General features: G+C 44.2%; 1 protein-coding gene across 1 annotated transcript; it reads right to left on the bottom strand.

The window, feature by feature from the left end:
- LATS2 (large tumor suppressor kinase 2) lies at window positions 372-47,898 on the bottom strand. Its single transcript, XM_021379610.1, has 8 exons — window positions 47,742-47,898; window positions 42,965-43,547; window positions 13,622-13,754; window positions 9,121-10,658; window positions 5,805-6,387; window positions 5,045-5,227; window positions 3,671-3,777; window positions 372-2,977 (listed from the first exon to the last, which is right to left on the bottom strand). The coding sequence occupies exons 2-8, from the start codon at window positions 43,301-43,303 to the stop codon at window positions 2,483-2,485; spliced, it is 3,378 nt and encodes a 1,125-aa protein (XP_021235285.1). The 5' UTR covers window positions 43,304-43,547; window positions 47,742-47,898; the 3' UTR covers window positions 372-2,482.

The following is a 60,948-nucleotide window of genomic DNA, read 5'->3' as shown; positions in this document are numbered from 1 at the left end:
ACAAGCAGCCCATTCAGCGTGGAATCACCGCTTCCTTTTGGGCCTGCTTTGCTTAATTGCAAAGACTCCGCACTTGAAGGTGAATTACTGACCTCTCGGACATACGGCAGGAAGGAAGCACAGCTCCCCACGGCTGCTCCGCAGAACCGCTGCTGTGGAAGTGACAGCGTCGGATCCAACGCCACATACTTCGTTATACCAAAAATGGCCTTAACACACCCAGAAATCCTGCACCAAATGCTACAAAGAGGTGAGATTTGGATCTTGTGTTTGTAGCTCAAACCCATCACTAACATTACAAAACAAGACGTTTTAAAAATTCCACCTTAAAATCGGCAGGAACGATCCTTTTCAAGAACACATAATGCTTCTCAGATTTTGATTCAGATTTTTAATAAATTGTGCCAGTAGAAGCTTTCAAAGGCAATGATATATCAATAAATAACAGTTAAATCGAGTTCCTGAGAAAGAACCTACCACATGAAAGAATGTCAAATAGATGTAAATAACAAAAAATGGCATTACTATATAAAAAAGCAGTAATACTGAACCTTACATGAACTGTCACAACACAAGCACTGCATACCTCAGAACATTCCTCTCATACAAATGTAAACAAATACACAATCATTTCTGTTTAGTTTAGGCTGATGAATTTATATGTTGTTGCTTAGATATCTAAACACTGGATAGGATAGGATATGCTAAAACATTAAGGAATAATATGTGGAACAATATATGGAAAAAATAACGAAGTTCCAGATTAAAACAAAAAAAAAGAAGCAAAAACACATTAAAGGAGTGTTTTCCTCAAATGTTATGATGTCAATCACTTAAATAGGACTGGTACACTCATTTGAATTAAGGATTTTTGTGTGTGTTTACTTAGTTATATATAATATATGCAAATACGTATGGCTTAATTGCTTTAGTATTCTGATATCATCTCAAATAATTCTCACTTATACATATAAGAAAAATGCATATTTTAACATAGTTAAGAATTGATATTTCAAAGAATGTCTATAATCTGACAGAAACAAAGGACTGTTGTGCTCCACCACAGCAACGTTCTCATCTAAGGACAGCAGGGCAGCACGACCTATCAGCAACGCCAGCATCTTCAGATGCCGGTGCCTAAAACACTGGGATCCTCAAGGGATGCACGGATGGCCGTGCAGAGAGATGTGCTGGCTGGAAGAGCTGTGTCTGTCTCTGTGCTCCGGGAGCACAGCTTGAGCCCTTCTGCTCTGAGGACACCGAGCTCCACGTTGGCACTGGTGCTCTGCGTTACTGACAGCATTAGACAAGGAAGGCTGTGCTGCATGCTATGGGAAGGGCCAGACCCGGCCTGCTGCCACTCATCTACCTCCTGGCTATGGTCTTACTATCGATCCTTCGTGGGGAAACGTGTGTGCCCGTAACAAATGGTTACTAAAATGATCCACTGCATCAGACCACAAAACCACTGCTCAGTTATAAACTTCGCAATCTGTTTTACAAAATTAGTATTGGATACAATCATAAGAAGGAACCATCCACACGATACGTTATCAACACACGGTTTAAAACGGTCTAATTTTAGACCCTTAGTAAAAACGGATCCACAGGACCTGCCCGTGAATGGCAAGAAAAGGCCATTTCAAATAGAAAAACACTGCTCATGCAACATTCTTCACACACTAGACAATGAAATCACACCCAAATAATCGCTTGCTCACACTTTCTATTACATTCCAATAAGCAGAAGGAAATCAAGCAGCTTTAAGGTTATGTCACAATTTTGAAATGTGGAAAATACATATAATAAACAAAAATCATGGTGCGAATACAATGGCATCAGTAAATTAAGAAAAATAGAGAGCTGACTTTTTTTTCGTTGTGGGTTTTTTTTTCTTTTTTCTTTTTTTTTTTTTTCTTTTTTTCCTTTCTTACGTTATTGCACAGAGACCTCTCATCACATGTTCTTCAGCTTTACGCGTTTTCCTAAATGTGAAATAAGTGCTATGGATAAAATAAAAATGTAGAAAAGAAGAACAGCAGCATGATTTGTCAAAGTTAATCCCTATAATTTAGTAGGAAAAAAAAACACCCTGCTATAAACAAAATATAAGTGCTCTTTATTCATTTAAAAAATAATGCTGACGGATGCAGAAATCTGTAAATGTTAATCTGAGTAGGGGGATGCTGACCTCAAATAAAAATAGGCCTAGAAATGATAGACTTCTGGCCTTGCAGATTTTGGTGAAGACCAGGACTTCAAGTGTAATTATCAACAAAGTTATTTACAGTAAAACTGACCTGAACTTCCAAGAGTGTCATTTTTAGGACCTGGCCCTGCAAGTTTCTGACTCCCCACGATGACTTCAGCTTCATCTGAAGTTAGACAGGAACAAGCACTGCAGGATCAGCTCCCAAAGGATCAGTTAAAGGCCCTAGTGGATTTGAGATTAGTCTTACCTGGAGTACTCTATACAATAATTTACACATATACAGGCTGACAAGCTCCAGTCTGATCCACCACGTCTTTGTCCTCTACACTGGATTTCTCAGACTGGCCAACTTCCATTCCAGAAGGTTTGGGATACCTGAATGGATACCCATTGTCATCAAAGAACCTTCGGAAAGTGAACTCATAAAAGGCATGTTCGGTGTGCTTGCTATTGGAAGAGGCTAATGGATCCCATGTCCTGGCGCTGTCACCGCTAGCATCGTTCCAAGGACTTTCCTCTTCAACTGGATCAAAATTGGAAGTGTCCATTGGATGGCTGATCTTTGGAACATAGGGAGCTGGCTGCCTACGGATATCAGTAGAGAAGTCCATAGAGTGAAAGAAAGAATGGGCCTTAATATCATCTGCTCCATTTCTTCCAAGCCTGTCCTCAGCCGCGCAGCACAGCTTTGTGATGAGATCCGTTGCTTCAGGGCTTAGCTTGATCTGAGAGGGAATGTGCAGTGTGCTTTCCCAATTTATCACCTGAAGATGAGAATGGTATTAAAAAACTTCTAATCCTGGAAGCAGAATCCTTCTGATCCTTTTATCAAGACTAACTGTACTGAAGTATACATGAAACTAGTCAACTCACATCCTGTATAATTATTTTAGAGGTTCAAGAACCCAGTGATTACATAGCATCAGCTGTTAAAAGATTTCTTTTACAAATCAAGAAACATTGTCAGAGAGCAAACAGAAGAAGCAATTACATTTTAAAAAAGACAATTAGTTCATGGAATGACTTGAAGAAGTTGCTCCATTCAGTCTCCAAATTGTAGGAAACCGGTTATGAGATACATTCTTTCTAATTAAACCACTGACTGCTTAACTTTGAAACTCTCGCATTACCATCTGAAATTACCATTGCTGTACCAGCTGACTCAAATCTGATAAGCACCCTGAATAATTGATATGCATGAACCTGTCCTCCAGAAACCAAAATTATGCAGAAGATTCATAAAATTAACAACTATCTATGCAATTGGACAAGTCAGTTCTGGTTTGACATTCACCATCTTCACTGACTGCGAAAGGTTTTGTCCCTGCACAGAACAATTTAAAGTCAAGCTTTTACAATCACACCTCCTTTCTTCAGTACAAGAGGGGATGTATCTGTACATGGAGGAGGAAAGATGGAAAAGGTTAATGTTTTGCTACCACAGGAATTCCACTTACCTTCAGTTGGGTTTCTGTGGGTGTAGGAGCCAGAAAAGGAGGCTGCCCCACTAACATCTCAAAGAGGATCACACCAACACTCCACCAGTCACAGAGCTGAGTGTATCCTGAAAGGCAAGTCAAAAGGTTGTCCTCCACCAGTCACAGAGAGTATGTACAGAGCTACTATTTCCTCTTGCAATTAAAGAACAAAACCTGCAACACAGACTTTTACCTTGTCTCAAACAACTGACCCAAAACCGAAGGACTCTTGATCCAACCTCATCATAAAATGCTTCTGCTTGCTGACTTAAATTCCACTCTTGTCAGTAAAGATTTAATACTGTTGTCTGGGAAGCATTCTCAATATTTTTAATTCTCAACAACAGTAAAGGGGGAAATCACATCATTAGGAAGAACAAAGTTTTTTTTCAAGATCCATCCAACAGTTCTATCGCTTCACAGCATAAACTGGCCCTCAAAGAACACAAAATGCTTAACAATCAGCGTCCCCCTCTTGGTTCAGTGGAGCTGACATCAGGGGTTTGAAAAGCTGCTGAAAGACAAAGCCTGACTGGAGATAAAGATGACTTTTTGAACAAGTTCCAAGCAGAGGAACAAGTTAAATCACTTAATTGCTCAGACAAAACAAGTAAGATACAGCTCTGAGATCCTCGAAAGGAATGGAGGACTTGAACACTGAGTTCAATGGAGACTTTTGTTATTGGATGCAGTAGAATCTAATCTGAAATCTCTTGAATTGGAAGAGAGTAGAGATAAGCCTTAGGGTCAGGGTTGCAGACAACTCTGCACATCTAATCTCCTTGCTATAGTGAACAGGTCTGTTTGTTGTGGATAGTCACAGAGTATTGTTTACACTCCTCAAGCTTAGCTTCTGAGTGTAGTATGTCCAGAGTAACTGGTATAAGGCTTTTTTTGTTTTGTTTCCTCAAGATTCTGGCCGGGAATCTGGACAATATGTTTCCACCAGTTTCTATCAGCCATACTGAAGTGACCCGTCTAAATGGGTCTTTCTAAACAATCAGATGGCTACTTGCTGCTCTCTGTAAACTTGCTAGTGGTCATAATCTATAAGTACAGACAATTGGCTTTAAACTTGAGAAATGGCTCTGCCAACAATATCTGACATATTGGCAGTCTCCTTCAAAGGCCTCAGAGTGAAGAGATATGGAGACAGACAAAGCATAATCACCTTTAATGTCAGCACTGTGAAGCTAATCAGCAGAGCATGTACAGAAATCTGTTCTCCTTAATCCAAGTCACCTATGAACTTCAGAATGACAAACTTCCAAAGCATCAAATTAAGGAGAAAAAAAAATAGTATTTCAAAATACCTATGTTTACTTAAACAGAAGAAAAATAGAGATTATCTACCTTTACGAAGCAGGACTTCAGGAGCAATGTAATTAGGAGTTCCGACTAATGAGTGGGCTAGACATCTCTGATGTTGCTTCTTAGCTCTTTGTTCCAATGTCTTCAGCCTGTCTCCACATCTACAGTTGGACACATCATCCCAAAGATCACTGGGCTCCATGCTGTCTTGTCTGATATGACTCCCTTTCAAGTGGGAGAGAAAGTTTACAGTCACGGTCATAAAACACAACATGCAAAAAGAAAAGCATTTATCTAGACTTAGTTTTGCCATCTTCTAGCATCACAGAAGAATGGCACTTAAACTCTAAACCCGAGGCACTGTCTTCTGCCCTCTCCCTCACAACTGGTTTTCCAAAACCAGCAGAATGTCTCTGTCTCAGCACAGGCAAGCATGCTGCCATACAGGAGATACAGAACAATGGAATATATTTAGATTAGCTATACCAATTGTTCATGACCCTTTTGCTGACATACTCCAGTAGTCCTCAATGGCATGCACAAGAGGTACCTGGACTACTTTAAATCTGGGATTAAATTCTTTCACTACCAACAGACATCCTCCAAACAAGTATGAACTGAAAAACCGCTGCTGCTGCAGTGGTCAGCAAAACTACTGACAGCGATTTGAAAAGTACTGGAAACAAAAGACTAGAAACAAACTAACCAAATGAGTAAGACAAACCCATCATAATTCCCTCACATTTCTGCCAAGAGTTTTGTTTCAAGATAAAAAGTGCAAATAAAGCCTAAGAACACTAACCTTTCTGATAGTATTTTGAATTGTGAGTCCACCTGAATCCCGTACACAGTCCGAAGTCAGTCAGTTTGATATGCCCATCGAGGTCTATCAGAATGTTGTCAGGCTTGATGTCTCTATGAATAAAACCCATTTTGTGTACACTCTCAATAGCCAAAGTGAGCTCTGCAATATAAAATCTGGCAAGACGCTCTGGAAAAACCTCCATCCGAATGAGCAGACTCATCATATCCCCACCAGGGATGTAGTCCATTACAAAGTACAAGTTCTCTTTATCTTGGAAGGAATAATAGAGTTTAACCACCCACTCATTGTCTGCCTCAGCAAGTATGTCCCTTTCTGCTTTGACATGAGCCACCTGGTTCCGGTTCAGTACATCCTTCTTACGCAGAGTTTTCATGGCATACAGGGCATGAGTATCCACTTTGCAGGCCAGGCATACTTCTCCAAAGGCACCAATGCCCAGAGTCTTGATTTTCACAAACATAGATTTGTCCATTTTGGCCCTTTTAAGCCTGTTGTAGTTGGACTCCTTCTGGTAGAGAATTTTCCTCATTTGTTCCTGTTCTGCTTCACAAAGGCCTGCCTTTATAAGGGAAAGCAAACCACGAGAGCTAGTAAGGTTATATTCACAGCAACAGAACAATAAACTAGCATTCCCAAAACACATTTCTCAGAAAAATTAATCGAGAATGAAATGAGACATTCAAGACAGTCAGTCTCTGGTCTGTCTGTCAAGGTGCTTCATTTGCCTGACCTTGCTACATGAATTTACTGTATCTAAGATTGCTCTGTGTTTCTCATCCTCCCAAGCTACAAGGAATGGGGCAATACTGTCAGGAGAACATAACAGAACAGATCTGATCATGGGATTTGGTTTATAACTCTCAACTGTGCACTTTGCCAATACACTCCACTACATGTATGCACACTGCAGTACAACTTGAACTGAGATGCAGCAGCCTCCTTTGTTAATTAGTAGCTCTCCAGAGCAACTCATATGAAACCTTCCTACCAAGCAGTTGTGTTGTTTTTTTCATAGCAATTAAGAAGCTGTTTTTGATGAAATATCTTGGGACCCCTCTTCCTTCAAAATCATTTTTCTTCCTCTGACATATAGAGCCTCCACTCTCAAGCTTCGCAGACCTCTGTCTTCCCTCCCAAAATATACGTACATAACCCTAAGCTCCAGCCTCCTCCCAGATATTGAAGCCTAGACCCAGGTCCTATTTCCCCTTTAAATGTGCTTTTTCCCTTTGAACCTGAACTGTAACAAAGCTGGCTTATCCAGACACCTTCTGTCCCCATAGAGTCTTAAAGTAATTAAAAGTAACATTTCACATGGCTGAAGGGACATAGCTCCTGGAAAAGCAGAGAAGTACCCAGCTGGACTTTCCCCACCCTTCAAGATACAGCCTGCACACTTCTGTCTTCATTGCCTGTCCCTGCGCTGGGGGGAGCTACTGGCGGCCTTCACCAGCAGAAGCCTCTGGGCTGATTCCCAGTATCCTCTGACAGTTCCTTCCCTGCAGCAGACCCCCTTCCTTTTGAATAACCTGAATCCTGAACTAAGTGAAGCATTTTGAGAGGAAGATTAGTGCATGATAGGAAGAGGCAGTGGGGGGGATGGTGGATGGATGTGAAGCTGACTGATGAGCAGGCTCAAGACCCGAGTATTCACCCACAAGACCGCTGCTTTCAATTTTTCATTTCACACTGCAGTCTAGGCCTTTAAAGATGAAATGTGGGCAGCCAGAGTATGCAGCAAGATCCCCACAGTGTAAAAATGAAATCCATATGAATAAAGGATTAAGGAGGTCTGAAAAAACTCACAGAACAGGTAGAGTACCTAAATCCATAATAAAATAAGCACTTATTGTTTTAACGCAAAACAATTAGTGTGTTGTGTTCTTGGTTAATTCTGGAATAATGCAATATTCAGATGGCCAAAATCTCCTGAGTTTGTGGCGCGTTATTCCAGCCAGATATGAGGTTGCTAGGGGAAGGAGCTGTTTTTGTTCATAATTATCTCTGAGTTATGAAGTGAACGAAAGCTGAAGGGCCAGAAAAGAACTGATGCTGTTAGTTTCTTTTCTTATTTCTTTAGAGATCGTTCCCCAGCTATCTCAATCTCAGGAAAATATCCACTAAATCCAAGCAGCGCAACATAACCTATGCTTGCACTGAGGACAAACTATACACTGTCACTACAATTCTGACCTTTCAAGAGATTTTTAGAAGCATTAAATGTAACCTAGGCAAACAAACCACTGGGTTTTCTTGGGCAGAATCACACAGAATCACAGGGGTTGGAAGGGACCTCAAGAGATCACCGAGGCCAATGCCCCTGCTAAAGCAGCTTCCCTATAGTAGGTGCACAGGTAGGCATCCAGACGGGTCTTGAATATTTCCATAGATGGAGAACAATGTGAGTATCAAATTAATTGACTCTAGAAATTAACTGTTCTATGGAAGATCAGTTATTATCCATTATGCATTAATAATAGATTTCATTAGAGTTTATCCTTAAATACAAAAGTAGACTAGTCATACTCTAGCTAATCATGCCTGAAGGGAAAAAAAATTAAAAACTTTTCCACATTTAAAAATTAAAAACAGAACTGCCAGAGCAATCATCAGAAGTTGGCAGCTTGTTTCAGACAGCCCTATCAGTGAGTCAGCTCAGTCTGAGCGCTACTATTAGACGAGAACGAAGCTCTCACTCAAAGTGCACCTCACTGAGACCTGCTTCTAGAACAAGTTCCAGCAAAGGGTCCCAAGATAATTTCAGCTGGCCAAGAGATGATTACTTGCATGGTATTATTACTAACATATGTTCAAGAGACAATTTTCAGTCAAGTATTATATATTCAAGGGAAAATACAGCATAGTAAATCTACTGCCAAGTTAAACCGTGGCTTCGGTGAGTAAGCAGTTGCTATCATGGAATAGGCAGGAAGAACCAGAGCAAAGAGAAAACCTTTCCCAGAGATCTTTTCAAGGGCTGAAAACTATTGTCAGTGTTACCATGGTCTCAAACCTGGCTGCTGAGCTCTTTCCTAAGCAAGCTTAATACTTTCCTACTATGAGTGTCCTTGCTTCATTTTACTTTTCTTGTATGGGGACATACTTCTTCTCTCAGGTTCTTCAAACAGCCTCCCAGATCTGCACCCAGGCTTCTAAGTGAAAATAGTCTGGTACAGGGAGGTGTTGAACACCTATTACCACTTCCCAGAGAACTCGCCTTTATACATTTTTTGAGTGACTTAAAATAGTAATAATTAATGTGACCTTATTTATTATATTAAAAAAAAATTACTTTAGCCATTTCTTGCTCCAATTGTAATCTTCTGTTAATTTTCTGCTGGTAGGTTTTTATGACATTCTCTACATGTTGCTCCATATAGAACTTGAAAGCAAATGGTGAGTAGCTCTTTATTCGGGATTCTCGCTTTTCCTCATCTTTGCTATTTTTTCGCACGGGCACCGGCGATGTCTGGATCTGCTTTTTATCCTTGCTTGGTTTTTCAGCTTTAGTGTTCTTGCTGTTTTTGTCATTTCTCTCGCTGTTCTCCTCAGCCTTATTGCATGTTGAACTGGGAACTACACGGAGGGTCTGGTCTACACCCATGCACAAGCAATTGATATCAAACTGCTCAGAGCTGCCGGGAATTAACAAATGCTTGGGATATGGCGGTGGTGGACACCGCAGCTCCTGATTACCGTAATCCACATCTAGTTGATAGGCATTGGCTGCTCCAACAGCTGGCACATGCTGTTCAATGATCTCTAGGCCATCCACAGCCGGTGCCTGGGCAGGTAACCAGCCAGGATGGGAAGGTCCCACTGCAGTCTGAGGCTCAGGTCTCATCACTCGCATGCTCTTCACTGGCTGGAGAATATGAGCAGATGTGACCGCTGTGATTGTATTTGGAGACGTAATCGAAGGATCAGGTTTCCCTGGAGGCACCTGTCTTATAGACACGGTCACTTGTGGTTGTTGCTGATGGTTGTTAAAGGAGTTTGTTCTGCTTGGCACTGAGGCATCAGGTCTGAAGGATACGTGTTGCCGTGGAGATGTTTCTATTCCCGGGTTTTGTAAAGAATCTCGTCGTGACGGCGTTGCTGCCTGCCACTGCTGAACTTGAGGATTATTCATGTCATAGAGGTCCATGTTTAGACTATTTCTCGATGGAGTTAGTAGATTTTGCGGTGGGCTGTCTGAAAAATCGTTACCAAATGCTGGACCTCTGGATATCACGTGCATTTGATGGGAGGGAGGACTTGTCTGCTTGTGATGAGAATGTGATATATACAGGCTTGCCGGTGCCTGCTGAAATGCATGACCGGCGTTATTTTGAACAACTGCCCCTTTATTTGGGAGATTGGCGTAGCCTCCCTCCTGCTGCATCTTGTTTTGGAAGGATGGACTCCGCTGAACACCATACCCCATGGGCTCCCCCTGCACCATCATGTGCTGCCTACTGTAATGTTGGCTGTTGGAGCCATGGGAGGCCTGCAGCTGCAAGGCTGGGCTGCTGTGATTAGACACGGGATAATTAATCACAGAAGACTCAATATTTGCAGGGTATGTTTTCTGCTGATGGCTTGTTGGTGTGCTGTGAGTGCCAACGGCAGGAGGTCGCTGTACAGGCGCAGTCATAGCTGTAGGCTGTGAAGCAGAGATTAAATAGTCCATGTATGGCCGTGGAACTTCAGGTAGCATATTTGCACCTTCTGCTGCAAAGCCTGTCCCTTCATAGGCTGCATTAGTGATTTGATGGTAGGACGGAAAAGATTCGCTTGATCCTTCGAAGCTTGGCCTGCGGGTTACATTATTTGGCACAATACCCTTTCCTTTATAAAAAGAACACAGAAGAATATTAGGAAACAATTCAGGTGAAGCAATTACTTTGCATTACTCATCCACCTATCCATACACATGCATACAGTCTAGGGATTATGCGTTACAAAAAAACCCTACCTTCCGAAACCTAAATTAAGCACTCTGGAAAATCAAAGTGATAGGTGCCAAGTATTACTACTGATAACAAGCTACTGGCTCACAACACTGATCATGCCAGGAATCATCAGGGAGTTCTACCAAATCATCAGAATAGAAGCACAAATTCCTTTACTGTGAAGTCATCAGATTACACTTCAGCCTGGTTTTTAAAGCTGGACCAGCTTTAAAATTACTGGTCATTGCTCACAGACAGGAGGAAGCTACAAAGTAGAGGGGTAAGTACTGCACACATAGGGGAAAAAAAGCTCCCTGAAGCACCGTCAGTACAACTTGAAACCAACGCTGCTATAAGCTACCAGGTCACGAGTCCACTTCCTTCTACACAGTGAGCTCACTACTCATGCTGGGGATCTGTTTGCATCTCTCTGTTCCATCATGCTCCTCAAACATCCTTGCTTTCTCCTCTACTTCATTTACAACAAAGGTGTAGTGCATCTTAGCCTGTCTTCTTTCCAGCATGCTGGGCAAAGAATTTCCCCTCAAATTACTAATCTTCCTGCTGTTTGGAAGGCCAGTCTTTCTGTGTGCCAACATGCTAATCTCAGCTTGAAGGACTGCAGAGAGGAGATACCAGCATTCCTGTGCTGGAAGTGTTAATGGCGCTTAATGGCACAAGCTCTTTCATCTGTGGACAAACTGCGGGTGTAGAAATGCTCTTCTAAAAAGATAGGGAGATACTCTGTGCTGTCCCCTATTTTTTGTTCCCCCTCTGGTTCTTCAGCTTTCATGAACTGTAGGACTTGGCCCATGTATGCTTGAACAATTTCCTTTTAAAATCTTGACTTCACAAGGTCCACAAGAACAGTCGTACTGCACTAACAGGCTGGACTGCTGGATTGCAAGCTTATTTCATAGAATCATAGAATTACCTAGGTTGGAAAAGACCTACAAGATCATCCAGTCCAACCATCCACCTACCACCAATAACCCCACTAAACCATGTCTCTCAACGCTATATCTAAATGTTTCTTGAACACCTCCAGGGTCGGTGACTCAACCACCTCCCTGGGCAGCCCATTCCAAGCCCATTTGCCTTACAGCATGTCCCAGCTGGGCCAGGTGTAGCACCCTTATGCACTGCTGCGGACTGCTCACCTGCATACCCACAAACTCACAAGAATATGTGGAACATTAAGCCAGGCCTATGCACCATTTCTGCACAATGAAGAGGCTGTGCCCATACTAAGTGACACTTCATAAACAATGCAATGTTTTGAAATTAAATCAAGTTGGACAAATTACCAACATTCTTTCAAGTGAAATCTATAATCAGCAGCACTTTCTCCTGTGATAACATAAGGCCACACTTACCAAGGCTGTACTTGTAACTACTCCCTGGAAGCTGATCGGCCAGAACACAATGAGATGCACTGATAAGGCTGTGGCACTCCAAAGAATCCTAAGAAGTGGCTGTTCTGGGCTGGATGTGGGAGGCAGCCACATGACCATTTTGTCACCTCCATCTTCAGGAATGATTTGGAGCCTCAGGGACAAACTGACTTTGTTTTCCCCCATCAGAGGCCATGGAGGAAAGCAGTAGCAGTAACTGTCCTCTATTCTGGGATACGAACTTCAGCTGTGCAAGGAATCTTGCTGATGTAAGGAGAGGTATGACCTCCATGTCCTAGATTTGTAGACCAGTAAGTCTGTTCTGGTCTGTCTAAGGAATATTTTGGAATGTGAAGATACCAAATATACTAGTTGCTGCTGACTTCCCCCCCCCCCCCCACATTCCTATCCAGCAAGGTTACAACCATCTCTTGCCTATGAAGTGTTCTAAGTGTATTCTATAAGATTCATTAACTGCATTCATGGCACCAACTCTTTTTATACATAGTCTCTGTCCAAAAGAAACATCTATTAAGTTTTAAGTCTTGACAATATGCTAAAACTCACTAGCTTTACTATTAAAGTAAGACTAAAACGAGTGATGTGAAAAGTCTATTTCCATATACCAATATATGGAATTCAGAAGTGTGAGCTTCACATTCTTGAACTGCAAATGGAAAGTTCCTGTGCAGCATTACACGCTTCCCAATCAGCTGCAGGAGACCTGCGCTACCCTCGCACAAACAAGGCAACATCAAACAAATCAGTATGGTTCTGTTGCACCAAAGGCAAGCAAACATCGTTTGCACGATATTTAAGTTTTGCATTCTGTATCTAAAGGTAAAGGGAGATCTTCCGCTCAAAAGGTTAAGGACTCAAAAGCTGCATGTATTAGAATGTTAAGAAAGCAAAACCAACAACGGAGTAATTAAAGCTTTCTGTCTGGAAAGACTTTTCAACCCTTTTAAAGAAGATGTATGTTATTTTTGATGTTTGCTGACTCGGCACACGCAGGGCTCAAATCCTCCCATTATGTTTCTATTGGACAGAGCTGAAGCAGACTAGCAGGGATGAGTGCAAAGGTTCTGCCACCTCGGCCTGAACTATTTCTGCAGTCTACTTACAAGGATGTTAACACGAATGAATTCCTGGGAAGGGAGATTCACAGCTCCACAGCAATTATCTGCATGCAAGTTTTTACCTCGTGGTAGACTCAAGATGGTTGAGATGACTCGCACTGAAGGATACACAGCTTTGTGTTTGGGAAGGTGGAGTATGAACGTGCATGCAGATGGCTGTTGTGAAGCAGGTGAGCTGCGCTCACCTTGAAGCCCGGCTGAGCGTAACCATCTTCTGCAAGACTACTGCTGGACACTGCCAATCCCCTTCTTCTTAACAGCAATAAGTTTACTCGATAACTAGCTTACTGCAAGGAAGAACAATTTAAAGAAAACTTCATGCTTACCTGGTGAGGTCTGCTTAATTACACGTACTATCTGCTCGTTTCTAGGATCCAAGTAGCCCATCTTACTGATATATTCCAGAGCTGCTTCGATACTTCTGCTACCTGTCTGCTTCAGCGCCCGCACAGCCATCTCCTGTATAAAGCAAACACAAACTGAATCACACTGAGAGAAAGCTCAAGCACTGTACTGCAAGCCAGAAAGCAGTAAGCTGTCTTAAATTTATAGAAACTTTTTGTAATTTGCACCTGATCACAGCTGCATGAAGCCAAATGGACTCGCGTTTTGAAAACACTTGTTTACCCCATGCAACTTGAAAATTAAAAGAAGCCACCAACTTCAACCTACCCAAACTGCAGATCTGGAAAAGTCAGCATAATTTGACTTAGTGTGAAATAGAAGGAAATACTTGGCTTTTGGTATTTGAGAGCACGTCTCTCAACCATGCCAGCATCTCTCTATACAGCGAGTACAACTCTAAGGTTCCCCAAACGCCACAAAAGCTAAGTAGGCAGGGACTGATTTACCCTCAGCAAATCCCTGTCCCACTAGGGGCAGTGGGGAAGACTGTTCTTAGCAGTACTGCTCACTACCTATGTGGTAAACAACCAGCACATTAAGCTGTATTTCACATTATTGGCCTTTCTAACTGTATTTTATTGAGCACGCAGTCATTACTGAAAAATTAATATGGGTGCCAGGCATACAATCCAAAAAACACAACTGAGCAAAAATAAATACTCCAGTTGAACTACTCCATCATAATCACCATTAGTGTTCCCTGCTCTCCAGCCAGGAAATCACTCATCCTCACAGGGCTGCAAGGTCTTTTCTGAAATGATGGAGAAACCGAAATCCAGCTTGAATTCATAGCACTGAACTTCAGCCATCAAAAAGTCAGATTAACTTGTCTAAAGAAGCTGCTGAGAATTTCCAGGTACTTACATAATTACTTCCAGAAGGCAATTTATAAGATAGAAATAACAGGAGATAAACTCATCTTTGGTGATAGATTATTAGAAGACTAATTTCAACTGGACCATTAGCTCTTAGATAGCTGGATTTGCATGAAATAAATGTTACTGCCAAGGAGATGCCTGCAAAGCTCATTGTCCTGCCACCTTATTGCCACTTTAGGGGGCCTGTTCAATACCTTTACTGATGACCTGGATGAGGGGACTGAGCACAGATGACACCAAGTTGGCACAAAGTGTTGATGTGCCTGGGGGTAGGAAGGCCCTACAGAGGGAACTGGACCTGGATCACTGGGCTGGGGCCAATGGGATGAGGTTCAACAAGACCAACTGCCAGGTCCTGCACTTCAGCCACAACAACCCCAGGCAACGGTAGAGGTTTGGGGTAAAGTGGCTGGAAGACTGGGTTGAGGAAAAGGACCTGGGGGTGTTGGTCAATGCTCGGCTGAACATAAGCCAGCAGTGTGCCCAGGTGGCCAAGAAGGCCAATGGCATCTGGGCTTGTGTAAGACATAGTGCAGCCAGCAGCAGCAGGGAGGGGATCATCCCTCTGTACTCAGCTCTGGTGAGGCCGCACCTCGAGTACTGTGTTCAGTTTGGGATCCCCACTACAAGAAAGATATCTAGGCCCTGGAGCGTGTTCTGAGAAGGGCAACGAAGCTGTGAGGGGACTGGAGCACAAGTCTTATGGGGAGCGGCTGAGGGACATGGTTTAGTGGGGAAATATTGGTGGTAGGTGGATGGTTGGACCAGATGATCTTGAAGGTCTTTTCCAACCTTGGTGTTTCTATGGTTCCATGGTTCTGTCATCACGACCTGCCCACAGGCACTGAATCAGATGGAGTTTGAGCCTGCTTGGCTGCAGATGTGCTGACTGTGTTGGTACAGCACTGCAGACACCCAGCTCTCCCACGGGGCAGGGCTGCGTGCCGGATTGCACACAGGTAGCCTCAGCCCATGTGCCCCTTTCCACATCATCTGTAGCAAAGAGCTTTGCTTGGCTGAACTGCAAGTGCGTGTTACATCCTCACTCACTGTTTACTTAGCAATGGAGGATGGTCTCAGATGACACTAATTCACACTTAGGACAGAGCCACATGCTGGCACTTGGCATTTAGCTTTGCTTAGCTCAGTCCCCTGCTACTCCCCCCAGACTGGAATTATTTTCTCCATTACTCAGAGGTTCTGCTTGGGGAATAGCTATAGCAAGTTTGAATATTTTTCATACAATTTATGACTCATAATTCATAGAAAGGCAGTAGTTGGTTTCACATTTCCTATAGCTGAAATATTTCACTGGCATCAACACACTACTAAGTGCAATTCTAAATCAACAAAAACTATTATGCATGAAGGAAAGAATTTCCCACAATGTTCTTTCCCCCTTTCTGTTTTCTTCTTCTGGATACATTTCTGAAGCATTAGCAAATTCGTATCTTAGTGCTCAGCGCTCTCATCATCAAGGGGTTGCTAGCACACCGCCCACTGACACTGGCTGGATCTGAACTTATAACACAAGTCTTCAATTTACCCAAAATCAAATGTGCTCAATACACAAAAAGATCTCTGAGCTGGATCTTGGGCTTTTTTGGTTTTGAATGCTATGGGGTACCAAGAGAATAAATGTCTGGTAAACAATTACCTTAACCATTAATAAAAGTCTACATCATGCACTTCTTCCCGTCTTAAATATGCTAGCTCTACAGAATTTAGAGATGCTAGAGAAGGTATGCCTTTTATCACCACCATAATGATAATATCTCTGAAAACAAACCTTCCCTCCTACACTAGCACTACTATTCTCACCTTTTGCCTTTGCCACTGTCAGAAGAATAACAGCATCAAAACAACAACGGTCTGCTCACAGCTGTGTTCTAGCTTTAGCAGCCATAATAGGGGATTCATATTTAAATTTCAGTGGGAACAATGAGAGGGAAAAGCCCAGAACATTTCAGGACAGAGTGTATGTTAAACTGAGAGAGCCAGCAAGAGCTTGGGATGGGTGGATGTGTCAGTGACAATCTCACCCTTGCAGCCCATAGTGAGGACAGCAGCCTGGTAGCCAGCCCTCTGCCTCTCGTCTTCATGAGTTCTTCCCGCTCTCAGAAGGGTTTCCTCACCACTGACCCTTTCTGCTCAGCATTTACATTGCTGCTGGAAAAATGTAAGGTTTCTTGTGGTTCAAAAGAACACCTGTATTCCCCAAATCCCACAGCTTTGGCCTTCCCCCCCACCAGATATCGTAAGACACACACAACCTCTGTTCATGATGCCAGTTCCCAGAAGGCTTGCATCACATCTACGCACATGAGGGCTGACCAACAAAAAAATGAAGATTTCATGTAGGAAAGGAGAGGAAGAAGTGCAGAAAATGGATTACATAGTGTCAACAGTTACGCTTGTGGAAGAGCTGGAGGTTGAGGGTAGAGGTTTAAGTCAGGTGGAAGGTGTTTGTAAGGAGGAGAGCGGGCTCAAGAAGAAGAGAAATCAATGCCGCAAGTCTGCAGACTGATACTGGAAACAACAGAAAGGCTGGGAAACAACTTGACAAATGCTGGGCAGGGAGAAACGTGCACAGCTACACTGACACAGCCAGAGCTGTCTCAGTGTTACCACTGCAAGGTAAGTACATTTTAGAAATGGGAGGAAGACCAGAAAAGAGACAAGAAAAAAAAAAATCCACTTTGAACAAAAACATTCAAGCAGGCACAGGACCAAATCCAGCTCCCACTGAGGTCAACAAAGGTTTCCACTAACTGCAAGGTACACTGCTCCAGGCCCTCTGTTTCTGCTCATTTCCCTTTCAGCAGGCCAGGCGCTGTCAGCTGCAGCAGCACCCCTGCTTCATTCTGCTCGCTCCTCAGCCAGCTGTCAGGCTCCAAGCACAAACACAGCCCTGGCAGCGTGCGCCCAAACCACCAGGGAACAGAGCAGTCCCGGCCCCAGCTCATTCTTTGCATTCTGTGTATTCCCCTTGGCAAATTCGAACATCTCTCTGTGAAAGGCTTCTACATACCCTTTTGCTTTCAGACACCGCTGTTGGTGAGAAGAAGAAAAAAAAAAGCTACAAAAGGAAAACGTGCTGTTACAAACAACTAATAACTTTATAATTGATGTTACAACTGCAATATTAGAATGAGGTTTCAGCGGTTAGTTGTGGTTCAGGACAGATCTAATGGAAAACCAGCGTCAGGCCGAGAACCACAAAGTCACCAAGGCAGTCTTTGTGGACTGAGGCAGCTCTGCAAAATTCCAAATTTGTGGGTTCACAAAGAAAAACGGGAGGGAGGCTGGTTCTCAGCTACAGCCTACAGCGGCCACCCAAACCAGAGAGCTGCACGGCCAGCACGCTCAGTAATTTCCCCGTTCCTGTGTCGGCAGAAGGCAGCTTGCCAAGCCATTTCAGGATGTTGCTAGAAGGAAAGGCACCTTTCAGCTCAGATGCTCGACAGGGAAAATCCTTGTTTAATGGTAAACAGATATTTGGGTAGGTGCACATGGAGGCTGCATCTCGCTCTGCGCTCCGTAGGCAATGTGAAAGGCTTCCCCTGCTTTACCCTCCTGCCTGGCCGCGCTCCACCAGCACTGGCAGCGGTGAGCGTTCTTGCTCTACTACAGGGTTGTCCAGCAACATTTTTCATTCAGAAAGCTCCCAGTTGCCAAGACGTATTTATCATCCGAGTGAAGATTGCACAAGAGGTTACAATAAGTAAGACCTTTTCCCAAGAACGTTGTGCCTGAAGGAGACAATAGGTCCTCCAAATTTTGGCAAGGGCAATTACTTGCTAACAACAACTAAAAATTAATGACTCACTTTCCATTCACAATGAAGGATGGGCAACAGATGCAGGAAACAGATAGAGGTTCCTTCCGGAAGGGAGAAAAGTCAGGCTCATGCCAAAAGACATGCTCCAGAATTGATTATGAACCTTTCAGGGATAGTCCACCATTGCAGGAAATTTCATTCATGATTTTAAACGTGCAGAAACTAAGAAATTCAGGAAATAATGTGTACAATACGCTCTGTTGGAATTACTGCAGCTCTACAGAACAGAGAACTGTATTTTTTTAATATTCCTCATCTGCAATTACTCTCTACTTGCATGCTTCATCCAACTTTGTACTCTACTTTAGCTTTGCCTGATTTCAGGTTGCTAGCACCACGGGCGCTAGCAACCTGACCATCTTGTCCACAAATCATCATTCCTGAACTAAAGCCCAAATTAAAACATTCTAGACACGTAACTAAAGATCCATCCCAAGAATCACTAGAGATTTTCAGTTTTAGGGCATCAAAATAGCAGGAGAACAGCACAGGCAAAAAAGACCTACTGAGTGCCTACTTGTCTTACACGGGATCACTTAGCCCTTCATAGTCCATGCAATCCATTCAGAAAACAAGGGGAATCTATCTCACAGCCAGCCAAGATTTTTCTGCCCCCACCGCTCCATTGGAAAGCTTTCACAGCTACACTGCTTTCTTGGCTGTACATCTTCCTCTTACTTTCAGCCTCAATTTCACATGGTCAGTTAATCCCCCCTACCTTTAGTTTCAATTACCTTTTAACTTCAACAGCTCTGCTATTATCTATTGGGAATGAGCCCCCTCTCATCCCAAGGGTTGCACGTTGGCCTCCTGGGCTAAAAAAAACCACATTCCTTTGATTTTCTCTTGTAAAACAGGCTCTCCACTCTCGTTATCGCTGCAGTAGCCCTTCTCTGTATCAAGGAAGATCAGACTGGAACACGTGTTTTGATAAGAGCTGCACACCCCATTCTGAGTAAGATGCAGACGGTGGTGATCTTACTTTCGAGGCAAAGTCATTCATTTTCTTTGTTGACTTCAGCAGAGGAAGTCTGAGTTTAGGGCTTTACTCCTGGCTTTCAGTCCTTGCTTGGAGACTCTGCCCTTTGTGCTCCCCAGTCTACGCCCAGTTCAAGTAGTACTCCAGCCCTTAAGGTCACCCATTCTTTTGGTAGGACATTCCAGCCCTGCTCTGCACCGACTGTATGTTCTCAATTTGTACTGTCAGAACGTTGGTTTTTTTTATCTATTTATTTTTTTAATCAGATTTATTAATGGAAGAAGTATAAAGAACATACAAGCTAGAGTACATGAAGTACTGAGGGCTGGACAAAAATATGGGCAGGTGATGAAATATAAGGCTCACTAAGTTAAACCAAATCAACATGTGAAAAAAAATCCTAAGCTGTAAATTAGGAATGGAGTTCTACAGGTAAGGAACAACTTTAACAAGAAAGTTTCAAAATAGTATTTCCAGAGGATATTTGAAGAACTAACAAGGGGAGTATGCCCCAAAACCAGAGGGAGGATTTAGGAAATGATACAAGGCTCTGGTAAACATCCTATCAGAATAAAAAAACAGAAGTAAAACTACTATGACATTCACTGCCATCTCACTGCTCATGCCTTTCTAACTCTTAGTCTTGATTCAGACAGTCACCTGCAGGCTCATTAACTAACTTGTGTTTGCACAGCCTCTGGTAGAACAAGGTCCTGTTCTGGCTTCTCTTGTGGCACTGTGATAATTTACAATTAAATAGAAGTAATGAAACAAGCCCAAAAGGTTCAACTTGCACTAGTAGGCACAAAAGCTGTCGGAGCGCTCGTGCATCAGTGCTCCTGGGTCCCAGGACAGAAACCCTCGTAGTGCTACCACACAAACCAACCCCGCAAGACTGCCTCCATCCTTGAAGCCACAGACCATGCCACATTTACTCTGGCTAATGGATGGAATGTGTGGTAGCACATCAGGCACTCTGAGAAGAATGTGGTAACAGGAAGGCCTGCAGGAAATGGAGAGGTGCTGCCCTAAGAAACAAACCCGCACAACGCACGGGCTGCCCTGAAGAAACAACTAAAAACAGGCAAGGAAAGAGTGATCACGGCATTAACAATAATGAAAAGGGAGTGAGAAGAATCAAAAGCTATCACTAATGCCACTTGTTTTTGGATCTTTCTGGTGAGCAGGCTGGGAAGCACGAACAAAGCCGAGCTGCTGTGCCCCAAGCAGGAGGTGGGGGCGAGTGGAGGGCAGCAGGGAACCAGCCGGCCCCATGGCACATGCAGCTTGGCTTGGGTCCTGAAGAGCACAGCAGAGCCTACTCTCCTTCCTGCCCCTGCCAAAAACACACCTGTGCTGGTGTTCTCGTTTCCCTTAGGCATGCAGTAGAACAAGAGACACTGGCAGCACCCACAGACCAGCTGCCACGCCCATATATTCACTGACACCCTTTCCTGGAGGCATCTGTCCTACATCAGTTTTGGGAGGAGCACGGGCTTAAGCTCTGCCAACAGTGAGAGGCAACAGGAACTTCTCTGCAAGTGCAGAAAGGCTCAGTCCTAGAAAACACGCCTTGCTTCAGGTCATGCAGAGAACTGAGGTGTAGCAAAGCGCTCAGTTTGAACACACACAGTATGACAAGACCATCTCCATGCTAAATTCACAAGCCAGACTTGCATTAATGGCAATGAAGAAGCACAAATTTGTATGTTTTCACTGTGCTAGGGATCTCACCTTCTATCTGCACCAGTCCTTTCTGTGATGACACCCACAGCTTTCCACACAGTGCTGAGCCCTACACAGACACAAGGGAAGAATCCTATTCTGAAAGAGATCTCTAATTTAAAGCAGAACAAACAATTGCATATGCAGCCATAACTGTTCCTCATTACTCTAGATCTGCTCACTGGAGAGCTATTCCAACTATTCAGAGCTCGGCCTAACCAAATGACCCATGACCGATTCATGAACAGAAAGTTCTTTAAATCTCTCTTTACTCAGTGCCGGAGCAGAAGGAACTCAAACCAGAAGCATTATTATGTGCTAAATCAGAAATCCCGTACTCAGGACAAGATATGTTATATAAATAGCACTTACAAATTATTGCATTGTCAGGTTTATATCACAGAGCAGGATGAAATACCTTACTTGCCACACACACACACAACGCCTTTCCTAAGGTGTTATTTTACTTCTCTAAAATGCCCCCGCTTTGGGGCAAGAAGAGGGAACTGGACAGGGCCTGCAGCAGGCTCCCAGCTCCAGCTCCCTCCCGTCCTCCCTGACTGCAGCTTCTGTGCTGACCGCTGCTCCATCCAACAGCTCTCAGCCACACTCCAGCGAGGCTTTCGAGCTCCTCAGGTTTCCAGGAGCCACGCCAAGCCACTGCCCCTCAGGTTTAATGCTGCAAAGGTAACACAACACCTTGGAATAGCTAAAGATTTCTGAAGAAACGGAAACAGAGCACAATTAGAAAATAAATTTAAATATGAAGACACAAGTTGTCCCCAACCACAAGGCATCATGTACCCCAAACCACTCAGTGAAACCCCCATCCAGGTTCCTGTTCTCATTTCTGAACAGAAAGAGGTTCCAGCACACATTCCAGCCCCTTTTGGCACCAAGTCCAGTGCTGGGGCAGCTCTGAGGTTCCCAACTAGAACTCAAGTAGCCCATCAACTCCTCATCAGAGACAACCATTGAACCTTTTGTGCAGGGAAGAGAAGCAGACAGCTTGTTGTCTGTCTCGTTTTGATTGAAGTTGCTAAAGCTTTCAACACAGCACTTCCTGGCCCCATCTTCTATTTGCTTACTCCTTGCAGGAAAGCAGGTGAGTTGGCACATGAGCAGCCTTCAAGAGTCCTTCAGCAGCAGCACTGCAGGGACTGCCAGGCTGTATCAAAAGTCATTAGCAGACAAAGTCAGGCTTTAAAGTCTCATAACTAGGCGGAAAACAAACACAGTGCAAGAATCTTCAGATGCTCTTTTGCCATTTGAACCTTTCCTTTGGATTCAACTGTTTTATAACACAAGCCAGCAGCGTGCCCAGGTGGCCAAGACAGCTAATGGCATCCTTGCTTGCATAAGAAACAGTGCAGCCAGCAGGAGCAGGGAGGGGATTGCCCCCCCATACTCAGCTCTGGTGAGGGTGCACTTTGAGTTCTGTGTTGACTTTTGGGACCTTGCTGCAAGAAAGACATCGAGGCACTGGAGTATGTCCAAGAGAAAGGCAACGGAGCTGTGAAGGGTCTGGGGCACAAGTCTTATGAGGAGCAGCTGAGGGAACAGGGATTGTTCAGTCAGGAAAAGAGGAGGCTCAGGGGAGACCTTATCATTCTCTGCAACTGCCTGAAAGGAGGCTATGGTGAGGTGAGGGTCAGCATCTTCTCCCAGGTAACAGTAACAGGATGAGAGGGAATGGCCTTAAGTTGCACCAGGGGAGGTTCAGGTTGGATGTTAGGAAAAAATTTTTCTCAGAAAGAGTGGTGAGGCACTGGCACAGGCTGCCCAGGGAGTGGTGGAGTCACCATTCCTGCAAGTGTTCAAGAAACATGAGGATGTGGCCCTGAGGGACATGGTTAGTGGGCATGGTGGGGATGGGTTGACAGTTGGACTTGATAATCTTAGTCATCTTTTTCAATCTTATTGATTCTATTATTCTATGTGTTAAAATGGTAGTTCTAGCAATAGCAACATCTTGCTGTGCCAGGACCAGCCGCCATTTTAAAAGGGCTGTACAAACCCTTTTCTGTTAACACCAATCCCTTGGAAACGTCTTTGTTCAAGTTCTCCCTCCCTGGCAGGCTGCCTGATGAGCAGGCCCACTTGCAGCAGGAAGGGCAGGCCGTCCCTGCTCCCCTCCAGAGCTGCCCATCACGTTCTGAGCAGTCAGAACTACATGACGACTCCTTCCCAACAGCTCCCACATCCTTCTGAGACAGCAGGTTTTTTACCCTATCAGGGCAAGTAAATCAAGCTGGATAGAATAGCAGTTCAGTGAAGGTTTCACGATGAGCTTATTCCCCTTCATTAGCAGCAAGTGATGTGTTTGCTAATTTTATTGCTCATGTTAGCCCGAAATGCATTTGGCTGGCATTCCATCTACAGTAATGCTATTTGTAAATCAGAGCATTTCTTTTCAGTGGCCACGGACACTAAAATGAGTGGTTCTCATGGCTCTTCCTTCTACTACGGATACATCTTGAGTCATGTGTAAAAGGATTTTTACAAATATTCACGGAGCTTGCAAATGATTTCTTAGCCAAACGCGATTCAAGGGACTTGTCAGCTGGGTATTCAGGTCCAGCAAAATGAGTTATGAGCTTTGTTGTGCAGGAATAAAGCCCCAGAGCACTGAAGGGAATTGTGTCAAAGACTGGAGGAGCTTTTAGAGCTGCCAAACTCAGCTGCTCCCCAGAATGTCATTCGGTGCCGCACATTCGAAATGCATTAGGACCGCTTACAGCATTTCTCCATATTCAGCTTGACAGATTGAATTTTGCACCCATCCTCGTTAATGGGGCCTATGTCAGATTTACTGAGTGCTGCCTACTTAAAACATTACACATTTTCTTGTATTTCCGAAGATTTTAACATTTAAAGAGTGTACTCCTCTCCTTCTCTTGCAACTTTGCAGTTGTATTCAGTTTAAAAACACCAGAACTTTCAAGTGTTGTCTCAAAAACTCCTGTTTCCACCTTGATTTTTCTCCTAGGAATACTCTAACAGAACTCTAAAACCACCACGATACCAGGCTGGAACACATTACCACTGAATTGGTCTCTCCTTTGAGGATTTGTACCACAATGGGACTCCAGAGGGACCCCAACTGATATCCTGCAGCAACACACATGCAGAGAGACAAAAACAACAATCCAAGAAACGTAGCTGCATTGTGAGAAGCAGCCTTCCTTCCTCTCTCAGCCTCCCAATGCAAGGCAGCGGTCTCATGTAACTGAAGAAACATCTGGCTTTTATCTCAAGATTCCTCATATTTTTCAGTACAGACACATATGCACACACTCGTGCAGAACGCACGTTAGGCAAGGCCACTTGGCGTATTTATTGTCCAAAGAGTAAGAAGATGTATGCTAGACTTTTTACACGCAATATGGTTTTAGAATTTGCTGGTGTTTGGGATCTTTATTTATTAATTGGAATTTTCTCTTTTTAAAATCTCATTCAAAAATATGAAAAAGTCATTTTACGTTTAAGGCTTAGAAATCAATGCACTCAACTTTGTATTGCAATATGCTCCAATTCTGCAGCATTAGGGAACACATGAGACATTTTCCAGAGGTCAATTAGTTCCACTCAGTTTATCAAACACACGTGTGCAACATGGGTCTGAAAGCAACAGCTACTCACCACTGACTACTGCTTAATGAGAAATATCCCCAAATAGTCTAAATGTTCTGTGTGACTGCTAGTCACTGCAGTTGCCTGTGGTTGCAAGATAAAGCTCAACTCTTAACAGTGCTAGAGGCAAAAAAAAAAAAAAAAAAAAGAGAAAAAGAAAAAAATCGGACCAGATAAAATATCCGAAGGTCAGGCTTTTTACATGTAAAGCAGCCGCAGTAGAATTATTCACATTCTTAGCACATAACTGCCCAGGATGAAATTCCATGGAGAGACAAAACAATTCGCCCAAGAGAGCAGCTGCATCTCCCTCAGCTCAGGGCTGTGGGGGGAATGCCCACCAGGGTCCCCAAAGCTGACCAAGAGTGGGAAGAAAATGAAAGGCTGTGCCTGCTCTGCTCCAGGGCAATGGCTTTGTGCCACCGGTCCTTTTCTATGCTCACTCAGAACCGGGAAAAGTAATAAACAAACAAAGCCAGCTGCTAACAAACAATGTCACTGATGTCCTAGAGGAACCTTGTAGGCAAACACCCAGGTCTGTTTAAATGTAGAGTAGTAGGAGAGAAAACATCAGATAACAAATAAAAACAAGCAAAAGAAATACAGTCATCTGGTTTCACTTCTACTGCATAGTTCTTTTCGGAGATATTTGGTAAGTATAAATCCATTTATTTGTAGGTTTCCACAACAGCCCTTGTAAACCCTCTTTTTATCTTGTACTTGCTTAGGAGTACCTTCACTCAGCTCACCTTGACGCTGTTTCTACTGGCTATAGGTAAAGTGGCACACTTCAAATAACCAAGACACACACAGTGCTGAAGAATCACCCTTCTTGCTCCACTCCACTCACACGCAAAGGCTGTCACATGTATTTTGGGCTGTTGTGAGAAAAGAAATCCTCTTCTGAGATCTTCCTCAAAGCCATCCCATGACCATCAGTATCTCCTCACAAATCTGCCATTAGCAATCCATGAGATCAGCCACAGGAACATGAAAAACGACCACACCACTACAGCCAGCACACTCAGCATTGATAACTCAGCACGCACACATTACCTTCCAGCTGCAACTGTGTCGAAAACAACTGCCCCTTGCCTGACCGCTCACAGCTGGGTTTGCAAAGACTTCCAAGCGAGCTGCTGAAGGTAACTCAGCTTGTTTTGAGCCAAGTGAGCAAGGGTTAAGTTCAGCAGCAGCTCAGCTGGGGCAGCCAAACCTGGGTGAGAGGAGGAGGAGAGGCCGCGGGAAGCTGATGGCCATCTCTGGAGCACAGCTGGAAGAAGGAGCATGGGGAACACAGCCTGAGCTTTCTCTCTGGTGGCGGTCGACAGCCGAGGCAGCTGCCACCGCTCTCAACTTCTCTACTCATTTCTATGCCCCGTGCCGTACCCCAGTTGTGTTCGTGTCTCTCCCACCAAACCAAAAAGTTATTTTTAACCTGGACTGGATCCCTGAGCAGTCACCACTCAGCTCGGCAAGCACGGTGCCAGCGCCGCTTGCGGGAACAAGTGGGGAGGGACGAGCGGGAAGGCAGCAGCTCCGCAGGAGCTCCTCTCCTTCCTGTACACCAACCTGCAAACTTCTCAGCTGAATGGATACTCTTCCAACAACACCCCACATCATAAGATGGTGCTTTTGTATTTTGTTGTTGGTGGTTTATTTATTCTTTTTACCCCCTTCCACATTGCCAGAAGGAAGTTTTCAGTTGCAGCACTCCGCGTGTTGGTGTCACATTAGGTTTAACAAGGTAATCCCTCTTAACTTGTGCAGTTAGCACCTAATATTTCAAGGCAGCAATAGGACATTTTTCAGAAATACATGTGATCATCTTAAAAAGATATTGCCAAGGGGAAGCAGCCTTACACAACAGGATATAAATCAACACGTTAGACAAGCAGTTTTAAACCACAGGAGGAAGAAAAAAAAGCCTCACTCTATCAAGCCAATAAAGATCTTGTAGCACTGACTCCAGAAGACACTGGATCCATTCCCTAAGAAGTATATGTCTTATGGAAATATAGTATTTTGAACTCTGAAGTGGTCTGAATTCTACTGCCTTCAGCTGACACAGAAGAGATGGAGGAAAGCCAAGCGGAGGGCACAATTCCCCTCATTCTCCCTCCACAGCTGAAGCAGTGCCTTTGGCCAAGTGGCTCAGTGCTGACACCACTGCTTACCAATACTCCTAGCAGCAGACAGATGCTCCTCACCTCCCTCTTTCAAGAAATTTTAGGAGACCGCTGTTTCCCAACACTGTTAAGCCATGTCACGTGGTAGGAAAACAAATGGCAATTATTTCTCAGGCTTTGCTATTATCACAAGGCGCGCTCAATTGGATGAACACTGTTCAGAGACAGCTGTGCTTCTTCAGAGATCCTTAAGGGTGCAACATGTTAAGAAAGCGGGAAGAGACAAGTAATCACTTTTCTTCTTCGAGATGATATTCTTGGAAGGGGTGCCTACGGCAAAACGACCCAGGGCAAAACTCTTCTCAAGTATTTCAAAAGCAGAAAGAAGCCTGGTCAGTGCTCTGTCGGGACAGTACTAGCAAGCAACCTGCACAGCAACATAGGGCATGCAAGGAAGGTTTCACCAGACAGCATCCCAGAAGCCAAGATCTTACCACGTGCAGTGGCGCACTGGTGAGGTTTCTGGATGAAGTAAGAAAATATAGTTTCCATGCACCTGTTCTACAGAGCTGCCAAAGGTAAGGATATACGTCTGGTTAGGCAATCAAGCTCCAAATTCCTAAATTTCCCCTACTAGAACTGGGAGGAGACAGTACTCCTACTGATTTCTAACCTGTGTGCGTGTTGCCAAGTGCTGTTAAACACATGTTGCATCACACTGCTCTGAGGAAAGCTGTACTCCCTGAGCACACCACGTTCAAAACAAAGCTGAGCACCCATGGCAATGATACATGGACATGGTCTCTGTATTTGGGTGGTGAGCTCACACTACACCACTCTACTCCACGAGATCATCCTGGGGCCATTTTCCTCACTTCTCCCATGTGCACACCTTAACTTGGGCTCCCACCTCCGTGCACACTGCTTTGGACAATGCTGTAAAACCCAGAACTGCACATTTAATGGTTCCTGAGCATCAGAATTCAAATTTGCTTCCAGACAACAGTTTGCTTCCAAGTTCGACATTCACTTCTCATAACAAGCATTTCAACTGTCCGTTCTTTTCCTCCAAGGCATCCATCACGTCTCAAAACTGTTGACGTTACAATTCATATTTAATTAAGCTTTTCAGTAACTGCCACCACCTTCAGAGACTAACCGCAAAAGTCAGTGATAAGCAATTTCAGAAGTATGAGTACAGACACAAGTATGTGTAGAAACCTGACTTCAGCGCTTTCTCCCACAACTAAAACTTGTATTTATATTCCAGAACATGGCATACCTGAAATGCTGGAACTATCTGAAGGAGCGCCATGCAAAGGAAACATTAACACATTCACAGTAGTTCCATATGCATCTTGTTACTTCCTGTAACAATTGGACAGCCTACATTTTAAATAGGACCTACACAGGCTCTAGTGGAAGGTGTCCCGGCCCACAGCAGGGGGTTGGAGTTGGATATCTTTATATGGCCCTTCCAACCCAAGCCATTCTATGATTCTATGACCATAAACGCGAAATGAACTTCAAATTAGTATTTCAGTGCTCATCACATCTAAGTGACCTGTCAACCAACTTCTGCATTCCTTCCAACATGGAGTATACAGCCTAGACACTCCACCAGCTCACTGCTTATTTACTGCTGCTCTGAACATTGACCCATCTTTGATACATCAAGATCGCCACCTGAAGAGGATTAAGGAAGCAAATAGTGAGGTAAGAATGAGAGAGATCTAGGCAGGACAAGAAAAACACACTAAATATTGTTACCCTTTTCCTTTTTCTGTGTTGGTGCTTTCCTTCATCCCCACCCTAGAAATGTCAGTTCTGGATGTAACACCTTCTGAGTAGAAGCCTCATTTTTTGCAGCACCACACACCGCTGCTGCAATGCCAACAGAACGGTGCCCTTGTGTTTGATTATTGCAGTAATGGAGCAATGCAAATATGAAACCCCAGGTGAACACTGAAACTTGTTAGCAATTTACACTGGTAATGTGATCCACCCCACATCAAGCTTTCCCCAATTTCTGACACACAGGTTACAGCACAGATCCTGTTCATCCAGGAATGGCATCACTGTGTTTTCTTACATTGTTACAATTGCCTGAAAAACTCTGAGGACTCCATCATCATAATTTAGAGGAAAAAAAAGAAAGAGAATATCAGGTGCACTTCAGAAGAGAGGAGTACCTTAACTGGTTATTAAGTATAGCTGCAGGTGATAATTAACTGTCCACGTAAACTAAAATTCTAAGTTGCAGATATTAAATGAATTTGAACACACTTCCACTTATGGCGAAAATCTATGCCAAAACCTAATTCCAAACAGCATGTGTGTGTACTGGTGGAACAGGGGGACTCTCATCACCCAAAGTAAGAAGCAAAGCTCTGGCCTAATGAAATGAATAGAATTTACTACTGATTTCAATGAAGACAGCATCTAAGAACCTTCCAGCACGGTGGGGCTGGGGATGCAGGCCCAGTCTAGATATGCACAGTTGCTCTTTAATCCCAAACACATTACTTTTCCCAGCTTTCCCATCTCGTGGCCCAAGAACTCCACAGTGCAGTGCTGAGAGAACAGAACCAAATCCTCCCAGAAACTTGGACTGTGTGGACTTCTTGCATTTTGTCTTCTGACCCACGGTATCCAAGGGACCCTCTGCTGGTGCAGGTGGGGTCTGAGGGAGGAGGTCACAGTTCCCAGCAGCTGAGGAAAAGAAAAGGCCTCCCCACCCCCAAGCACTTCCTGCCATGCTCCATGCACTAAAGTCATATACCACTACAGGCTGGATCGCAGCTCAGTGCATTCCACTGCACTTTGTCACGCTTCCCTGATCGATACTATGCCAAAAATGACTAGCTTTAACAGTTCTCTGGTGAATAGAACAGTTTGCAACTCTGAAGCAGAGCTGAGTTTTTTATTCATGTTATATTTGCTCTTCTGCTCTGAAGGAACATTTTTAAAGCTGCCTCTAATTCCCCTTCTGTGATTTTTTCTTACTTCAGTAGCGATTTTTGTGAAGACAAAGGGAAAATTCAAGCAGGCTAGCTTTTCAAGGCCTTAAAGAGACCTCTAAGCTAAGACTGAAGGAGGGAAAAAAATGGACTAGCAAAATATGAAAAAGACAAACATCATAATCATATAAATCAAGAAATACATGGCAACGAGCCAGGAGAGATTCACAAGCCAGCTACCATAGAGAACGAAATCCAAAGTCCAGCCGGACTGTCTAAACAAGCACAGAGCAACTTTATCCAAGATTTGCACACTGACCGTTTGTTTACTCGGTACCCAACCGAGCACAATCTTGTGGAATTATACAGGCTGCTCCTGCACACGTCCCCTCTGCTCAGCTTCTCTAAGCACTGACAGCTGTAGGCACTCTGCTCCGCCATACTTTCAAGGCTGTGGCCTAAGAAACTTTCCTTTGCAATCTTTTATTCAAAAACCATGCCCACTATTTAAAAAAAAAAAAAAAGATGAGAAAAATGTAAAACTAAGCTAAGCCCTTAACAGAGCAAAGTGTTCGTTACTGCCACGCTGGGTGCCGCTCCGTAGTGGAAGAATACCAGCATGCTGTGTGTGCACCCAAAAAAGGGAGCTCGGTTCTCTCCAAGCCAGCTAGGTTTGTTCAGTACAGCAAGAACTGTTGCTGGTTCCAGCCCATTTTTGGAACAGAGGATTTTGCTATCCAACCCCATCTCTGCGCTGACCTGGAAATATGCCTGTACCAATTGCTACTCGCGTATGGAAACAATAAAGCTATTTTTACATAAAAAGCAAATCCTTTATTTTCCCAACAGCAGGAACCACCATTGCAGGGAGCGTAGAAGCAAGATGTTTGGAATAGAGGAGGGAGTTATCTACAGTACCAAAAAGCAATTCAGCCTTGTGAGCAGAGCACGTGGGCAGATGAGCGGTTAAGCTTGAATTTACACAGCAAGCACATAAAAACTATGAAGCAGAGGGAATCCAGGAGCAACGCGGAGCCTTTAGAGTCAGCAGGCAGGGCAGGTGGGGGAAGATGCCTCTCAGCACTGGAAGCTCCAGCCTGTAGCCCAACTGCCCTCCTCCCAAAGTCAACTTCAAACACCGCACGTGGCTCAGGCATCCAGTTCCTGCCTGCTCTTCAGCAGGGGCATCATCCTTACTGAGCTTCCCCTGTGCCCTCCCTATTGCCAGCCAGCACTTTCCCAACCATTTAAATCTCTTCAGCAGTAATATTTCCTTTATCCATTAGCTGCCATGGTCTCAATGTTAAAAAAAAAAAAAAAAAAAAAAGAAAGAAAGAAAGAAAAAGGGGAAATTAAAAATTAGTTCCACGAAGCCTCTTCCTAGACCAGGTAACCACAATCCTACATGAAAGTGGCAAAATAAAGCAGAATAGCAGCCTGGTGGCAAGATATTCCCCAAACCAGTGGGCTCCAAAACTTGCGTGCCAGAGGGCTGGTAGTCTAACTCAGGGCTTTGTGTGGTGCAGAGTACCATTCCGAGGCTGAGGGAGAGAGGAAGTGAGCACATCCATCCACCCCCCTCCACAAGGAAGGAGGACGAAAACGTCCCCTTATGAAAACTGAGGAAATACTGTCAAACACAAAGTACAGCTCATTGCGCAAAACAGCATTCCTAGAGATGCTAACAGGCAGCAGGACATTCTGACCCTCCCAGGAATCTGGCAGAAGGCAGCGCTACCTCCAGCACCAGAGCCTGGCGCAGACGTGCCGCAGCTCGGGCTCTCCTCAGCCTCCTGCGGGGATATGGCCCAGGCTCAGGAGATGACAGCCTGCCCTGAGCACCTGGGTTGGCCATCGGCATAGAGCAGGGCCTGCTGCAGCAGTTCTCAACCTCCAGCAGTTTCTAACACTTACATACCACAGCAAAGTTCCTGGAGAACCGATCTGCTACAGGCTTTACAGCACTGAAGATGTTTCAAAAAATACTTTTTCTAGGCTGCTTTCATGTGGTAAAGAACCCCTGAAGGTTCACTTCTCAATAAGCAGAGATGCGGGTGGAGGGGGCGGAAACCAACGCACAAGAAAATTCTTGTGGCTAGCTTTCGAATTTGCTGGCAACACTGTGAGGACGTGCTTTTGTAGTATGGGGAACAGGCTCACCCACTTGTACACATCTTCTAGGCACCAGGTCTCCAATTTGTGCTGCAGAACACCACACCAACATCACCTCCCCACCATCTCCATGACTGCAATACCACACGTATTTCACAGGTTCTTCAAAACAGATCTTCAAGAAAGCATTCAATGAATTCAGTGCTAGCATTAGGGAATATAATAAAATGATCTTGTGAATGGGAGGGCACGCCAAGGTGCAGAAAGGACTATGGAACTGAGTTTATAGCACAGCAAGTGCTGGAGCGCTTGAAAGAGAAGACATGCGGGCCGCTGCAGCACACGGACAGCTGCCTGCTCCCATGTCTGGGCATCACACGCAGGCAGCAGATCCGTTGAGGGCACGGTGAAGAAAATGAGTTGGACAACCAAAAAATAAGCTTCATCAAGGTGGAACAGACATTGTTTAGCAGCTACCTGGATCTGGAGTAGAACAACTCAGTACTGACTGGACTTATCTTGACTTAAAAATGTTTTAACTGGGACAGGCAGATTTTTGTTTCCATAAACCAAGATACCCTGCATGTATTAATAGTTCCAAGGTTGCAGTTCATTAACTGAAATAGATTATGCACCTTTATTAGGCTGACATCTGGCAGGAACACAGAATGAACGGAGTAAATCTGGCTAGAAGGAAAGCTGAGGTAGGACAGGTGCCTAATTTAAGCACAGACTGCAGCATCCTGACACTAAACGGAACACAGTGAGGCAATGAAAACACATGGGATGTACTGCCCAAGTCCAGTTGCAACTGCAGTTCCTTAACATGTCACATTAAACCTAAAAAAAAGGTTGAAGCCTATAGAATAATTATTTCCTAATACTTTGCAAGTATTTATGTAATTAATTTGGCATATTCAGAGGCACATGGAAAAAATAATGAGGGAGATCTTGAATACTAGTTATTCAAACCAGTCGAGCAGAAAACAATGCAACTGAACAACCAGTTTGATACCAGAAGGTATCAAAGAGAACAACCTTAAATATACTTGACATTAAATACAGCAGAAGAACAAAATGAAGAGAATCACAGAACCATAGAATTAGCTAGGTTGGAAAAGACCTACAAGATCACCTAGTCCAACCATTCTCCAATACCACCAATAACCCCACTAAACCATGTCTCTCAACGCTATATCTAAACGTTTCTTGAAGGATGCTACAGAGCAGCAGCAACAATGATCTCCGAGCCTTTGCCTACATTTTGTTCTGAAATAATGCACATCCAACAGATTCATAAATAGGGGATGATAAGTCAAACCTAGCCATATAGACACACTGCAGTAATTTCACACTGCCAGTTATTCTACTAAAGTCGATACATTTGAAGGGCAGGAACTTCTGTGTATTATCACCTAGTATCATTAACCTTCTATCATTTTACCTATGTAAAGAGTAATACACTGCATCTTTATACACTTCTGATCAAATTACTTACAAGTCATGCATTAGAGGAACGAAGAATATGGAGAACAACCACAAAATGTTCAGTTATTTAACCTACATTTAAACCTCAACATTTTTTCCACTGATGTTGGACTACTTTTTTCTAAACATAGAACATGGCATGTGTTGCAGTAACAGTTTCAGATATGCCCAGAGAGGTCGTGGATGCCCCGTCCCTGGAGGTGTTCAAGGCCAGGTTGGATGGGGCCCTGGGCAGCCTGATCTAGTATTAGATGTGGAGGTTGGTGGCCCTGCCTGCGGCAGGGGGATTGGAGCTTCTATGACTCTGTGATTCTATGATATGCACACATACACCAAGAACAATTAAAGGCATAGCTGCACAGAACAGTTATTTTCATGGGCTGTCCTGCCACAGCTGTTACCTGATTCAGAAAGTTACTGGTACACGGTGTTCTTGGGCTTCAGCCTTCTGAAAATGAACTGACCTCGAAATAATTCTCTAAAAACTATTTTCATATCCTCTCCTGCTCTCTTCTTCCTTTCCCTCCCAGGGAAACATTTTTAATTGCTTGGCTTCAGTTAAAATGAAGAGTACAAATTTCTGATCAGGGAAGTCCATCTCTTGCACTGCAGGGAAGTAGAATGCAGCCTCAAACATCAATATCTTGTTTACTTAAACTGAAAAAGAAACATTCAGAGCAACAAATCCTACGGATTATGTTCTTTGCTAACAGCTGGTACCATGCAAACACTGCTGTCATCACACGTACATGAACACACGCATCTCTTGGGTGAAACCTGATTTTCACATATCAATTTGTAAGCTGCCAGTGACAGTCCAGATGGCAAGGTAAGATCACCAGAATGCTTCCATTTCACTTTGTTGTGCTACAACTAGAGCTGGGTGACCCCATCAAGACCAAGTTGTCAGAACCACCTCAGCAGAAACATTCGACATCAGGGAAGGCATCCAGACACCAAGCAATGGCAAGTCAAAGATACTCCAGCAGTAATAGTATTTTGGTGATCAGCAGATGTGCAGAGAGCTTACATAATGGATATTCCCATTAAGTAAGAAAAACAGTAGCTGCCATCACCATGAAGGCTCAGCTTGAAGGTCTCCTTCATCTCTCTCTTTACTGTGTTAGGGGCTGTTGGTCAATGCTCAGCCGAACACAAGCCAGCAGTATGCCCAGGTGGCCAAGACAGCTAATGGCATCTTGGCTTGCGTAAGAAATAGTGCAGCCAGCAGGAGCAAGGAGGGGATCACCCCTCTGTTCTCATCCCTGGGGAAGCCACACCTCAAGTGCTGTATTCAGTTTTGGGCCCTCACTACAAGAAAGACATTGAGGCCCCGGAGCGTGGCCAGAGAACGGCAATGAAGCTGTGAGGGGACTGGAGCACAAGTCTGACAGAGAGCATCTGTGGGAGTTTGGATTGTTCAGTCAGGAAAAGAGGAGGCTCAGGGGAGACCTTATCACTCTCTGCAACTGCCTGAAAGGAGGCTGTGGTGAGGTGGGGGTCAGCATCTTCTCCCAGGTAACAGCAACAGGATGAGGGGGAATGGCCTCAAGTTGCACCAGGGGAGGTTCAGGTTGGAGGCCAAGAAAAAATTCTCCAAAAGAGCAGTTAGGTCTGGAACAGGCTGCCTACATTTAAAGTTGTACTGAGGGACATGGTTTAGTGGGAAATATTGGTGATAGGCAGATGGTTGGACTAGTTGATCTTGGAGGTCTTTTCCAACCTTAGTGAGTCTATGATTCCGTACGTGCATTGGCAAGTCACAGAGACAGACAGCACCCAAGGAACAAAGGCTGCAGCCTGACTTATGGGAGGTTACGGGGCACCGTGATGCAGAGTGTGCCACACTGTGATCTGCTGGAGGTGACAGGACTGACCCTGGGATCCAACAGCACTGCTACTGTGTCACGACGCACAGTCACTGCGGAGCAATAGCAGGGCAATTTCCTGTCCGTACCTCCCAGGCACAGCCGTGCTGGTCACTGTTTGTCCTTCCAGCAGTGGCCTACTAAGAACTTAGCCAGCATCTTGAGTATTTCAAGAAAATAGACATACAGTTGCAGTACTGCCATGTTTTCAGGAAGCGTAGAGTCACAGCATCTTCCTTCTGCCCTTGGGCAAATACGACGAGATCTGGCGATTATATTTTATAAATAAAATACAATAAAAGTAGCTTTGATTCTTTTAGCATATTATATTATGTAATCAAATGCCTGGCTACACTCTCGTAATTTAAGTTACTGTAAGCTTACATACATGGCAATGTCAGTATTTCTACAAAAGATATGGATGAAATTCCCGCCCCTCCTTCCCTCTCCCCACTCCAAGTGATTTAAGTTTCAGTTCTGCTGATCAAGTAACTTCAAAGTAGCTTCAAAATATTTTCCTGTGAATACAACAACAGAAAAAAAGCGGGGAGGAAGGCAGCTTACTCTTCTAAGCTGATCTACGTATATTTAGCCATGCTTTATAAAAATTACTCCATGCAAATGGCACACACCTGTACACCATACAAGAAGCAATCAGGGACTTTTATTTACTTTCTAGTGATTTCAATTAGCAGCTTTAAAATGCACTTTTATTTAGTTTAGTGACTAACAAAAAATAATTGAATTAAAAACGTTCCAAAGTGAACATGTTATGTTACTTCTAATCTAAGGGCAGCAGCACGTAAAAGGCCTTTGCGTGAAGTTCTACTGACATTTCTTTCCAAATTTCAAGGCTCCATTCAATTTTTTTTATTTTTTTATTTTTTAAAAACACATACACCTGCAAAGATGCTAATTTCCAGGCTCAGGGTAAAACCACAGCGTGCATCACTCTCAGATACATGCTGCAAATGACAGCAGAGATTTAGTCTGAGAATGACAAAAATGTGAAAGGAACAGTTACACCCTAATACTATTGTGATAGCAACTTCCTGCTATGCTAATGGCAACCTTTACTTTTGATTACAAAAGCTTTTCTATTCAGAGCTTGAAATTAATGCTGATGCAGAATTGTTACTGATTTTAATAAAAAAGGAAATGGCCTCATCACAAAGATTAATAGCTTGACCTTCTCCTAGCAATTAAATTACAATAATTACAACTATCCACTGTGAGTTAATCCTGTAGCTTGTTACAGCAATTTGTGATTTCAGACTGTTATACTAACTCCAAGAATGATTTCCTGACAAGAAAAGGGCGCATTAGTTTAACATAACGTGAGACTAATATGGATCTACAGTTGAAATTTGGCATCCCATTCCTGTTGCCATTTCAAGTAATTCTAGGATGTCCCAATTTATTCTGCGTAATTTGTCTAAGAAAGGAGACCAATGAGAATAATGGGCAGAATTCAAGACACCCCGGAGTCCTGCTCTGTGCTGAAGCAACGTGGAGCTGCCGAGCCAAGAAGACACATCTTGTCCTGAGAAGCAGCACCTCAAATCACCTGCCACCACAAGAGTATTTCTTCCAAGGTGAAAAAGCAAGAGAGGGCAGAATTATCTGTCTCCCTTCTGCAAGACCAAGCCACAATCATACAGAAGAAATTCACAGAATACCTTCCCCAATACATTGCAGGAAATGCAAAATGACACCTAGAGGATTTAAGTATATTCACTACGGCAGCATCATCAGAAGTGACAGCAACTGATGGGAAGGCTGGAGACAAGAGAACAGGGATACAAGAGAGAGGAGTCAGCAGGTATCAGCTCAAGAACACTCCTCACCTCTTGCTTTCAGCCCCTGGAAAGCTGTGACTCATTTGTTTTCCGAAGCAGCTAAAAACTGAAATGACTTAAGGGGCCAATCTCAGGCATGTGGGTACAGAAACACACTCCCTTACAAGCCTTGATAGATGAACCCTGGAAGACATTGGAAATTTCTCAGAAATAAGGAAAAGGTCAAAACAGAAGAGAAGTTACAAATAAAAGAAACTACAGCAAAAGGTTATGAAACAAGCTCCTGAAATAGCCAGCAGAGATGACAGAGTGAACAACCTACCTTCAAATTAGGCAGTAAAAGAAAACACAGGAGACTGTTGGCCTGAATTATGAAATCTACATCAGTTGCTAAAATAAAATTCCCCCCCTACATTCAGCAGCGAGTGCCCTCATTAGAAGGTCCTTTTTTTTTTTTTTTCTTTCCCAGTAACCCACAAATACTTATTCCTTCCTGTCCTGCAAAAGAGCTTGTGATTGATGACTCGGTTGATATCTTTGACAAATAACCCAGACAACCTTCTGACAGTTTATTCTTCAGTCTTTTTTCATTAACAAGACCTGCACCTAAAACACTCAGAACACGATTAAGGTGTTCATCCTGGACACCAGAACTCTCAACACAGTTAAAGTTTATCAAAGCAGAAGACTTTTGTCACGGGACCAGCAAATGTTATGAAATTAATTCCCCCCATTCACTCAGGGCTATTACAAAATTCACTGACCTTCACCTTGAAGGCAAGCTGCCTTTCCTAGGCTTCACCTCTTCAGCAAATAAACTGCAAAAAGTATTTTACTAGAAGCAAAACCCCAACTACACATTGTCTGTAACATGTTACCAAAACAAAAAGACGTGTTTCATCTGGTTCCTCCGTCCTTGAAGCAATGATGAAAAACAAGTCATACTGCTCAGTAACACAGTCAGATAGCACAAGGATTACATGCAATTATGACACAGAACACTAGTTCTCCATACATACTAATAAAAAGGATGTAATCCATGATGAGAAGCTCAAGACAATCTTGCAGTGCAAGAAGGAAAAAAACCCAACCCACATACTTCTACAAACTGAATTCCCAGAACTCAGTGTAACGCAAATGACAAGTTGGTCAGCTTGATATTCTTACATACATTACAGTACCCTCAAACACCACTCCAGTTCCTTGAAATACACTGTAATTAGTGCCCAAAGGACAGATCTTCCCCTTCTGAATGTTCCGATACTGGCACAGGTGGGGTATACAAGCTTTATTGCGGAGATATTTATTAAAAGCCTCTGGAAGAAGTGAAGCATAAGGACTTTCATGCTTCACATGCACACAGTTGTTTAGGGTATAGTACGTGCTGCATGTTCCCGGAGATATGTAGCCTCTGAAAAATCCTAAAACATCATTGTTAAAAATAGCTGCCCATTCAAGCTGACTAGAAATCTTCACTCAGAAAGTCCACCACGGCTCAAAGAGAAAGGGTTTGCTTGAGGAAAAGAACTGACAAATGTATAACATTCCTCAGTTCATCCAGAACTGCTGCAGCCCACTCTAAATTACAATGTCAGCGGCTGTTTATGTTCAGAGGAAGTACAGTAAGTACAGTACAGCCCATTCAGGTTGGTGGAATGTCACTGATCATATGCTCAATTGCATCTATTCATTAGAAAAACTCAATGCACAACAGCAGCTGCATTTAGCGCTGCGCCCGAACGCCGTCCAGTTGCCCCAGGTGATTCCAGCGGTTTGCCTGCCCACAGGATCAACACCCCGTGCTCTCATGCCCTCGCAGCAACTGTAAGTTACACTTTCAAGCCCAAGGAGTTGTACTTAATAAATAACAGTGTATTAGCAGCACTCTCGGCTTCAAGATTTTGCAACAAATAAGGTCAGGCCTGTTGCAGTTATGTTCTGTAGGTCTCAAAACAATTTGTGCTGCACTGATCATCTTTGATTAAAGCTCATTAGACAATTACTGCTGAAGAGATGACTTCACCAAAGAACAGACTAGCTACTCCACTTGTTTCAGAAGAACTATGATTGTCTGCAATTTTGTATCATTATATTAAAAAAAAGCGTAATCCTGGCACCTGTCACCTCAACAGCAAACTCCCCATAAGGTTTCTGGAGCCGAATGTCACCATGAAATTATAAGCAACACAAATGGCTGAAAACAAATCTTTGTGTGGGAACACGGGCCGTTCAAAAGGACACTTGCAACTTCCTAATCAATTGAAAGAATCTGTCGGCACGTGTAACAACTAGAATGACTGTAACCCAAAGACATGACTTTTGTATTTACTCTGTGAATTTCACCACGTTCTGTATACTTGTTATTTCTATCAGCCAGCCTATAACCAATTTCCTGTCCGCATGGGTCTTCCACAGAGCATGAGGAAAGGAAAAAAAGATTATGATGTTTCCTTTTTCTTTAATTAAGCCAATTTCAAACCGATCTTAATTCTTCCTCTCTCTCTGCACCTTCCCTCATCAACGCTTTTCCCATTCTTAAAAACGTAACTCTTCATTCCTTGCCACCATTCCCCTTTGTCCTTCCAGAAATCCTTATTGTGGCCCAATAAACAAAAGGAAGAACGCTGATCCTGGCACAGTGTGCATCAGAACAGATCATCAGCGCAGCCAGGATTACTGCCCAACAGCACCACCTACAACACCAAACAATATCAGTTTGAAAATGGAGCTCACACAAGATCAAATTTAATGTTAGAGTCACATAACTGACTGTTAGAGTTTCTCACGCTTCCTAGAACACCCATGATTAAGAGCTTCTTAATCTACCTAATCATCAACTTCAGACGCTCGTAACCATTAAACCTCTGATTAGGAGTCTGCAAAACAGGATCTGCAGGGCAGGAAGGATAAGATCTTATACTCTGAGGCTCGCTGGAAGGGAAGGCTGAAGTAGGTCATCCATGGGTTGATGTCCTTCCACTCTCACATACTTCTTTCTGGCATTTAAGGAAGTTTGCAGTGGGAAAAAAAATAAATATAAGGAAAGAGCCCAGGCCAGAGGGAAAAGGAGGCAGCAAAGTCCTCTTACCAGCCTCGCACTAGGACCGGGTCCAGATGTAAATAAAACCGTCCCCAAAGAAACAGAAGCTGATTTTACTCTGTTCAGCTGGAGATCCGTTAGCTGCCCACTGGACTACAGAAGATGTCCCCGTGCTTGAGATTTTAAAGTTTTGATTCACAACCAAGGGCAAGGGAGCTTGGGATGGCTGATGAAATTACTTCACATTCTGCTCTGAAACAGTTGAACAGTTAATTCAAAGCAGTTCAGACAACAGGAAGAAAGGAAGAATCCAGATGTAGTAATCAGGGCTGTCACCCTACACCACTCCCCAGGGCCAGATACCATTCACACCAACTCAAGCAGCTCCATTCATTCACAAAGCCCTGAGAGGGCCAAGCTTCATATGGCCTGGACCCACATCAGGAAACACAGCACTTTCAGACACCAGAAATCCAGTTTTGGAATCCCTGCCTGGACTTTGACCAAATGTGATCCTGCTCATGCTTAGGTTTTGAACTCAGGACACACCAAAGGGTTAGCCCCAATAAATCCATTCCCACATAACAAGTCTCAGCTGGGGAAGAAAGCTAAATGCTATGATGGAACAATCACAGCCATACAGAAAAACACAAAAATGCAGCACCAAGTTAAGAAGGTAGCAAAAAAATCTCCGTATCAGAACAGTGCTCATTTTCTGTGCTCTGTAACAAGTAAAACCATTGTATCAAGATTTAAGGCAAAACAGCTAAAAATACTGCAAATACAGTGCATTACGCTATGCTTAATGCCAAGACATTTTAACAGGTGCTCAGGTATTTCTGGTTTATACATTGGCTCCACATTTGTGTGCTGCAGTGTGCTCAAAATGCCTTCCAAGATTTCAGCAAGCTTGTTCTGTGTGTGAATGATTTGTCCGTGTAACCTACCAAATGCACATTTCCAATCCAGAATCCAGCTGTGCTCATTTAACCTTGGCTCAGACGCACAGGGAGTGTTCTCATCCTGAACAGCTCGGGAAATTTGGATAGTAGAGTTCTAAAAAACACTGTTTTCATGGCATGCTTAAGATGACAGCAAGAACTCCAGTTCCACATGCAGAATTATTGTTCACTACAGCATCTTGTTTCACTGAAACGGGAAGCGGTTCAGTTGTACTGCAGCACTTCTCACTGGCTCTGCAATCTCTGATGAGTCTAACGCAGCATAAACTCTTTAGAACAGGAACAACACTCATCAATGCCTACATAGCTCCAAAGAAACACAGACCACCTCGTGTTAGTTTTATCACACAGACTCACGGTACAGTCTAGGAGAGCCAAGTGATTAAGATTCCGCCATGAATGAACAGAGGTTAAATTTTGAAATCAAGGAAATACCACAGAAAGCATGTTAGTTTTAAATAAATATAATTTACATTAAGGACTAGGAACTGAAATGTTTCAGCTTGACAAACAACTGTCATTTAGTCACATGGGAAGTTATTTTTTCCTTCAGAAATGAGACCCTGAACCAGAAACAGCACACTCCTCTCTCTTAAAAAGAGAAATTTTGAGCCATTATTGGGCAGAGGCAAAAGTCAGCACCAAGACTCGAAGCACATTCAAGGTACGTGCAGCTAAGCACAAAGAGGCCGTGATCTGCTCTAGGTGAAAGGTCTCATAATTGAGAGCATACATAGGTTGCTCTGAAAGCAGTGCCTCCTATTCATTTCTATGGAAACTACCACAGATACAAAGAGCACAGTAACACTATTTGACAGTGTTTTGTAGCTGAGCATTTGCCCTGTCTCTCAGCAGTAACCTCTACTAGTTACGCATTTTGGCCAGCGATGAACAAGAGCCTGCATGTAGCGCTCATAACAACATGCACCAGTGGAGGTGACCCACCGTTGCCACACTGAAACACACCACTTGCTGCCTCACCATTCTCACAGCCACTGTTTGGTCTCCATGAAAGTTCACCAAGCATCAGTGAAGGTCAATGGGTGCCATTTTTTCCCCCACATGGAAGAATTCAATGACACACATTCGCTTCATACACACTTCCCATGTCAGACGCCATTCTGCCAGACTGCCCCCCTGCTGCCATCTGTCACAAAGCGACAAAATGTAATGGAATATTGGTGGGAAGGCTCAACCTCTACTGCCGTGCCACCAACATCTGCCTCTGACATGGTGGACAAAGATAACAAAATAGGAAGCATTACTTTCACAGCAGCCCTGGTATTCCAACACCCATCACAGGATGATAAAAATGAGCATCTTCGTGCTGAGCTCCTTAACTGAGACAGGGCTACCGTGCCTTGGTGGAAGCAAAGAAGGTAAGGAAGAAGAGGCACCCAGCCAATTACACCTGCTCCTCGCAAACAGCAAGTGAGCTTCTTCAAAGACCACGTACGTCATTTCTTCCATTTGCTTCTGACAGTGAATGGAGTTTACACATACTAGAAAGAATTCCACCCTAATACTCATAGCTAAAACTTGTTACAGTACTGAGAAGAAAAAAAAACAAGCTACCCTGTTAAGCCTTACACATCAAGTTAAGAAATCACGGAAGTCCTACAAGTCACCAAACCATCTTCATAACACAAACTAACCCCACACTAGGCATGCCTTTCAACAGCAAGTTCATCTGTTCAGCTAGTTCCACAGCAACACAACTGCCAGAAGAGTTGGTGCATTTTTTCCAACCAGCAAACTTGACAACCACCATCAAAATTCTTACCTCAGGACCAAGCATAAACTTGTTTTGATCACAATGACAACTCCCCACTCTTTGAACTCATACGTACCTGATCACAACCTGCATTCACCAGCTCCTGGAGCATCTGCCTATTCACTTCAACAGCTGCTGCAGTGCTTGACTCATTAGCGAAAGGTAGCAAAGAATATCTAATCTCTCGCAGAGCTTTCTGATAAGGTCCAAACTTAGCTGTTTGTCTCATCTGCTGCTGCCTTGCAGCATCCTTCCCTACTAAAATCTTAGGGTCCAGAGAAGTTTCACTGCCTGGTCCAATAGGCAGTCCCTGACCTGAAGATTTGGATGGCTGCTTTAAACCTTCTCGAATCTCCTGTAACCTTTGTCTGCTGTTTCCAGAATATGTCGTAGCAGGAAAAGTCTTTGGCCTCATTGTTAATCCAGTTTTCTCTGAGCATAAATACAGCTTTATTCTTAGGGTGTTTTTTTTTTAGTTACTTTCTTTCTAAAAAGTGTCACTTAATGGTATCAATTTCTTGTAAACATAAATCCTTCAAAGGGAAGAAGAAAAATGGCAAAATCCTCAAGAGGTTTCTGCCAGCGTTTTACTTCAGCTCACTATCTTCATGTCTCCTACAGAAAATCCTTGGAGTCATCATTTCGCAGACTGATGGTGTCTGAAACAAAAGAAAACGGAAAGCACATGGAATTAAGTTAATATTGTAAACACCTCTGAAGGGACAGCATGACAATTAATCAAGTGAAAATGAATCAGTTTAACCTATTCAGCTATCACAGCTGGATTCCCATTAATGATGATTATCACTTTATCTGTTTTCAAGAATAGGATTTCAAAAGGCTTTCTCAACATAATAAAAAAACCATTTTTCTTTAAAGCTTTGTTTTGAAAATAAATGAAAATAAAAACCTCAGAAACTACAAAGCTTGAGAATTTCATACACTACCTAATTGTGGCAGGTTTCCTATCCAATTGCATAACCAAATCCTGGACAAGCCTATCCTGTTTCATAATTAAGGAAGAGTATGCTCATGAAACATTTTTCCCCCACTTAAGATTTTGTTTGTTTTACACTAGCTGAGCTCAGTTTCAAGAGTTTATGAAAAAGACTTATAATGGAAATATTGATTATTCTAACCATAGCAACTTCTAGTATTTCAATAACAAAGTGACAAGATATTTTACCATTCCACAGAATGTTCTAGCCAACGTTGAAGGTAAGAATTGACCCTGGAACTGGAAGAAGGGTTTTATTTCTTTGTATTATTTTTAAAGGGGGAAGGGGGAGAAAATCAATAGGATGAAACATACTTGAACTGTGCCTAACAGGAAAAGATAGGGAGAAGGAGCTACTTGGTAACAGCACAAAAGGCTGAAGAAGCTCAAGCAGCTCAGATAAGATTGAAACACAGACTGTGATACAGCTTCACATCCCTCTCACAGCCGAGGACAACTACACAACTAGGGAGCAGAGCTGAGCTACCCTGCAACTTGCGACATCCTTGCAGCATCAAGAGGTAATAAGAATTCTTTATTTTCTGAGTCTTTGTGGCATCGTTATTATACAAGCCAAACATTATATAAAGATGCATTTCAGAAAAGGATTAAAAAGAAGCATCACATACTACTGATGCTACAAGTTTGCTTCTGCCACCTGCACCAGCATCCGCAAAGTGATTACTCTGCTGCTCCAGCCGCTTCATTGAGAAGCTCAGAAATTTTCTTGAGTTGTTTTGAAGCCGCAAACACAGATGACAGCGAAGCACTGGTATCACTCCGAAGTAGAGTGGAACTTCTCTCCCAGCCCTCCTCCTCCCTTTATGAAGGGGCTTTGCTTCTGACTACAGTATTTTTTTCTTTTTGACATCGTGAAGAGCTTCTGCAGAAAGCCTTATTCTTGTCATACACTCCATTCATGCAAGAACTGTTCCTGGGACAGCTACAGCATTCCCAACAAAACAACCATTTCTATACACTTACCACCACTTCTCACGGACAAGCAAACAGTTTATTACTGTGAAGGCCGGGGATGGGACACACCTCTTGACGCCCATCATCACCTCCTCATTAGCACAAGGTCTACTGCCAAGAGAGTCTAGCTCTCCTCTAAAACAAGAACTGAGCACAGGGCGAATAACAGTCAAGTCAGAGCCCAGACTCTTTTATAATAGCTCAGCACTTTGAAATGCAGGAGCACAGACTGATCACTTTAGGTACTGTCTACGTCTTATGCTCTTAACTAAGCATGCCAGGGAAATTTCTGTACAACAGCAGCCGAGCCCAGAACCACATCCGAGCTGAAAAGTGGTACAGATCTACGCTGAGAATTCTAGAATCAAACAGCTGGAGAGCACGCAAAGAAGGGCACACAGGTGGGAACACCCATGTCAATCTCTTGCTAACATTTAAATGCGCAGTTATCTAGTGGTTACTTATAACGTATTAAAGGTCTTGAATCCTCGACTCAGCACTATAAGGATTTCCTGCAACTTTAACTCATATAAGCGTGACATAAGTGCAAACATGCACACTGGCACTTATCAACAACACTTGCTTTAAAGAAAGCAACAGTACTATTCAAATTTTGATATCTTCACAAAATCAGCTATTAGTCAAGAAGATATGCTTTTGTTATGTTCAACAGAGATAAAACCAACAAAAGGATCATGATGGAATTTCGCCTACTTAGAATTTAGCAACAGACAGCACGCAGCCTTTGTAAAGTGTTAAAAAGCACAACAGCATTACAGCCTTTTTAGGACTACATCATAACTCGCAACACTTGAAAGATACAGAGCAATTAAGTGATCTATGACTGCCCTTCCTTTCCTGACAGCAGCAGGCACCATATGGCTGGGTTTAGGAATCCGGGTTGTTCTTCCTCTTTTCAGACCCTGTGCCAACCCACAGGCCTGGGACGAGCAGGAAGAGCTCCGGCCCTCCCCACCTTTTTGCCACAAAGGACTGCCTTCCCACTTACACACATGCTTCGCATAAAGAACTGCTGTGACCTTTAGCCTGGGCTTGAGTCTAATAACGCTAGGTCAAGCCAGCTGGCAGCTTCTTCAGCTTGCATTCACAGCACTGCTAAACCAGAAAGCAACGCTGATTGTTCAGACGGTACAAATGAGAACAGAAACAACGTAAGTTGGAGCTAACTGTAGATGTGCTTCATATTTTGCAGAAGGTGTTTTTTTTTTTAAACTAGATATTCATGACCAGCCAAGAAATCAGAACATTAAGCATTACAGATAATTTACAAAGAAAGACAAGCTGCCTGCTTTTTAAAGTCTATATGTGAGTAAAAGGGTAATATGCCTCAAAAGGAACAGTGCGTCTAAGTATTGCTGACTGTATGTTTGGATTTGGATAACTCCGAATCCTAAAACCCACCTTGCCTACAGCATGGATATATCCACAGCCTTTTCGCTGTGATGAGAAATGATTTCTCAGAATTATTTTTGAGCTTCAAGCCATTCTGATTAGATACTCCTAAGGTGCTAGGGGATTTTTTTTTTTTCCCTGTCAAAGTGTTACATATTCTGTGTTAATTAGAAGTTTGCCTGTTACTCTGAAGATATTTCAAATATTTTTTAACAACACCAAGACAGAACAATTTTTGAATAACTGAGATTTTTTTTTCCTTCATCTGAGAAGTATCAATAGCTGCCTGGCAGCAACCAACCAACCAGCCAGCCACGCTGAATTTACATGCTGAAGTCTGCCATCCCAGCAGCACTGCCTACTCACTCCTGTTTCTTCATTCAGCAACAGGCTGCATATGCCAGTGGCTCTATGGGATGGGACACCAGCAAGAAACTAAGGCTCGGTTGTGATTCAGAAGCAAAGTCCCAGACCCTAAGCTGACAAGACGCTTCCCAGCCTCTAACTGTGCCGGCGTGGTGGTGACAAACTACTGACGGCTGCAGAAGTAAGGACTGAAGTTTTAAGGAAAGGACACAGCTGCCCTCTCGCTCCCAATATGCTGGCATCACGTTGGGCTTTTTGGCTCAGGAATTCACAGAAACACAGCCTAGCCACTTTGTGCTGGAGGTCTAAACACTAACCTGGGGAAGAGGAGCCAAGAATTTCAGTGCATTACGAACCACGTTCCCCTTTATAAGTGTACACACGCTAAAAGCGGCAAGAACTTAAACCAGGACTTTTCCCAAGATCATTCCCTCTCTCCTTCATCCCCGCTAACAAAACCGTCCCGAAGTAACTCCGCACCCGGGTCCCAGCACAACGCGCGGGCGCCGGCCCGCACAGGGCGGTGGGACACGGCCAGCAGCGACCGCCGCAGTCCCGGGGCGCTAGGCAGAACGCTCTGCGCCAACGCGCGGGTCCCGCGGCCGGGGCTGCGGCCGCACTCGGCGGGCAGGGCCGGGGCTGAGGCGCTGATTCGGGCCGTGACCTTCAGGCCGAGCCGGCGGAGCGGGCTGAGGCGGGACGGGGGCCGAACGAAGAGCCCCGCGGGAAAGTCGGGCCCGGGCCGAAGCCCCCGGAGCCCCACGGCCGCTCCTCCCGCGGACGGAAAGCTCCCAGAAGGAAAACCCCGGCCGTACGCCACGCGGGGGCCGGGCCCGAGGGGTCCCCCCGCGCCGGGCTGTCACACGGCGCCCAGAAAGCGCTGCACGGAACGGCGAGGCCTGGGGGGAGGAGGGGGCGGGGTGACGGGACGCGACAGCCGCCCCCGCGCTCCTCTTCCTCACGCGGGACACCCGCTTCCCCCGGGCCCCCCGGCTCCAACTTTCCCCCTCAGAGAAGCGAAGCATCCGGGGTGGAAGTCGAAGGGGCGGCCAGGCTGGGGGAAGAGCCGCACCGCCGCGCCCTTCCTCGCTCGCCGCCTCACCTCCTCGGGGTGCCCTCCCGGCTCCGTCACGCAGCGCTGCGGCGGCGGCCCCGACGGCGCGGGCCGCTCTCCATCTCCGTCCGCCTCGGCCGTCCCGGGCGCAGTGCGGGGCGCAGTCGGGACATTCGCTACATTGTTAGCATTCCTCGCGCGTCACGTGACCGCGCGCCCGCGTCATTCCACTCTCCCCCTCCTCCGCCGCCCCTCCCGCCACATACCAGCGGGGGGAGGGGCCTCGGGGCGGCGGGGCGGGAACGGCCGCTGGGGTTGGGGTTGGAGCTGCCTGAGGAGAGGCGGCGGGGCCGCGCGGCGCTGTGGTTGCGGGCTGTCCTACGGCCCTCGTTGTGTTTACGGGCACCGTGTGGCACTTTCCCACCTTACAAAAACCTCGCCCGCCTCGCAAAGGGCTCCTTCCCCCGCGAAAAAAAAAAAAAGTTCTGAAGTGGTCTCCAGGGAGTGCTGGCATCGCTGTCCCAATTGTGGCGGTGGCTGTGTTGTCCCATCCGCTGGCTGAGGGGACAAAAGGAGGCTGTGAGGAAAATGGCACTGCCCCGGTGTGAGGAGGTGCGGGCAGGGCTGGGGGGCTGCCATCAGTGCTTGCTGTGCACCCCAAACTTGTTTCTGTCTGAAATTTTGCTGTAAATATGTTACTAGCCCTTAGATTTTGATCTAAAATCACATACACGCACACAAAACTTGACATCAATGCCAATTTGATCTTCTTAAGGATTGTGGCTGATTTTTTGGGGGGTTGCTTATTTTTAATGTTTTTTTTTTTTTCATGCACAAAGAGGAAAAGAGGAGGTGATGAAGTGCCAGAGGAGGACAGCCAGGGAATTAACATCTGGATTGAAAATTCAGGCCTAAGCTGCAAAAGGATTTTTGGATGCAAAGTTCATATTTGAGCTCATTACAGATGGAACTGCCTGGATCTGAGCCTGTTTTCCATGAAATATCGTATCTCTGTGGCCTGTAACAAAGACAGTTGTCAACCAGGAACAACTCCCCCCGCAATATAGCTATGTTTGGATCTGGGAAGGCTACCCCAGTGTGACAGGACACCAACGATAATCAGGGAATGCTAATACGGAGTAAAAACATTAGAAAGTAACCTCCCCGGCACAAGTGTACATATAGTTAGATCATTAACACAGGAGAAGCCTCCATTGCTGAAATAAAACTTCCAAATCCTTGAAATGCTATTGCAGAGTTGGGAGTAGGAGCTCTCCGCCTGACTCATTGCTGAGGCTCTCTGCTCGGCAAGGAAAGGTTTGCTGCCTGAAGGGGATGTGTTGGTCTGTGAACACTTCAGATGCATGATTGTCTTCAATTATGTGCACAGTCCCACCACTACACAGAGCAAGTATAAAGAGAAGTCTATGCTTGACTGTCTTTCTAGGATGGGAGGTATATTTATAGTTTCTTCTAAGCCATGGGGACTATTTTTGTGAGTAATGTTACTTATGGATGGTCCTATCTAAGGATATTTCCTTAAGTTTATTTATCATCCTTTTTCAAATGTCCTTCCTGCAAACTGCCAATAGTGCTTAAAAACTATGTGTGGAAGGAGAAGAGAGTGAATGTTATGTGATGGCAAGTAGACTACTGTATTTCACAAGAAAAAATGCAGCCTGCTGCACAGAAATTGTTTAGCGTCTCATCTGAGGGCAGCCAGTTACTGTATATAAATTACTGTCAAAATTTCAATAGTGTCATTGACTGGAATATATTGCAGGGGGTGGGGGAAGGAGGAAACCTCTGGCTCTGGGAAGCTAAAGAAACCCATTAGGTTCAGAGCAGATTCCAGTGTTGGCAGAATATTGCAGGATAATGTGGTTCATTTTGCAATCTTCAAATACCTGCTATACTGAAGTAAATTTTAAATGATATGACAGATGCAGCATGGCTTCATTTTCTGAATTACTGTTGTGCTTAACCGATGAAGCATAGCAACATGATTGCCCAAACCAGAGATTGCTCAACGCCTTGAGACCTTTTCCCAACAAAATTCAGGCTGGCTTAAAGGAACAGCATCAAGATAAAATTGCTTACTCTCTGCTAATATGTTATTTCATAAGATTTCATTGTCATCAGCGTTCTTAAATGTAGGTAAAACAAGTCTTTTCATTTGTTTTCCTCCATCAGGCTGTTTGTTTTCCTTTAACATTCCAATCCACCTGGGAATGAAACTCAGCTGCACTATTTCATCTCCTGGTTCCAGCCAGCTGCACTTTCTGAATTTCATGCATTCGCACAGAGATGCTGGTTTGAATTCCCAGCAGCAGCAGCAGCAGCAGGTACAGGAGAGATGGATTGCATCTGCTTCCGCAAAGTAACCATATGCAGCTGGTCCGCCACTCATAAGGAAACTCCTCAGGCTGTTTCTGCCTTTAGAAAATCAAGTTCCTTGAAAATATGAAGGAAATGCAATTTGGTTGGGTTGTGACATGATACAGCAGCTCTGTGAGAGCATGGTTTGATCTCTGTAAGTTTTTGGGGATGACTGTGGATCCATCAAGTCTTTCATCCCAGCTGTGTTCTACTGAACAAGGTATTGCCACAGGGAAAGATGCACATAAAAAAAACAACACAATTTGTCTGTACGAGCAAATCCACTTACAGACTAGACCATGAGATAATAATCTGCCATGAGTAAGGGTCAGTGTGTTTATTCATGGCCCTGCTAAAGTGAATGAGTCTGCTGGACGTGTGATGATTACAGCATCCAGCTCTTGACTTGCCTGAGCAGCTGTCTGCTGTGCTGTGTAGGTATGGTGGGAAAGACCACAGCTCCATGGCTCCACATTCTTTCCACCCACCTGAGACAGCAAGAGAGGCAGGAGTTCTGTGCAGCTCTATCCCATTCGCTCACATCAAATGCAGTGAATCGCCTTCTCTCCTCCCTGTTTGCTTGTATCACCGTTAGATGGGCAAAGGGGTGAGTCTTCCTAAATTATTATATTTAAAACCAATTACCAAATCATGCTGCTAAAAATACTCCTAGCAACCAAACAATTGTGATGTGGGTGGGTAGATGAATCTTTTCTTTACACAGTAGTGGTAGTCAACGATACCTTGAACTCATTCAGTAAGCTTGTGAAAGATAAAGTGAGATTATCAGATATGTCTGGTTGTCTGCTACAGATATGTCTGGTTGTCTGCTACAGTAACACACACACACGAAATAATTATGAACATGTGAACATGTATGTGTGAGCAGACACAAAGAATTTGTTGACAGCAACATCCTTCACTAGGAGATGTCTAGAACCAAACTAGTGTGATACGCAGTGAACAATGTGCAAGGAAAAAGGACTTAGGTAAACATCACTGACATGTTCTTGTTTTAATACATCTGTTTTGTTTCAGAGTGATACTGGGGAATCATTCTTACCAAATCTCCAATGCTAAACCAGTTAGAAACAGGCATTCCGAGTCCAACACAGCATAGACAACCCCACCTGTGAGTAAATATAATGTGTATGTTTAATGGTGGTGAGAATTAACATTAATGGCAGACAAAGTCAGGCTTATTGGTTCAGTAACTGGGTGGGTGAAAAACTAAGTTCTAACTGCAGTTTAGGTAAGCTCGTTTATTTTTATCAGGACAATGTCTATGAGATCTATCATCAAATTTGTTCTTAATGGCAAAGGAGTTGAGAATATAAGAACTGGAATTTGATTTCAACACAAAATGGATGAATTAGGGCAAAGCTTGCTTTGAAACTTCCTCAGCTTTGCAGAGGAAACACAAACCCAAGTTTACTTCATTGGGAAAGGCATCGTGGATGCTCAGACTGCCTTTATGACCCTCATATAGAGGGTTCAACACTCTGAATTTCACAAAGATCCATGTTCCTATGTACTCTGCCCCAGCGCCACACTTGGTGTCAATCATTGACTTCAACTGGAGCCCGAGAGGGCGGCAGGAATGTAGTGAGTCTGTGTGGAATTTCACCAACAGCAGCCAGCTGTGCTCTCTGTTTGGGAATCAGTCGGCCAACTTTTCAAGTCCTTACAGTCAGCTTGGTGACATTCCTTTCTTCAGATGCAGTGCAGATGGCTTCTGAACACCACAGCCAATCAATTCCAAACTGTTAGGAAATGCTTTTACACATCCATAGGCAGTGTCCTTCTCATCCTGGAGAAAATGAGAAGGGGGAGATGCAGGACATGCGAAGCCCTGGCATCTGGTGAGGGCATCCATAGCCATCAATCTGGCCTGTAATTGTCTTTTCATCAAAGGTCTGGCACAGTTGCTGTTAGCTTCTCCCAGCATAAACAATACCCCCAGCATGGCTCTACCATTCCTGCCACAGACACAGGAACGATTCACTCTCCAGACAGATAGAAAAGGTGTGGGAGGAACACGAGTCCTAGTGAGGTGCAGAATGCAAGGGACTCTGGAATTGGTGAGGACAAGGGTAGCTGTGCAAAGTACCTGTGTGGAGAGGTAAAGAGCAGGAAAAAAATGAGGGAACTGTGGGGAACCCTGAGGGAACTTTTCTTCTCCAGTATATGGGAGAATAAAATCCAAAGGAATTCCCAGAGTCACTAGTACAAAGGTGAGAACTGGGGACCAGGAAGCTCCTAGAGGAGCATGGGATGGGAAAGCAGCAGCAGGGCACGTGGGGAGGAATGAGCCATGTGTGTGGCCCATGGAGACTATAAACTGTCCGCTTACATATATCAATGCAAGAATGTTTTGCAACCATACAGAGACCATCCGACACCTCAAAAGGGTGATAACTCTAATAGAACGTTTCCTATTGATGCCAGTGGTAATGAGGTATGTGGAGCCAGAGGTAGCACATTTCAGCTTTTCTCCATTCACTCACACATTTTGGGACTGTCAGCAAATCTTTTTGCATCTGCACTGCATTTTCCTTGTCTGTGAGGAAAGAGGAATGATTCCCACATCTTGGAAGGACTAAGAAATCTCTGGATGAATAGCTCCTTCTGTGTGCTATCATTATTTTAAATTGATGCCTCAAAGCCCAGTGGCATAGTTTGGCATTGATTTAAAGGAAAGCTGTATTTGTTTCTCTCATAATTTACTGTACCTACTTAGAGGGTCTGGTATTATAGTCCTTTGTAGCTCTACCTTCTAGAAAACTAATTATTTTTTAAAGTATCTACCATCTACTTTTTGCGTTAGATTGATCTATACAATTTAAAAACTATTGACTGCTAGGGAATTTATATTGCCACCTTTATAATGAACTGCACATATTTTCAAGTGAGTTTATCAAGAAAAGCATGCATTTAATGATTTTCAGCTGTTAACCTGAACCTAGTGTTTTGTTGTTTTCTGTTACCAGCTTGGAATATAGAAGAAGAAATCTTTCCTGTGATTTATTTGGTTTACAGGAAACATAAACTCTGGAAAGCAGAAAAGATGATGTCTCATTTCATGAGAACACAGACATAAGTTATTATGTCAGTATAAAATTACACACAGCTTTATCCACTGAATAGCTCACACATAGAGGAAATCAGAGATATTTTAGATAAGACACTGGGAGAAGAGACAAAGATGACTCATGTGACGGAGACTGTAATCTACTCAAAAGAAGCCCCAAATAGCTTTCTTTATAGCGGGTACTTTCATTTAGTTACCTGCTTGCAGTTAATGCCTGATCAGTAAAGCTAAATGTCACATTCTCCAGAAGCACCACAGAAAAAAGTACCTACTAGTGGTTCACCAGAAAAACCTGATGGAAATTGGCTCATAGGGAGATTGTCAGCAAAATGTCATATATACGCAGCTGTTACAGCAGAGGGGATGCACACAACCACACAGCTCAGGGTTAGTTAGGAACCCATGTCTGTTTTGTTGCAAACTACAGTGAGTCACATGCACTTTACTACAATTACTCCTAACTCTTCTCAGAATGAATTCACCAGGACCTTTTCAGGAAGCCTCATGGTGTTCATCTCTTAGAAACTGATATAGATCCTCCTTGTCCTACGACAAGGCTGAAGTTGCTGCTAGAGAGAATAAAGGTAGTAACCAAGGATTTCAACAGGGCTGTCAGTCCAGTATCCTTGAAAATTAAAACTAGCTATGTTACCAGCGTCTCATCTTACAAGCATATAAATGGTTCCCTTCCACCCAAAGGGTAGAACTGAGTCAGAAGTTAGCGCTTCTAATAGGCTGCCTTATCAGAAGCAATAGAAGGAAAAGCAATACTTCAGAGAAGGACATCCTGCAAGAAAGTGTCAGATTAGATACTGTTGGAACATATTTTAGCTTCCCAACATAATGCACGTTTTAGGCTGGATGTGGGACTCAGAGGAAAGCATTCTTCTTCTAAGATGTTATCAGATCTGACAGAGTCTATAGAAGCAGGGAAATATAGTAGGAAGATTATCAGAAAAATAGTGACCATGGTAATGAGCTTTGGATCAGATCTTTCAACAAGACTTGGCTCCTTCCCTGTAAGCCTTGTTCTTATGACTAAATCAGCTCTAAAGGAAAAGATAATAACAGCACAGAATTTGTACCGATTAAATCTCAAGAAAAAACTGAACATAGAACAGAGTAAAGGAAGAGATGGGATAAAAAATGGGCACTGACATGTGTTCAGAAGTACTATTCATGTGTATTCAAAGATAATTAAAATAATAGTACAGATGGGCATGGAAGTACAACTGCGGATAAGAAAAAGACACATAGTTCAGAGGAAGAGAACTAGACAGATTGCAGATTGACATCAGCAGTGCACAGTGAAGAAGGGAGAGCCAATATAAAACAGGAAAGTCAAACTGTAAGAGAGATTTAACTATGTGCACTCATATATTCCATACACGCTGAATCAGACCACAGTGGAAACTGCCATAGAGGTCAGCTGTAGACAGAAATGATGGGCTTTTTTAAAAAAACTGTTTGTGTCTGTGTCTTTATGAAGTCTGCTTTTGTATGGAAGTGTGGGAAATAGGTGGCAGAAGTGATCATGAGTTAAGTAAGGCCACGTTAACACAAGGCAACCACACATGGGGATCAGCCACTAAGCAAGAACGTTGCAGACAAGCACGAGTCAAGTATCAGTTAATCTTGCTGGAAGCGATGGTGCACTTGAAAACTCCAGCTGTTCTTGAAAAATACATAAGAAGAGACCTTTTTTAGAGAACAGATTATACCTCTACAGATAAAATGGACAGAACAGACTAGAGGAGAAACACAGCTAGGCTACATGAGTGTTCACAAGGAACACAGCAGTTCAATGGCAAAGCCAGGAGCAGAATCCTCATCTCCCAAATTGTGAGCAGCCATTAGGTCATACTGTCAGTAAACAAGTATTGAAGGGGTGCCAAGCATGAGGAGTCATGCAGGAGAAGGGATGTCCAGTCTCCTGGTTCCAGGCTGTTGTCTGCACACAAAGCTCTAGGGGATATCTGTAAGACTTAGGTCTTGTCCTTAGCAACCTGCAGAAGTTCCAACACTCCTTGCCTCTCTTTGACACGCAGTCCTTTTCCAGTTGTGCTGTAAGCCTAATGCTGTGTCTTGTTATGCTAAATAAACTGCCTTTCGTGGCAATTGTGCCAACTGAGCTGGATGGGTGGAGACTATCTCCATAGCCTGCCCTTTGCATTAGAAACATAAAATTCTGTGATGAGTCTTGTCATCTGTAAAGTTTTATGAAAATTGGGTCCAGGATTACAGCCCCTAAAATGTTGTGGGGAAATTCTGAGTGACCTCTGCACAGCAGACTGAAAAACCTCCAGCAGTCCATAATGCTCTACTAGAATATGATCAGAGAGTAATATGGCTTGAAAACAGTGTCCAAACTGAAGGACATTTCACTCTAAAAATGTTTCACAGCTGTGTATTCCTGTTAGATGACTATCATTATCACTGCTTGTCTCTTGGTCTTCCCCACAGTCTTTCAATATAGCCTACAGCTATTTTGAACTTTCTTCCCACACTGGCCACTGCTTTTAGCAGTACACACTTGCTTGTCTAAAAAGCTCCACAGCAATCCTAGACACACTTACAGATTTGTGCTATTTTCTTTCAGTCTCTGCTTTATGTTACCTTTGCATACTGTGTTAAGAGCTCATAAAATCTGAAGTCTATGATTTAAAAAAAAGGACTTTTGTTGTCAGGGGTAGTTTTATTCATCACCAGTCACTAAAACTGCAGGATGGATAAGAAGTGATTTGCAAATAGTTAAAATACATAATTTGGTTATAATGAGAATCACAAGTTGCCTGACACTGTAACTAAGTAGAGTCTTCTGTGAATCTTAGAATATCAGAATCACAAAGATAGTATAATTATGCTGTAAATCAAAGTGAATAGAGATGCGTAAGTTGCAACAAATTGTTTGCAAGCACCATCTCACCACAGCTGAAAAATACTTCAAGAGGCCCTTGCTTCTCTGTCACCATGACTACAGATCTTGGTGCCTCTGCCATGTCTTGCTCCAGGTGCTGTGAATTCAGGTATTTACAGTTACTCCCTATGCTCTTTGCACTCCCTTCAGCCTAATAAAATCAGTCTTACTGCTCTTCTCATATGATCACATGTAACTCCAAATGCTAACACACTGCAGTGCCAAGCCCTTGCTGTGTATGTAGCAACGGGGCAGGCTCAGGATATGTCATGAGCTTCTGTGCGCACCAAGTCTGTTTAAATATCCCCTGAATACGTAGTGATACAGATGTGCAAATTTAAAGTTAAGGCTTTTTAAAAAGCCTTGTTCAATGCTGTGAAACCCAAGTGAACTCTCCATTTGTGTGCTGCAAGTATTTCCCTGGCCACTTAGAATTTTGCAGCCGATGCAGTTCTCCACTTTGTGCCCATTTACTGTAAATGCTCGTCTTGGCAGAGGAGAGGAAGGACACTGAACAACTAGCTGCACTGGTACATCTGGGCTGGGTGTCTGCCTACAGGCTCCTCTGACACTGCCTGTATCTTTCTAGTGGGGAAGTGATTCTGTGTCTCATCTGTGACAGTTTCATATCTTTGTTTTTTTTTTAATCATTTCTTCTCCCAAAATCCTTGCTCCTATTACCTTTTTTTTTTTTTTTTTTTTCAAATATAAAAGTAACAGTTCTCGCTAAATCTGCTTTCAGTGCTTCCTCTAGTTTTGGGGTATGTTTTCTTTCACATAATCAAGCTCTCATTCACAGTCTAATCTGGAGCTTTTATTTTCTGTTGTAGTATCTTCTTCTCGAAATGGCCCTTGCTTTTCTATCACCAGGTCTACAATCCTTCTCCGTGCTCTGCCTATTCCTTGCTTCAGCAGCTGTAATTTGCACATAGTTACACTGCAGGTTCTCCTGTACTCCCTTTAGCCTAACTTAAAGGTTAATCTGCATTCTTCTTCCCCACACTTTAAGGACACATCTCATTTCTTAATCCTTTCACTGGCTTCCTGCCTCTTTGCTCACAAGGAGCATTCTCCTCTTTGGAGTTTCCTCTCTTTTTGCCCCATTCCCCTCCCTTGCTTCCTGAGAGCCTCCTGTGCTCTCTTGCCACAACACCTCTGGGCTTCTCCCAGCCACTCTTATGTACCCTGCATTTATTTTGGTAGCTGCGTGTGTGTACAGTGAAGCACTATCAATTTTAAAGAGAGGGGAACTTAGACACAGGTCGATTCCTTGACTCCTAAAGATTATCCATGAGGTCCGCAGCAGATTGGAGAAGAGGCCCCTGTGTTTCAGAGTGGGTTTCAGGCCCCCAGCTCCTGGCCTCTCCCTCCTTCTGTCCTAGTGATTCTTGGTCTCCACAGGATCTATTTTTTTTCTCAGGACCACTGCTTCATTTTTTTTTTCTTGACCGTGTTTGACTCTGAATTCTTTGGGAATGAGATTAGTGTTTTTCAATTTGCAAAGCACCCAGTTCACCTTTACAGTGCCATATAAATGCTTATCCCTTCATAATTATAGTCGCCAGTGGCTTAGACATGCTGTACTGTGCTCTGGGAGGAAGCAGACAGATTTCTGTGCGTCACTCAGGGGAAAGCGACAGACTGTGTTTGTTCGTTAACTGAAACATTTCAGTGACTTTAGCTTGAGCAACGTACAACTGCCTTGGACAGCCTAAATGCGCCGCAGTGGAGATTTCAGATAAGATCTCCTCCCAGGACTGACAAGATGCCCTGGTAACAGTGATGGTCAGGGCAAAGCGCTGATGCAGAAGCATGGGACTAGAAGGCATGACCCTGTCTGTCCCTTCACCTTCTGGAGCCTTGAGGGAGAAATGGTCCCAGAAAAATCATTGTGTCTTGAAGGATGAAAGACCTTTATCACTTTTTCTGGATTTATCGATGTGACAGGTTCAAAGGCCCTTGGGCCTCCTGCCACTAAACTAAACAGAGCATTTGCTGGAGTAATGGTTGGTTCTGTCCTGAGTCCAGGACGGTCCCAAAGGGCCGCAGTGCGTTAATCCCATGCAGCACCTAACATTCTCTTCGACTGTCTTATTTTCGTAATTAAGCAACTGGGCAAAGCATGGATTAGCCTCGACCCACATCTTTATACCCAGACTCACCAGAACCAGAATCAGTGAGTATCACACATGTAGTCTGATACTGTACGTTTATTCAGTAATTTACCGTGAAGACTAAAGGTGTCAGAGTGCCCTACAATGACATCAGGTCTCTGGTCACCGCCCGTCCCTGCAGAGCTGGAGCACAGCGGCCCAGAGGCTGCAGTGTGGAGACGTTCAAAACCCAGCTGGACACATGCTGGACCACACGCTCTAGCTGACCCTGCCTGAGCAGGGCGCTGGGCTGGATCATCTCGAGAGGTCCCTTCCAACTTCAGCCTGTGACTGTGAGCTGTGCCCTGCCCGTGTTTGTGTTACCTACTGCCATGCATTCCTCCTAGGCAGCAAAGAGAATTCCTACACGGCCTGCAAAGCCCTTTGTCTGAAGTCAAAGGGGGAGGGGGAGGGACCCCATTCATCCCGGAATGAAAGTTCAGCTGGAGAATTGTTCTTTTCCCAACCTTATTCTCCTATTCACGTTTTTGATGACTAACTCTTGAGAACCCAGAGTACAACAAGCTGAATTTATTCACAGTCCGAGCATTATGAAAGCACCCTCTGAGGCAGTTTCCTCTCACACCGCCGCCCCATTGAAGGCAGCCCTGACCTTCAGGGACCACCCTCTTCAGGAATGGAGGGTTATTCAGCCTGCATCCTGTTTGAGAGCCACACACCCCTCCGGAGCGGCCGGCTCACTGCTGGAGCGGGGCCTGCCCCGCTGCTTCGGCGCGGCCCCTCTTGTGCTTGCAAGCAGCCCGCTCCCGGGGCCAGGGCTGAACCGCGCTGCCCCTGGGCGTACGCACGCTGCTGAAGACAGATCGATCCCACAAACCTGCTGGCAGGGGTGCTGGCAACGTGACTGGCTTCAGAAGGAAAACACACCCTTTGGGTATTGGCTTGCATATCATTTACCCTCAGCTGAATGCGTGTAGGAAGCAGCGATCTGGCTCCCGCTAATCCTCATTCAAGATAAGCCCTTTGAAGTCGGTGTGCGCTGCAGGCAGGGCCAGCTTGGCAATTTTGCCAAGTCGGTGAGACGTTTTGACAGCAACTGCTTTCCTTTTCCCCAAAACAACAACTGACTCTTGTTCTGCCTATTCTAATCCTGAAAAAGAAAAAACCCCACAAAACCCCACAACCCGGCAACAAAAAAACACCAAAGACAAAAACCCTCATCATGTTTCAGCCTCGCTCTGCATTACGATGGAAGAACACCATTGCCTCTGCAAATTCCCTCATGCATGAATGCACGGTCTCACTGCATACAAATCCCCTCTTGGCAGTGCGCAGCCCTGTTGGGCTGAGCGTGGCGTCTGCACTGGGTTTTGCACTGGTCCCAGCAAGGCTGGTGCAGGAGCAGAGAACAGACTGTGGTTGCTGTTCCTCGTGCCAGGGGAGTGTCATACCAGTCCTTCCTTGCAGAGAATCACAGGAATGTAAGGCTGGGAAGGCTCTGGATTAGGCTGTCCCTCTTCACTGTGGTACATGTTTGTCCAGTCTTAAAAACTCCGGAGCTGAGAGCTGCTGGTATTTCTCCTTGGCAGCTTGGGCAGATGTTTCACGTTGTGTTTGAGCCTCTCACTCGAGGCTACCCCATGTGCATGTTTTCTAGGGGATTTCTTTTTCTGAACGTGAAAAAAATTGCTTGCATAGATTTCTGAGGATTATACTGTAGCTTGAGTGGGAAGGCTGCACATTTGGAAAACCTGGACACATCCCCAAGACCTGTGCTGACCTATTGTCCAACACGTGTGCCGGAAACCTGACCAGGAAGCACTGCTCTTGCCCTGTGTGATGCAGTTGTGTGGTGAATACACAGTAAATTCACAGTGTCCCCAAAGTATGGGATTTGCTGCATTATAAGCAGCATATCAGGTTATGGAATTGGAGCGGAAGCACCATGCTAGCTGCTTGGGCACTACAGAGCATGACAAAAGCAGGCAATACACTGAAACTGATCCTGAAGTCATGCAGCAGCAATTCTGTGATGCCTAGGTTATTATAGGCTGACATTACTGCGGTTTGGGGTCCTGCTTCAAGTTCCAATCATCCTTTGTGGCCTGGCTCAGCTCTTCTGGGCCTCAACCTTCTCTTTCTTCTCCAGTTATTTTTCCCTCCATTCAGGCTCACTGAGCACACACAGGTTTGGGGGGACGCCCTGCACAGGAAGGCAGCAGCACCCTGTGCTAGTTTGACATTCTCACTGTTATCTTGAGCACTTTGATGTACTGCTGCCCAGGGTTGAGGGGGCAGAGCATGGGGGTGAGGAGTGGGGGGAAATCCGGAGGTACCAAGTGAGATGCACGGGAGGAATGTGTGATTCTGGGGAGCAGTGCTTCCCTCCTTGTCTTTTGCCACCCCTCACAGTCATGCTTCTGTAGTGAGGCACAGCTCTTTGCCATAACTTCAGGGTGACCTGACCTGGAAAATTGGGAATTTGACACCAAATAATAATTTGGTGTTTGCTTGGGTTGTCTGCACTCCAGCCAACAAGCAGTTGTGCTGGCCTGACTGAAGCAGCCGTTTGGCTGCTTCTGAGCAGAAGTGAATGGAAGGCACAAAGGAGTCGCAGACTGGTGCTGGGGGGTGGGCACAGGAGCAGCGGGGATGCCCAGCCAGCTGTGGTCATTCCCCAACACCCTCCATCCCCTTATCCCCTCCACTGCCACTTGAGTATGTCACACAGTGACATGGGCAGCCCTCTGGTGA

This window comes from Numida meleagris, chromosome 1, assembly GCF_002078875.1.
Source record: "Numida meleagris isolate 19003 breed g44 Domestic line chromosome 1, NumMel1.0, whole genome shotgun sequence".
In the NCBI taxonomy this organism is placed as follows: Eukaryota; Metazoa; Chordata; class Aves; order Galliformes; family Numididae; genus Numida; species Numida meleagris.
The sequence above is the reverse complement of the archived record's forward strand: the minus strand, read 5'-3'. Positions and strand labels throughout refer to the sequence as shown.

Coding starts and splice junctions, on each gene's coding strand:
- LATS2 (XM_021379610.1), bottom strand. CDS start 43,303: ATGAGGCCAAAGACTTTTCCTGCTACGACATATTCTGGAAACAGCAGA. Junction 13,755..42,964: donor TGAATGCAGGTTGTGATCAG/GTACGTATGAGT, acceptor TGCTTTATACAG/GAGATGGCTGTGCGGGCGCT. Junction 5,228..5,804: donor TTCAAAATACTATCAGAAAG/GTTAGTGTTCTT, acceptor CCCACTTGAAAG/GGAGTCATATCAGACAAGAC.